At 42.4% G+C, this 72,089-nt stretch overlaps 1 protein-coding gene and 1 pseudogene across 1 annotated transcript in view; one reads left to right on the forward strand and one right to left on the reverse strand.

The window, feature by feature from the left end:
* Positions 1-3,670: 3,670 nt before the first annotated feature.
* On the forward strand, positions 3,671-29,519 carry LOC128575781 (laminin subunit alpha-1-like; annotated as a pseudogene).
* Positions 29,520-69,846: 40,327 nt separating this feature from the next.
* Positions 69,847-72,089, reverse strand: part of LOC128576096 (pentatricopeptide repeat domain-containing protein 3, mitochondrial-like) — a 3,060-nt gene continuing 817 nt past the window's right edge. Inside the window, exon 1 of the mRNA XM_053578108.1 lies at positions 69,847-72,089. This exon is cut by the window's right edge and continues 817 nt beyond it. Coding sequence (XP_053434083.1) covers positions 70,330-72,089 — 1,760 coding nt within the window. The 3' untranslated portion in view covers positions 69,847-70,329.

Here is a 72,089-nt window from a genome sequence, read left to right on the forward strand (position 1 = left end):
TACATTGGGTACTTTTTCTTCCATTCTTGGGATACTTTACTAAGAAGAATATGTTCCAGCTCCATCCATGTAAACATGAAAGAGGTAAAGTCTCCATCTTTCTTTAAGGCTGCATAGTATTCGATGGTATACATATACCACAATTTATTAATCCATTCGTGGATTGATGGGCACTTGGGCTTTTTCCATGACTTAGCTATTATGAATTGGGCTGCAATAAACATTCTGGTACAAATATCTTTGTTATGTTGTGATTTTTGGTCTTCTGGGTATATGCCCAGCAGAGGAATTACAGGATTGATGTGTCAAATGGTTTATGAAGCGAGTGTATGATGCCCCATGATCATATCAATGTATACAGTTATGATTTAATAAAAAAAAAAACATCCAAGAACCAGGTCTTTGGAAAAAAAACAAAATGTACAAAGGTCTCTTTAAAATTACAGAGATTACTAAAAAAAAAAATTAAAGAATAAAGTAGAAATAAGAAAAAAAAAAGAAAACTAGGGCTTGGTGAATTGCACTTTTCTGCAGACTGAACAAGTCAGCAGGCTATTCTTGTGTTTATTGGCCAACATTTCCAGTAATTGGTATTTGTAAAGAATACCAGTTTGGTAGGACATGAATAGATAGCCTATAATAGATATCCTGATCACGAATGTTTTGGAAGCACTAAGTTAAAAAATTAAACTTTTTTTGCTGCAAGGCTATCTGAGCCTGTATTTATCATTGGTGTGCTAATATGCATGGTAACCCAGTCCTGAGGATAAGGCGGAGTTGCAGAATTTTCCAAATGAATCGACCCTGAACCCTTTTTTAAAAGGAGCATGCAGAAAATACTTTAGCAGGTACTGATATAGACACAGATGGGGGGCTTTGAGTCTGTTTGTGAATGGATTGAGCTGTCTTCATTATAAACACCACTCCCTTCCCCTGACCTTAGGCAAAAACTTTAGAAGGAATAACAACCTAATTTTAATAATAATTCACTTTGGCTGACTGTGATTAGAATTCATTTTGCATTTTTCCTCTTTGTGTAATTTACCATTATGAAATCATGAGGGTGCTCCATTGATATCCTTTAGATTTTTTAAAAAATTTATGAGTGGGGCAGGGCCTGTGGCTCAATGGGCAAGGCGCTGGCCCCATATAACGAGGGTGGCCGGTTCAAACCCAGCCCGGTCAAACCGCAACAAACAAATAGCCGGGTGTTGTGGTGGGCAACTGTAGTTCCAGCTACTCGGGAGGCTGAGGCAAGAGAATCACCTAAGCACAGGAGTTGGAAGTTGTTGTGAGCTGAGATGCCACAGCACTCAACTGAGGTTGACAAAGTGAGACTCTGTCTGTAACAAAAAAAAAAAAAAAAGTTTATGAGTGTTAACCCATAAGTGTAACTCACATAGCAAGTCAACATGCTGATTTCTTTTTTATTCCTCCTTGACTACATTTTTACACTTCTTTATGTGGGATCACTGTTTATAATTGTGAACAATCCCTTAAATTCTAAAAGGATATTATAAAATTAATCACTAATTCTAACAGTTCTCATTAAAATGAATATAGAAAAAATTTTTATTTAGTTAATGGGCACAATTCTTGCATTACTTAAGAGTGGCTGTGGTGACAGTGTTGACCACCAGCTGACCTTGGACCAGGGCCTTTTCTTAGGCACTGGCTGAGTCTACATCAGCCACACAGTCTGTCTCCTGGGATAGCTCATGGTTAGGGAAATGGCCTGTATACAAAAAGCAGCTGTGAGGGGCTGTGCCAAGGTGTGTGAAGGGCAGCAGAGGCAGCAGCCTGAACACAAGGCCCAGGATTATCTCACACCCCACATCACCCCCACACACTTGCTCTAAGGTCAACACAGGATTATCTGAATCTCAGGAATGACAAGCTGGAGATTAGGGAGGGCTGGTGAGTCCTCCAGACTCACAGGACTGATAGCTGGGTTTGCTGACTATGTGGCTCCCACATGTGCCCTCAGAATAATGGGGACATTTCCAAATTCAAGAACAGAGCTATCCACAAAGTGCTGTCTTGTGTCCCTCAACTGGGCACAAGGCTGGAGCCATCTTCCTATGGCCCCCTTGGGTACAGGCCCCGGGGCTAACTGGAGACTCATATGAGCCTCTGGTCATAGAACAAAATCCTGCAGTAGCCCCTGAGAACCCGGGGACGTGGGGAGGCCCCAGAAACATGACACTGCCCCCAGGGGAACGAGCCTGCAGACAGTCTCATCAGTCATCATTTTATGTGAATTCATCCTGCACAGCTGCCTGGCTTGAACAGGCCCTGTTGAGGGAAGGGCTCAGGACTCATCTTCCTGAGAAAAGATTGCTTTCAGGGTCTGGGAGAGCAGGTGTCTGCACAGGGACAAGACAGATATCCAGAGTTTTCTTTGAAACTTCAGTTTCTTGGGGTGTGTCTGTGGCAAGGCATGTATTCTTTGAGGTGGCTCAGCTTTTAATAGGCCTGATGAAGGGAGTGTAGGGAGGAGCTCGGAACACAGCAGAGTCAGAAGAGCTCATGTAGTGTGAGCATCTGCTGGGGGCCAGGCACCGGTTCAAGAACTTTATGTATTCTAACTCATGCATAGCACTCCCAGAGAGGTTCTATTATTAGAAATTTTACAGATGAAGAGAATGGGACACTGGTTAAGTAACTTTTCTGAGTTCTCACAGCTAGTAAATTGGGAAACTGGGATTTGAACTCCAGGCATCTGGTTCTGGAGTCTGTGACTGCAGCCAAAAGTTTTAGCACAAAAACTTCAGAATCAAACCACACTGTTTTAAGAATTTATGCAGAGTGCATTTCCTGGGAATTACACCTCCTAAAAGAGATCACATGATGGAAGTTTTTGAAAAAGCAAGAATGCAGGTAGCTGTAAATGTGAAACCTCAGGCTTACAAAGCACTGCTGTTCTTTATTTTGTTTTGTTTCCTCAGCTTGGGGACTCTTTCTTCTCACTGGATGTCCTGTCTTGCTGGGACATGAGGCACTGGGTTTGGTTGTTACACCTTCACTTAGGGAGAAGGTGAATTCTTACCCCCAAACCATCCTAATCCAGATTTTACTCTCAAGCCCTATGTTACAGTCCAAAAAATTATTTTTAAAACATAACTATGTTGTGTCCCAGATGAATTACTCTAAATGAACAGTGAGTCCAGTCAGCCTTTTGAAGTATAGGAGGAAGACCAGGGAACACACTTAACTGAGCATTGCCCTGGCCCTCCGGTGCAGGTCTGGTGTGGAACATGCTTACCTGAGCAGTGCCCTGGCCCTCGGTGCAGGTCTGGTGTGGAACACGCTTACCTGAGCTGTGCCCTGGCCCTCCGGTGCAGCTGTGGTGTGGAACACACTTATCTGAGCAGTGCCCTGGCCCTCCGGTGCAGGTCTGTGTAAGCCATACATTCACCCCACAAAGTAAAGCAGGTCTTTAAACTCATCAGGCAGATTTTTGAGGATATCTATGATTTTTTCTTGTTTTCTTTTGAGACAGAGTCTCACTATCTTGTCCTTGGTAGAGTGCTGTGGCGTCACACTCAAACTCTTGCCTCAGCCTCCCGAGTATCTGGGACTTCAGGCGGCGCCACAACACCCGGCCATTTTGTTCTTGTTGCAGTTGTCATTGTTGTCCAGCTGGCCCAGGCCGAGTTCAAAACCGCCAATGTCGGTGTATGTGGCTGGTGACGTAACCACTGCACTACGGGTGCAAAGCCTCAATGATTTTTTTAATGATCCTTCTGGTACATGTTTGTTTTCCATATAATACTATTTTACCTGATGTATTAGTTAAAACCAGCAGAGGGTGGCTGGGCGTGGTGGCTCCCACCTACAATTCTAGCACTCTGGTAGGCTGAGGTGGGAGGATCCCTTGAGCTTAGAAGTTCAAGACCGGCCTGAATAAGAAGAAACCCTGCCTTTTCTAAAAATAGAAAAATTAGCCAGGCATGATGGCAGAAGCCAGTAGTCACAGCTACTGGAGAGGCTGAGGCAGGAGGATCACTTAAGTACAGGAGTTTGAGATTGTAGGCTAAAGTATTTCCAGGGCAATCTAGCTTGGGGAAAGAGTGAGTCTCTGTCTCTAAATAAATAAATGAAGTGAGTTAAAAAATAAAACGGCACAAGATGATAAATGCCAATATAAAAATTGTTCTGTTGAGGGCACTGGAATTAAGAAAAGATAGTTACGGGCGGCGCCTGTGGCTCAGCGAGTAGGGCGCCGGCCCCACATGCCGAGGGTGGCGGGTTCAAACCCAGCCCCGGTCAAACTGCAACAAAAAAAAAAAAAAAAAAAAATAGCCGGGCGTTGTGGCGGGCGCCTGTAGTCCCAGCTACTAGGGAGGCTGAGGCAAGAGAATCGCGGAAGCCCAGGAGTTAGAGGTTGCTGTTAGCCGTGTGACGCCACGGCACTCTACCCGAGGGCGGTACAGTGAGACTCTGTCTCTACAAAAAAAAAAAAAAAAAAAAGAAAAGATAGTTACATTGAAGAAAACTAGAACAAACAAACAAATCTAAATAAGTAGAAATATTTATAGCATTATCCTCCTGTGAAAAACTTTCTTCTTACTAGAGTGAACACTGCCTACATTAACTTGCTTTTCCTTATAAAGCAACTGGCTTAAACTCAGGCAAGCATGTGGTAGTAGACCTTCTGTAAGTTGACCACTCAAGAGGCTGCACCAAACACGTCAACATACGGAGGTGGTCAACATAAAGACTTAGGCCTGTTATACATTGAGTACCTGTGATGCATGTCTGGTGTATGAAAATTAGGGCAACTTAAGGGAGTGGTCAGTGTAGGGAGGTGGTGGACCACAGGACATGCACCACATGTACATATCAGTATAGTAGGCCTAGTTTCTTATGGTGACCACCTCTGTATGTTGACCAATTTGTTACACTCCCTTGAGTGGTCAACTTCAAGAGGTTCTAATGTATGCTGGTTTACCTAATTAATGTGATCAAAGTATTAATGTTATCAATTTATGACTAATAGCTCTACCGTAAATTTTGTGAGGGAGAAATCAATAAACCTATTGTTTGTTCTCTTAACTGTCTTGAAAATGGATTGTATCTTGTCTCTTCTGCTTTGCAGCTCCCAGAATGAAGACTCTTCCTTCCATTTTGATGGGAGTGGGTACTCTTTTGTGGAGAAGACGCTTCAGGCGACTGTGACTCAGATAATAATGCTCTTCAGTACCTTTTCACCCAATGGACTTCTTCTCTACCTGGCTTCCAACGGCACAGGAAGAGTCTGGGCACAAAGCCCTCCCATGTACACACGTTTGTATTGCTATGAATTTACTTTTGTTTAGTGAGGATTTTCTAATTAAATCATACATTTGTACGCCATGCAAGTTTATGAACATATACTAATATATAGGTATGTATGTCATACAATATCCCCATTTTGCATCATTTATTTATTATGTTAATATGAATTTACTGTAGAACAGAGCTTCTCAACCTTCCTAATGCTGCAAACCTTTAATACAGTCCCAAGGGGTCTCAACCCATAGGTTGAGAACCACTGCTATAGAACCTTTGGGACTGGGCAGCACCTGTGGCTCAAAGGAGTAGGACGCCAGCCCCATATACCAGAGGTGGCGGGTTCAAACCCAGCCCTGGCCAAAAAAAAAAAAAGAAAGAAAGAAAAAGAACCTTTGGGACGTATAAAAGAGCACCAAGTGGAAACCAGTCTTCCAGTCATTACACATATCAGTTAAACATTTGTTATTAAGTTTTGAGTTCAAATAATATATTTTGTTCTATGTTCACTGCAACCACAGGGACCTTATTTAAATTGCACTCATAGGAATGTCATGATCCCAGCTTCCTCTCATGTGCTGGTAATTTCCATCTCTCCGTCTTCTACTTTTATTTTTTAGGACTGGCCCATTTATCAGTCTGAATAAAAAAGATCCAAAGAGATTCCACTTCTCTTATGAAAATTGTAGATTTTCATAGCAATGAGGATGGTTTCATTCTTATTTGCATAGATTTTCATAGCAACAAGAGTGGTTTCATTCTTATTTGTGTAAATTTTCATAGCAACGAAGATGGTTTCATTCTTATTTGTGTAGATTTTCATAGCAACTAGGATGTTTTCATTCTTATTTGTGTAGTATTCCAGAAAACCTTCATGGACATTTTTAGTTTTATAGCATAGACGTCTGGTGATGGGGCCAGATCCAGTTTTCTGAGTTTGATTTTGGGTTTCTGCCATTCCTGACTTGAAGGGAAAGGGACACGTGGGATCCAGATATAGCCATGGGGAAATGTGTTCTTTTCTTTACAGAAAGACTATATCCATCGAGTTGGTCCACAGCAGAGTGAAAGTTACTGTTTACCTGGGTTCGGAACCCCTTGCTCTTATTACAGACAGATGTTACAGCAACATGACCTGGTACAAAATTGCCTTTCAGTGAAACCGGAAACAAGGTAGGTGCCCAAATGGATTTGACTTCTGCCCGTCAAATTCTTCTAAAAGCAGCAATCCTTATTCTACTTTAGTTTCCTAGGCATTCTTAAATAATATTCTAATTGAAAGCCATTGTCTTTGGTATATTAAGCAACAAAATTCACGGTTTGCAGGAGGAATAGTATAATAATTAGCTGTGGATTCCAATTACATTTTTTTGTTGTTGTTGCAGTTTTTGTCTGGGGCCGTGTTTGAACCAGCCACCTCCAGTATATGGGGCCAGGACCTACTCCTTGAGCCACAGGCGCAGCCCCCACGTACATTATTTAACATTAAATGCTGAATTGAGATCAAACATTGAATCCATTCTGTTTTCTTCCACACCCGTACTGCTGTCATTTATCAACGTGTATATTGGATTTATTGACTTTGGTCAAGAAGATTTTTCACTTGTCTTTTAATAGCCCAGAACATCAGCTGGTCAAATTTGCAGAATTTAAAAGTTGATGTCTTCGTAAATGAACTTTGTCAGCAGATGTGTGCATTTTATTTTAATATAGAAAGTGATTTTCATTTCATTGCCTCTTCCTTTCAACCTCCTTTTTGGTCTCTTAGCGGTCATCACGTACAACACTAGTTACAAAGAGACTAAGCAAGGCGAGACTCTGGGAGTATCTTCTGACCGCAATCATCTAGATAAGGATCCCATTTATGTGGGTGGATTGCCTCGGTCAAGAGTTGTAAGGTATGATGTTAAACTGCAGCACTTCTGTGTCCCTCATTTCTACAACAGAGTGAGACCCTGTCTCAAAAAACACCAAAGGAACAAACAGAAAAAAATTTAATCTCTCCCCGTTCCATTTTGACATCGAGGTGTTGTCAGGGCTTTGTCCCTTGGAGGACCGTGGGAGAGAACCCACTCCACCCTCCTGGCTTCTGGTGGCTTCAAGGGATCTTCAGCCTGTGGATGACGTTCTCTTTGTGGCTTCACCTCTGTGCCACGGTCCCTCTGTGTCTAGATTTCCCCTTTGATAAGGACCCCAGTCATCCCCAGTCATCCTGGATCAGGACCTACCCTAATTCCCTCATTTTTAACTTGAGTAACTCCTCAAAGACCCTTTTACCAAATAAGATCACAATCTCAGGTTGTGAGGGAATGAAGAGGCCAAAACTGCAACATCTTTTGAGAGGACACCATTCAATTCAATTCAATTCAGTTCAGACTCATAACCCATCATGCTTTTATTCAAAGTACTCTACACCATATTAATTGGCAAATAAAGCAAGCCTTTTGCAAAAACATTAATTATTTTATATTCATTGCCATTAGAATATCCTTTTTTTTGTTGTTGTTGTTGTTGAAATAGAGTCTTATTCTGTTGCCCCAGCTAGAGTGCTGTGGCATCAGCCTTGTTCACAGCAACCTCAAAGACCCAGGATCAAGTGAACCTGTCACCTCAGCCTCTTGAGTAGCTGGACTGCAGGTGCAGCTACAATGCTCAGCTAGGTTTTCTATTTTTAGTAGAGACAGAGGTCTCACTCTTGCTTAGTTGGTCTCCAACTCCTGACCTCAAACAATCCACCTGCCTCAGCCTCCAGAGTGTTAGGATTACAGGAGCCTGGCTGACCAGTAGAACATCTAAATATTGTTTACTGTGCAATATTTGGGGACCCCACTTGTCATACTCCACTCCCTATCTGGACATTTTATTTTATTTTTATTTTTGTAGAAACAGAGTCTCACTTTATTGCCCTCGGTAGAGTGCCGTGGTGTTACATGGCTCACAGCAGCCTCCAACTCCTGGACTTAGGTGATTCTCTTGCCTCAGTCTCCTGAGTAGCTGAAACTGCAGGCACCCGCCACAACTCCTGGCTATTTTTCTGTTGTTGTTGCAGTTTGGCCAGGGGCTGGTTTGAACCCGCCACCCTCAGTATATGGGGCCAGAACCCTACCTTCTGAGCCACAGGAACAGCCCCTGGACATTTTAAAGTAGTAGAATCTCTCTCTCTCTCTCTCTCTTTTTTTTTTTTTCCTTAGACAAGGTCTTACTCTGTTGCCTGGACTAGAGTACAGTGGCATCAGCCTAGCTCACTGAAAACTCAAACTCTTGGATTCAGATGAGCTTAGGAGCCTCAGCCTCCTAAGTAGCTGGAATAACAGACATGCATCACCGTGCCGCCTACTTTTTTTTCCTTTTTGTAGAGATGGGGGTCTAACTATTGCCCAGTCTGGGGTTGAAGTCCTGGGTACAAGGAATCCTCTTACCTTGACCTTCTAAAGTGCTGAGAGCCACCCATGAGCTGCCATGGCCAGTACAGAATAACAGAACAGTATAATTTCTTTCTTTCTTTCTTTCTTTTTTTTTTTTTTTTTGAGATAGAGTCTCACTATGTTGTCCTCACTACCGAGGCATCACAGCTCACAGCAACCTCAAACTCTTGGGCTTAAGCGATTCTGTTGCCTCAGCCTCCCAAGTAGCTGGGACTACCGGCGCCTGCCACAACGCCCAGCTATTTTTTTGTTGCGGTTGTTTAGTTGGCCCGGGCTGCCACTCTCGGTGTATGTGGCTGTGCCATAACCACTGTGCTATCGGCGCTGAGTCAGAAAGTAGAATTTCATTACAGGAAAAAAGTAATCCTGCTTTCCGCAAACTTCTCTGGATTCCCCTTTTGTGAGCTAGAATGAATAATGTACGTGGAAGTTTAAAGTCCAGCATCGAGAGCCCGGATGAAATGGGGCAGGGGAGAGACAAGGAATCCTTTGTAACAGTGATTCACGTTTAGCTTTGTGACTTTAATAATTTACCTAAACCCATTTGTCATTTGTGTAAGTCTAGCAATCAAGGCAAGATAGCTTCCGGGGAGTAGAGTCATCAAATGTCCAATCTGGATCACCCAGCCCAGTGGCTTCCAAATTATCCATGGCAGTGCCTTGTCTTTAGACCCAGTTCTTTTACAAAAGGCCGATGTGTGACACAGAGGAGCAGCCATACAGTGGCCGTGAGCAGCCCAGGGTCCACTTCCCACTGTGCCCCTCCCCTCTGCCAGGCATCTGGAAAAGGGCTCAGGAGAAACAGTTTGCAACCACAGTCACTTCCTGGTCTTAGACGCGAATACTGGAAACCTCTGGGGAGCTGGTCACTTGCCAAGTCAGAGCCAGGACTGTGGATGTCTCTGAATCCCACCCCAGGTGTCATTCCCTGTTCCTTCTGTGGTTAGTTTAGCCTCGTGAGAGGTGGCTACAAGGAATCAACATCCGAGTCTTCATCAGTGTCACGTGCGTCTGTACTTTGCCCACACGGCACAGGGTAGACATTGGAGAAAAGGAAAGGAGTTCAGACCCCAGACGTTCATGTTAGAAGACACCTGAGTATCTTCGTGGCCCACCTCCTTATTTACGTTGGAAGAAACAAAGATCCAGAAAGGTTGAAATTTGCCCCACATCATGCAGTTGCTTAAAGGTCCCCAGCTGATTATTTAACATAGACAGAAAAAAAAAAAAAGAGCTGTCATTGTAAGAGAAAACCACCTCACTTCAAAGCTTTCTTGTAACAAGCTGATGCGTGAAGTTTGGAGATGGTCAGCGGTCTCCGTGTTTGGAAATGAGAGCCTGACCCCAGCCTGGCATGGGGCAACTTCTGGAAAGAAAAATATGCTTTTGACTTGGAGGCTAAGAAATAGGGTCTTGGGCAATCTCAGACTTTCCCAAATGCAATTATTTCCTTTAGGACAGACTTCATGGGTGCATAGTATGGACAGAAACTCGTGACGTCTTTAGCCTCTGATCCTAGCACCCCTTACACCTATCCTCATGAGAGGCAAATGTTCTATTCTACATGATAAGTGGATTATAACCTGTGGGCTATAATTTACTTATGACAATGTATTGCCTTTATTATAATTGGACTGTGTTTTCATGAGTTTATTTAAATTGTCACAACTTAAAGTGAGTTCCTCTTAAAATATTAAATGTATTTGTTTGTAGGCAGCCATCAAAGTGGCCACATTCACTGGTCTAACTAAGCCCTTTCTCTAGTATTTAGGAGAGTATTCCTTTGACCTGAAGTTCTCACCATCAGTACCATTATTAAAGAGAGGCCTAGACGTTTCTGCTGCGTGGCCCATGGAAACAGATTTTTTTATAAATATAGGTCCTTTTTTATTCCTTCTTTCAAAAGTGGCATTATGAAATCCAAATTTACTTATGATTTTTCTCACATCCTGCCCTGCAGGGAAGGAATCACCAGCAAAAGCTATGTGGGCTGTATCAAGAACCTGGAAATATCTTTTTTTTATATTACTTTTTTTTTTATTGTTGGGGATTCATTGAGGGTACAATAAGCCAGGTTACACTGATTGCATTTGTTAGGTAAAGTCCCTCTTACAATCATGTCTTGCCCCCAGAAGGTGTGGCACACATCAATCCCCACCCCTCTCCCTCCTTCCCTCTCTCTGTTTTTCCTCCCCACAATGACCTTAATTGTCATTAATTGTCCTCATATCAAAATTAAGTACATAGGATTCATGCTTCTCCATTCTTGTGATGCTTTACTAAGAATAATGTCTTCCGAGGCGGAGCATGATGGCGGACAGGACGGACGTGTAGCCCACCTCTCCCAAGCCACCAGGTGAGGAAAGGCAGTCTGGACCTTCCCTGTGTGTGGATTATTGGAGTGGACAGACAGCTGGAGAAGCCCAGCGAACTGGCAGTTTGCTATATATGAGGGGTAATTTAAAATCACACACTCTGTTGTAGAGAATCTTCCCTGCTTGGCCGTGCCGGCCAGCAGGCCCCTCCCCAACGGAGGTCAGCAGCTTGTAAATGCTGACAAAATCCAATTGACAAGTAATTAATCCTGAACTGAGGGAGGCATCCGAAAGGAGAGCCACTCAAAACCACAGGGAGCTGGGCAAACTGCTGGACAATTGAAGGGAAGGGATCCTGCCCGGGAAACAGACATTTTGAACTACCCAAAAGGGCAGGCACCTTTCCCCCAGGTGTTGGAGGGGGCTGGCAGTTCAGACTGTGCAGCGAACTGGTGGCCGCCCATCCAAAACTCTGAACCATAAAACTCAGAATAAATCCCACAAGCGCTCCAACCACGGAACGGCTTGAAGCCCAGGACCGGCTTTGGCTTCTGGGGCCACGGAGCAACTGAAGCCGCGGGAACCAGCTACAGGAGACACCGTGGGAACTCAGCACCACTCCCCTTATGGCCAATTGCAGTCGCCAGTTTGCAGGGGAACCTGGGAGCAGAGTGGAGGAACTTAGGAAGCGTGGACACCTGCACTGAGTGGGAGAGTCGGTCGCAAGTGCTGTCCCGAGGAGAACAGCCGAGGTTGCACAATTCTTAGGCGACAAACTTTTACAGAAACTCCAAAATGGCGATTGGCCATGGAAGGTGGTTACCATGGTAACGGTATAAACTATAAACCAGGTATAAGTCTCAAAACCACTCTCAGAGCCACCTGGTGTCCAGAAAGTATATTGCAGTATGAATATATTCCTAGGAAAGTTGATCCCTACAGCAGACTATATATAGACATTTATAGGTATATTTCTACCACAAGAATATGTTTGCAGTTGGTGCCTTTTTTTTTTTTTTTTTTGGTTTTCATGGGTTTTTTTTTTTTTTTGCTGTTGTTTTCTTTTTGTCTGATTTTTCCTCACCATTTTCTTAGAGGAGATTTCGATAATTTTTTATTATTACATTTTATATAGATGCATTTTTTATTTCTATATCTTCTAATTTTAATTTCTTCTTTCTTCTCACTTAACATTCCTTCTAACACCACTTTTTCTCTTTTTTTTCCTTTCTTTCAATTATTTTACGATTATCACTGTTTTTATTGCAGTTGTTCTTATATTGCTGTTGTCGTGGCTATTGCTTGTATGTTTATGTGTTTCCGTCTATCTCTGTATCTATGGGCCCATGTGCCTGGTAACCTTTGTATCTGTTTATTTGTTCATTTGGACTCAATGAGCTTGGTGTTATGACCTGTAACCCTGAGCTCCTAACACCCCCCCACCTCTCTCACTCCGTGATCTGGAGACCTGCCCCCTCAGGAGTCCAGATTCTTGGCTGAACTCTCAAGAGGTATAGACAGGACCTGGACTGCAGCTGGCCAGTGCTGACACTGTAGCAAAGGAGCAAGAAGACAACGGTCGGCTGAGAGGGAATTAGACTGGAGCGGTGGTGCCCCGAGGTGCAGAGCAACAGCCATCTTCAGCAATAACAAGGCCCACCCCCAGATATCCCATAGCCTCTCCTCCTGTCTTCCTGGGCAACCAGATGAGGCCGAGTATCTTCTCAGATGGCAACCACCATGGAACGGGCCTGGGACTGAAACACAGGCCCCGTGAGTAAAGGGTTTTCCTGAGACGGTACTGACCTGGGTGGAACACCGGGACTAGAAAACACACCCGCAGAGCCGGGAAACTCCTAGGGTAGGGCTGATCCAGAGAACTGCTCTACTGAACCTAAGACGCACCTGGCCCTTAGGGGATCACCAGCCCATAGACAAAGGAGGTCAAGAGGCTACAGCCAACAACTGATCGTGCTGTGAATACAAACCCGCAGGACTAAAGACAGGGCCTGAGACACAGGTTCTGGGAACTCAAATCAGCCTCTCCTCTGCAGAGGAATCTGGCAAGGTCAGAAACAAACTCCCACAGGGTTGTTCCCTTCACCCAGTAACATAAACTAAGGGTGGGGCTGGAACTGAGTGAACACCTCCAGCCTCCATCAAGTGCCCGAGGTTGACAGGCCACACCACTCCCTACTGGATAAAGACAGAGAATAGTGGCCTAGTCGAGCAGACACAGACTACCCTGTGACTTAGGCAGGTGCAAACCCCTGGAGTATCTGCTTACTGCAGACAACTGACTGGGTCACAGCCCTGTGCGGCTAGCAGAGACTGGGTGTGACAGAGCTGCAAGGAGGGGAAGGAGGCATCATGCTTCCCAGACTGATCTATTTACTGGTGGCTCTTCCTGACTCCACACAGCACTGGAGCAAGCCTTTTAGAGCAGCCACCAGACCCCTGTGACCCAGTTCCCAGGGACTTCTTGAACTCTCCCACCCGAGGAGCTGCTGACTGAGAAAATTGACTTGGACTTTTTGAACTGAGTCACTCACCTGGGGACTATCCAGGTGGTGCCCTGGGTGTGTGGTTGTAGGAAGGTTTGATTTTCCTTTTCCATTTGTTGCCTGTGGTGGGTGGGGTGACTTAATTGCTGGTATTTCTCCACAGCTGAGACTTCAACCCAGAGTAACTGTTTCACTAGGGTCACATAGAAACCAGCTGAAAACAAGTCAGAACCACTTAGCCCCTCTACACCAAACAGGGCCCCAGTTTCTCAGGCCACAGCACTGTACGGGTCCTCGACAAAACACTAGAGGAAAATCAAAGGGAGTAAAACAATCATGGGGCGGAATCAGCAGAAAAACACTGGTAACATGAATAACCAGAATAGATCAACCCCCCCAAGGAAAGATACGGCAGATGTAATTGAAGATCCCATTCACAAACAACTGGCTGAGATGTCAGAAATCGAATTCAGAATTTGGATGGCAAACAAGATTAACAAAATGGAATTAGGAATTCGCGGAGAAATTCAAAAGCTGTCTCAAGAATTTAACGAATTTAAAGACAAAACCACAAAAGACTTAGACACACTGAAACAAGAATTTGCAGCCCTCAAAGATATGAAAAATACAGTGGAATCCCTTAGTAACAGAATGGACCAAGCAGAAGAAAGGATCTCCGACATGGAAGATAAAGCATTTGAACGCTCCCAAACTCTCAAAGAGGAAGAGAAATGGAGAGCAAAAATGGATCACTCACTCAGAGAGCTCTGGGATAACTCGAAGAAGGCAAATATCCGTCTCATAGGAATTCCTGAAACAGATGAAGTGGCCTCACTGGGCGCAGAGGCCCTTCTGTATGAAATTATGAAAGAGAATTTTCCAGACATGCCTAGAGAACCTGAAATTCAGATTGCAGACAGCTTCAGAACCCCAGCACGACTCAACCCCAATAAGACATCCCCCAGGCATATCATAATTAACTTCACTAAAGTTAATATGAAGGAGAAAATTCTCAAAGCTGCCAGGAGAAAGAAATCTATTACCTTCAAAGGGAAGAACATTAGAATGACTGCAGATCTCTCTGCTGAAACTTTTCAAGCCAGAAGAGGGTGGTCATCAACGTTTAATCTCCTCAAGCAAAATAACTTTCAACCCCAGATCTTGTACCCAGCTAAACTGAGTTTCATTTACGACGGAGAAATTAAATACTTTAATGACATACGTATGCTAAAGAAATTTGCCATAACCAAACCAGCTCTTCAGGATATTCTCAGACCTATCCTCCATAATAACCAACCCAATCCTCTACTACAAAAGTAAACTCACTCAGAAACTTCTGATCAAACTCTTAACTTCCACAATGGCAAAAGGATTAAAAATGCCCACTGGACTTTCAAAAAACTCAATACCCCAAATTTCACCAAACTTATCAATGCTCTCCATTAATGTGAATGGCTTAAACTGCCCTCTAAAGAGACATAGGTTAGCTGACTGGATACAAAAACTCAGGCCAGACATTTGTTGCATACAAGAGTCACATCTTAACTTAAAAGACAAATACAGACTCAGGGTGAAAGGATGGTCATCCATAATTCAGGCAAATGGTATCCAGAAAAAAGCAGGAGTTGCAATTTTATTTGCGGACACAATAGGCTTTAAACCAACAAAAGTAAGGAAGGACAAAAATGGTCACTTCATATTTGTTAAGGGTAAGACTCAATATGATGAGATTTCAATTGTGAATATCTATGCACCCAACCAGAATGCACCTCAATTTATAAGAGAAACTCTAACAGACATGAGCAACTTGATTTCCTCCAACTCTATAATAGTCGGAGATTTTAACACTCCTTTGGCAGTGATGGATCGATCCTCCAACAAAAAGCTGAGTAAAGAAATTCTAGATTTAAATCTAACCATCCAGCATTTAGATTTAGCTGACATCTACAGAACATTTCATCCCAACAAAACTGAATACACATACTTCTCATCAGCCCACGGAACTTACTCCAAAATCGATCACATCTTAGGTCACAAGTCTAACCTCAGTAAATTTAAAGGAATAGAAATTATTCCATGCATCTTCTCGGACCATCATGGAATAAAACTTGAGATGAGTAACAACAGGAATCTGCATACACATACAAAAACATGGAAGTTAAATAACCTTATGCTGAATGATAGCTGGGTCAGAGATGAGATCAAGAAGGAAATTGCCAAATTTCTGGAACAAAACGACAATGAAGACACGAACTATCAGAACCTCTGGGACACAGCAAAGGCAGTTCTATGAGGGAAATTTATAGCACTGCAAGCCTTCCTCAGGAGAATGGAAAAAGAGGAAGTAAGCAACTTAATGGGACATCTCAAGAGACTGGAAATGGAAGAACAATCCAACCCCAAATCCAGTAAAAGAAAAGAAATAACCAAAATCAGAGCAGAACTAAATGAAATTGAAAACAAAAGAATAATACAACAGATCAATAAATCAAAAAGCTGGTTTTTTGAAAAGGTCAACAAAATAGATAAACCTTTGGCCAACCTAATCAGGAAAAAAAGAGTAAAATCTCTAATCTCATCAATCAGAAATAACAAAGATGAAATAACAACAGACTCCTCAGAAATCCAAAAAATCCTTAATGAATATTACAAGAAACTATACTCTCAGAAATACGAAAATTTGAAGGAAATCGACCATTACTTGGAAACACGTCACCTTCCAAGATTTAATCAAAAACAAGTGGAAATGTTGAACAGGCCCATATCAAGTTCAGAAATATCATCAACCATACAAAATCTCCCCAAAAAGAAAAGCCTGGGACCAGATGGTTTCACGTCAGAATTCTACCAAACCTTTAAAGAGGAATTAGTACCTATACTACTCAACCTGTTCCAAAAGGTAGAAAAAGAAGGAAGACTACCCAACACATTCTATGAAGCAAATATCACCCTGATCCCCAAACCTGGAAAAGACCCAACAAGAAAAGAAAATTATAGACCAATATCACTAATGAATATAGATGCAAAAATATTCAACAAGATTCTAACAAACAGAATCCAGCAACATATCAAACAAATCATACATCATGACCAAGTCGGTTTTATCCCAGGGTCTCAAGGCTGGTTCAATATACATAAATCTATAAAGGTAATCCAGCACATAAACAAATTAAAAAACAAAGACCATATGATTCTCTCAATCGATGCAGAAAAAGCTTTTGATAACATCCAACATCCATTCATGATTAGAACACTTAAGAAAATTGGTATAGAAGGGACATTTCTTAAACTGATAGAGGCCATCTACAGCAAACCCACAGCCAATATCATATTGAATGGAGTTAAATTGGAATCATTTCCACTTAGATCTGGAACCAGACAAGGCTGCCCATTGTCTCCATTGCTCTTTAACATTGTAATGGAAGTTTTAGCCACCGCAATTAGGGAAGAAAAGGCGATCAAGGGTATCCACATAGGGTCAGAAGAGATCAAACTTTCACTCTTCGCAGATGATATGATTGTATATCTGGAAAATACTAGGAACTCTACTACAAAACTCTAGAAGTGATTAAGGAATACAGCAGTGTCTCAGGTTACAAAATCAACATTCATAAATCGGTAGCCTTTATATATACCAACAATAGTCAAGTTGAAAAAACAATTAAGGACTCTATCCCATTCACAGTTGTGCCAAAGAAGATGAAATACTTGGGAGTTTATCTAACAAAGGACGTGAAAGATCTATATAAGGAGAACTCTGAAACTCTAAGAAAAGAGATAGCTGAGAATGTTAACAAATGGAAAAATATACCATGCTCATGTTTGGGAAGAATCAACATTGTTAAAATGTCCATACTACCCAAAGCAATATATAATTTCAACGCAATCCCCATTAAAGCTCCACTGTCATACTTTAAAGATCTTGAAAAAATAATTCTTCGTTTTATATGGAATCAGAAAAAACCTCGAATAGCCAAGACATTACTCAGAAATAAAAACAAAGCAGGAGGAATCACGCTACCAGACCTCAGACTATACTACAAATCGATAGTGATCAAAACAGCATGCTACTGGCACAAAAACAGAGAAGTAGATGTCTGGAACAGAATAGAGAACCAAGAGATGAATCCAGCTACTTACCGGTATTTAATCCTTGACAAGCCAATTAAAAACATTCAGTGGGGAAAAGATTCCCTATTTAACAAATGGTGCTGGGTGAACTGGCTGGCAACCTGTAGAAGACTGAAACTGGACCCACACCTCTCACCATTAACCAGGATAGACTCTCACTGGATTAAAGATTTAAACCTAAGACATGAAATTATTAAAATACTAGAAGAGAGTGTAGGGAAAACCCTTGAAGAAATTGGGTTGGGCGAGTTTTTTATGAGAAAGACCCCCCGGGCAATTGAAGCTGCTTCAAAAATACACTATTGGGACTTGATCAAACTAAAAAACTTCTGCACAGCCAAGAACAAGTAAAGCAAGCAAACAGCCCTCAGAATGGGAGAAGATATTTGCAGGTTATGTCTCCGACAAAGGTTTAATAACCAGAATCCACAGAGAACTCAAACGCATTAGCAAGAAAAGAACAAGGGATCCCATCGCAGGCTGGGCAAGGGACTTGAAGAGAAACTTCTCTGAAGAAGAAAGGCGCATGGCCTTCAGACATATGAAAAAATGCTCATCATCTTTAATCATCAGAGAAATGCAAGTCAAAACTACTTTGAGATATCATCTAACTCCAGTGAGACTAGCCTATATCACAAAATCCCAAGACCAGAGATGTTGGCGTGGATGTGGAGAAAAGGGAACACTTTTGCACTGCTGGTGGGAATGCAAATTAATACATTCCTTTTGGAAAGAGATATGGAGAACACTTAAAGATCTGAAAATAGATCTGCCATTCAATCCTGTAACCCCCCTACTGGGCATATACCCAGAAGACCAAAAATCACACCATAACAAAGATATTTGTATCAGAATATTTATTGCAGCCCTATTCATAATTGCTAAGTCATGGAAAAAGCCCAAGTGCCCATCGATCCACGAATGGATCAATAAATTGTAATATATGTACACCATGGAATATTATGCAGCCTTAAAGAAAGATGGAGACTTTACCTCTTTCATGTTTACATGGATGGAGCTGGAACATATTCTTCTTAGTAAAGTGTCTCAAGAATGGAAGAAAAAGTACCCAATGTACTCACCTTTATTATGAAACTAATGTAGGACCTTCACATGAAAGCTATATCCCAGTTATAACCTAAGAATAGGGAGAAAGGGGAAAGGGAGGGGAGGGAGGGGGGAGGGAGGCGGAAGAAGGGGGACTAATGGGATTACACCTGCGGTGCATCTTACAAGGGTATATGTGAATCCTAGTAAATGTGGAATGTAAAGGTCTTGGCAAAATAACTAAGAAAATGCTACAAAAGCTATGTTAACTAATGTGATGAAAATGTGTCAAACGATATATGAACCAAGTGTATGGTGCCCCATGATCATACTAATGTACACAGCTATGGTTTAATTAAAAAAAATAAATAAATAAAATAAAAAAAAAGAATAATATCTTCCACTTCCATCCAGGTTAATATGAAGGATGTAAAGTCTCCATTTTTTTTTTGTTTTTTTTTTTTTTTGTAGAGACAGAGTTTCACTTTATGGCCCTCAGTAGAGTGCCGTGGCCTCACACAGCTCACAGCAACCTCCAACTCCTGGGCTTAAGTGATTCTCTTGCCTCAGCCTCCCGAGAAGCTGGGACTACAGGGGCCCGCCACAACGCCCAGCTATTTTTTTTTGTTGCAATTTGTCCGGGGCTGGGTTTGAACCTGCGACCCTCGGCATATGGGGCCGGCGCCCTACCGACTGAGCCACAGGCGCCGCCCAAGTCTCCATTTTTTTTAATAGCTAAATAGTACTCCATGGAATACATATACCACAGCTTGTTAATCCATTCCTGGGTTGGTGGGCATTTATAATAATAATAAAATAAAAGAGAGAAGTAGATATTGTAATATTTTATATTATTTTTATTATAAACTACTCAGTGAGCACCAAATATTTATTGCTTTACCTACAGAGAAAGTGAAAAGAATGAGGTGTTAATCATTCATGCAGAATGAATTCATAAAGTCATTCTCATTGTAATATATTTCCATTAAAATGAAAAGGTCTATTAATTTCGTTGAGCCTTCTTCTAGGTATTAGGTTTAGAAAGTAGAATGAACTACTTGGCATTGAAATTAATAGCATGTAGTACATCTAGGATTAACAATATGAAAATTTGTTGAAATTTTTATTTTTTCCTTTTCTTATCTCCTATTATCTCATTTTTACATTTAGATGCTATATTAGAATAAAAATTTCATGCTTTCCAATTTGCATTTTTCCTCCTAAGTTTGTGATAAATTCAATTTTCTCTATTAGAACAATCGGAGCACTAAGTATAGTTAATAAAATAATAAATATGTAGAATATAAATTACATTTAATTTTTTTAATTTAATTTTTTTTAATTTTAGATTTAAAGGGTACAATTAGGTTACATTATTTGCATTTGTTAGGTAAAGTCCAGGTTGTAGTTGTGCCCCTCCTCAAGGGCATAATATACGCTTACATTGTGCCTGTTACGCGAGAGCACACCAATCTCCATCCATACTCCCCCCACCATCCCTTTCCTCCCCCTCACTTGAGTTTAATTGTGTTTTTCTCTCATGTGCTCGTGTATTTGTTCATCTACGGATTTCATATTAGTATTAAGTACATTTGGATACTTGCTTTTCCATTCTTGTGATACTTTATTAGGGAGAATGTTCTCTGACTCTATCCAGAATAATTTCCATTTTAAATTAATATTATATATATAATATGCCTTTAATGCTAATAACATTATGCTAAATTCAACTTAATTTTTCTTAATCATAAAATACTTTGAGGTATATAATTATTAATATCAAGGTCATTATAATTAATATTTTATGCATTAAAATACCAATTACAGCTTGATTAACTGAAATAAAGATGAGGAAAAGTCCATTTAGAAGCTAAAATCCAAATTATAATCACATTGATTACAATATTGTACAGTGATTTAAATGTAAGTTTATCATACTATTACTCAATATTTAAGAATACATTAATTATGCAACAGAAAAAAAAAAAGAACCTGGAAATATCCAGGTCGACCTTTGATTTACTCAGAAATTCCTATGGAGTGAGAAAAGGTTGTATGTTGGAGGTAGGAAACATTTAATTGATGTTGGAATGAGTTTTTATAAATATCCACTGATGTAGCAAAATAATAACATAACAAAATCTAAACCAGTGGGGTGGATAGAATGGAGAAAATGGGGAAGCCCAGCGGCAATGGGGAGTCGGCCTGTGGCTGGAAACTCACGGCTCCTCTTATCCCCTCTGACCAGCCCATCTGAAGTGTTAGCCTCTTAAGAGGCAGCTATGTTGAGTTGCCATCCAAGTCTTTGACCCCAGAATCGGAATTGCTGGCCATATTTGCCACCAAGAACAGCAGTGGCATCATCCTGGCTGCCCTTGGCAGGGACGTGGAGCTTCAGGGTCCTGGGCAGGCCCACGTGGTGAGTAGTTCCCCTGCCGCCCGGCTGCATGCTCCTAAACTTTTGGTGTGTTCCTGGTTGTTTATGAGTATGTATTTTTAATAAGTAAAAGTTACATCGCTGAGTGCCGTTCCCTTATGAATCAGTGATGTCCTGTGCTGTGCAATCCATCCTTCTTGTCCAGTGACTTAGGAAAAGACACTTGCCATCCACCTATAATTTTTGTGAAAACACGTTCGGCGAGCACACACTGAGTTGTCCTCCATGCGTCATGGTCCTTAGTTTTCATTCTAAGGTGAAACAGCAGTCCTTTAGTGCTGTTCAGATCTTCAGTCTACTGCTCTAAGGCAGGGTTTTCTTCATCTGCTATAGTAGTGATTTTCAACCAGAGTACTGTGAAAAATTTTAAAGATAATGAATTAAATTATTTCCCAAAGAAGTTTAAAACACAGTGAGTATATTCTCTTTCTTTACTTTTCTTTTGATCAACATAATTTCAGTATGCCGTGGAAGTTTAACTATAGGTTCAAGTATGACATGAGATAAAAAAAGGTTGAAACACATTGCTTGAACAATTTGAAAGGATCGAAAGAGCAGCAAGGGGCGGCACCTGTGGCTCCATGGGTAGAGTGCCGGCCCCATATACGAGGGTGGCGGGTTTGAACCCAGCTCCGGCCAAACTGCAACAAAAAAATAACCGGGCTTTTGATGGGCGCCTGTACTTCCAGCTACCCAGGAGGCTGAGGCAAGAGAATCACCTATGCCCAGGAGTTGGAGGTTGCTGTGAGCTGTGACACCATGGTGCTCTAGTGAGGGCAATAAAGTGAGACTCTGTCTCTAAAAAAAAAAAAAGAAAGAGCAGAAGAGAGTCATAGCCTGTGATGAGCACATTGAGCAAGCGCCAGGAGAGGAGCGAGGACAGGGTTCCATGTTCATGTTGCCATATTTATATTCCATTTTAGGAGCGTAGGTGATACTTACCTTACCCTCTGCTCAAACTTGCACCTGTCACATGATTTGGAGAAACTTAGAGATTGCTAGTGTATTGTGTTAACGAAGTGGAGCCTGTCTTAACCGCAGTGTACTGGGGACCTTCTTTACTGTACAAGACACTTTACAGACATTGCTGCATAAGGATTATAGCCACCTGCAAGGCAGATGCTGATGCTTACATTTTGTTGAGGAAGAAATGGATTCAGAGAGCCCAGTTTATGTGCCCAAGGTCACACAGCTGTTGTGACATCTGTTTATAGACGCCAAGCATGTCACAAGCCACTTGGCGAAGAAGGGCTGATAAGGACTAACATTGGTTTGGGACTCCATTGATCATTTCATTTTAAAATATTTTTTCAGTTCTTCTTTAAAAAGTTGAACTGAAAAACTTTTTTTTTGTTTTGAGACAGTTTCAGCTGTCACCCTGGGTAGAGTGCCGTGGCATCACAGCTCACAACGACCTTCAACTTGGGCTCAAGTGATCCTCGTGCCTCAGTTTTTCTATTTTAGTAGAGACGGGGTCTCGCCTTTTGCTCAGGCTTGTCTCGAACTCATGAGCTCAAGCAATCCCCCCACCTCAGCCTCCTAGAGTGCTAGGATTACAGGCATGAGCCACCACAACCAGCCTGAAATTTATATAAAATTAATCATTGTAGAGTAAATAAGTCAGTAGCATTTAGCACACCCACGGTGCCACAAGGCCACCTTCTCTGTTTATTTCTAAACATTTTCATCACCCAAAATAGCAGTCTGGGACCATTAAGCAGTCACTCCCTGTGCCCCTCTCTCCCCACCCCTGCGTTTTGTCTCTAAGGATGAATTTGCCTATTCTGGATGTTCCATATGAATAGAGTCACACCACGTGTGATCGTGTCGTTCACCTAGCCCGTCTTTGAGTATGTCCACACTGTCATATGTAAGGTCTTAATTCTTCATTCTTTTTTTTTTTGGCCGGGGCTGGGTCTGAACCTGCCACCTCCAGCATATGGGGCCAGCACCCTACTCCTTTGAGCCACAGGCGCCACCCAGATCTTCGTTCCTTTTTCTGGCTGACTAGTATCCCACTGTGTGAACCTCTCACAGTTTATCATTTGCTTCCTTGATACATGGGATTATTTCTGCTTTTTGACTATTATGACTAATGCTGCCAGGAAGTGTTTGAGGCCCTGTTTTCAAGTCTTCTGAGTGCATACCTAGGAGAAGAGCTGTTGGTCATATGGTAATTGTATATTTGACTTTTGGAAGACCTGCCAGACTGTTTCTGAGCCAGCAAAAACAGAGTAGTATCGTCCAGTAGTAACAAGGGTATTGTGAAACACCCCCATTCCAGTTCTTCTGGTGGCATTATGAATTGTTATACCTATTTTCAATATGGCAAAATGATTTTAAGAGCTTTAAACATTGTCAAACTTTAGTTCCACTTTTAGAAATGTTAGAAACAATTTCATGGGCAAAATAATTTAAATATTCATGTGGATGATAATAAACAATTATTAAATTGAAACTACTTTAAATGTTATTGATTAAAGTGACAAATTTATAATCTGTCTACTTATTGTACATAATGTAGCAATAAAGAATCCCTGTGACGGCAATGCAGACATGGAAACATGTGGTGGTATGTGTAGTGGTAACAGCATAAGGCAGAATGTAAATTACATGAAGGGATTAGAAAGTAACACGATAAATTTAAAATAGTTGTGTTCAATGATGAGAGTCTTAAGGAATTGATTGCTTGATGTTAATATTCCCATGTTACCTTGGTAAGATGGAAATTTTTTAAATCCTATACTAACGAGCTTTTTTCTGGCTAATTCTCTGCACACTCCTGCCCCCAGCCCTTCTCCATTCTGCTGATTCAGGGCCATGTTGAGGTTCACATCAGTCTTGGGGACAGGTCCAGCCTGAGGAAAGCCCTCCTACACTCTCCCACAGGCACCTACAGCGATGGACAGCCGCATTTCATCTCCTTGTAGGAATCGGAGGTACTGTCCCCACAGCAAGGCGTGTGTCATGAGGGGGTGGGGACCTCACCAGGGCTTCCAGCAGAAACATTGTCCTGGCACCCTGTGCAGTTAAATGACTGGCATGATTAGCATTCCAAATAGTTGTAGAAGCCAAACCTTGCCAGACAGCTCCTTATGAGATGTTTGTGCTATTTCTATAATTGAACAACTTTATCCTTGCCCTTTTTTGAAATTCAATATAAATTATATTGGATTAATTCTGTGGCAAAGAGCATTGTGGTATCAATAAATAGTATTATATCAATAGTAAATAGTACAGTAGTAAGTAGGTTATGTCAACATTCCTGTATATTTCCCTCCAGAACTCTAGAGCAAACATTTTAAAAGTATACTGGACATTTTCATCATAGGTAAAGAGGTAAAATTATACTGTTCTCAAAAAAGCAGTCAAATTCAATGATTTTTGTTAACATTGCACTCATTACTGAAGAATTTTCAGTTGTAAGTTTTAATCTTTAAGATTCACCTTTTGTTCTGACATGTCATATTAAAATTTGTCTTCCAGGAACTTTTATTATTCAGTAAGAACTTTGCTGGGATTGTGTGTTAAAATGGGCCATTGATTTATTATAGTTAAAGATTTTCGTTTATTTTCTCCTTTGATCTTTTAGAATTATCACTGTTAAATTGGCTGAGACCAATCCTGTGGAAATGAACTTGGGTCCATTAGCAGAAAGCAGGACTATAAATGTGTCCAACCTGTACATAGGGGGCATTCCTGAGGGTGAGGGGACCTTGGTGCTCAGAATGAGAAGCTCGTTCATTCCATGGCTGCATCAGAAATCTGATCTTTAACCTGGAGTAAGTGAAACTGTGCTCTCTGCATGTTTTTGCATTTTCTGACCTTCAACAGTGAGTGCTAACGCTAACCTGCAGTCTAATTTTGTTGTTTGAAATTGCCTAAAATTTTAAAAGTTCCTGAAGAACATACGAACCCCGTTTGTCTATCATAGAAATCCCCACAAATGGACTTTATTGGATTCAAATGATTGACAGGTACAGTCACCTTACTTTCAAATAAAAGATGGAATCTTAGCTCCACACACAATTATCCATAAATAGCTGGGGTTAAATATATTTTTGATAAGCACTTAAAAGAAGATAGATTTTGTAATACAAATTTCTGAATTGTTTTTACAATTAGGCTACTAGCAGCTTCAGATTATTAATGGTTCCCCTGAAAGCAATTACTGTATAATTAAGAACTGGAAGCCTCCATCCCATGTGTGGTGGGCTTGTGATGATTCATTCCTCCTTGCTGACCCTCTGCCCACGGTCAGCGTGCTGAGCAGACCCAACACATGCTCTGCCCTGCAGGGCCATTGTCTGCTTGGGGGAAACTGGATGTGAGCTGATGAGATTGGGATCTCTCCCGCCGAACCACTGACTTGCCACTCGATCTTTAGCAAGGACTTGGATCTTTCAAGATCACAGCATCTTTCCCCATGAAATTACCTCTTACGGGTCCCTGAACCGGGCAAGAATACAAATGTATTCATGGATTTCAACATGATTACAATGTTGGAGCCTTGGTTTAGCTATTTCTATAGACTTATATTTAGTCACCTGTTGTCTATTTATTCTTTCCCTCACTGGAGAGTCATCTTCATGCTCCTTAAAGCTGTGAGGCTGTGGACTCCACATCTCTTGTGGTTCCCAGGCATGTCCAGGAAAGTGCCACAGGGTCACATGCAGGTGCAGGACTTGGTGCTGGAGCTGCGTAGTGAAGGGGCGTGTGACGAGGGAAGCCCACAACCTCCCTTGAGGGGACATCAGTGTTCAGCTGAGGTCACTATGCAGACAGGTAGAAACCAGAGCATGAACGTGGCCATAGGGCAGCCCAGTGAAGGCTGCAGGAAGTGTGTCAGCTCCGGAGCGGCTCTCGCAGGGCGCACAGGAAGGGCCTGGGGTAGTGTTTCAAGAAGCATCAAACAAGAAAGTACCGGGTGTCCCAATAGTCACCATGCATAGGAAAAATGGAAAATCATAGCTAAATATACCTTTGTTTAGAAAATGTTCACTACAAAATTTTACAAAAAGGTGGCCAACATGTAGAGAATATTTTGTAAATATTTTGTAAAATTGTGTAATGAACATTTTATGAATAAAGATGCATTCAGCTATAATTTCCTTTTTTTTTATGTTTGATGACTTTTGGGACATCCCAGTGTATAACATGATCTATCCAGACTCTCAGGCATGCTGAAGGATGGTCACTCTGATCACTCCAAGAGAAACAGATTCATTGTTTCTTATGGATTTTAATTGTACACTAATTACATGACACAGTTTCTGGTTTGTGGTATCCTAATTTTGAAACTCTCCCTTGTTTGTGCCTAGACTTTTGGATTTCACCAGTGCAGTTGGCTCTGAACAAGCGGACTTGGACACCTGCTTGCTTGCACAAAGGCCTAAGCTGGCTTTTCTTGGCGAGGACGGGGAGCACATACACCAGGCCTGGTGAGTTCGAATCCAGCCCGGGCCTGCCAAACAACAATGACAGCTACAACAACAAAATAGCCAGGTGTTGTGGTGGGCGCCTGTAGTTCCAGCTACTTGGGAGGCTGAGGCAAGTGAATCACTAAAGTCCAAGAGTTTGAGGTTGCTGTGAGATATGACGCCACAGCCCTCTACCCAGGGCGACAGCTTGAGACTCTACCTCAAAAAAAAAAAAAGAATGCAATGACAACTTGACCAGTTTGGCACAAATGCCTTAATTATCATCCTGTCACTAAGGCAGCAGCACTTTTAAGCACCACTGGTTTTACAATGAATAGTACAAGTGTCAATATGGTGACATGGGCAAACAGCATAGGGAGTACTACCCAGCATTAAAGTAGTTTTAACCTTGCAGGCCACTGAAAATCACGTCTAGGGCTTCCCTTACCTGTCCACAGATACCGCTGACTTATGTGCTTCCTATATATCAGACCTTGTGACTTCTGACTCCACTTAAAACTTAAATTTGGTACTCACATTAGCGTTTTACTTCTTTATAAAACTATGTTTTTCTCTCTGAAACTCTGAAGTCAGAAAAATTTCTTTCCCAATGATCTGGGTGTTGCTGAGTTTGATATGTTGTTCTTCTGGTCAAAATAATGCTTGAGTCCTAACACCTCATAGAATTGTTCTTTTATTAATTTATGCATCTTCCAACTCTCAGTTTTACAAACAGAATGTTAGCCTTATTCAAAGTGGGTTTTATCCCTCTTTTAATTCCCACAAAATGGGGAGAGTCTCATCTCCCAGGCACGCAGGGTGGCAGAGCTCTCCTGTATCTATGGTCCCTTGAAAGCAGATGTGGCTTAAAACAGTTTGGTGGAAACACTTCAGACATTTATTAATAAGTATAAATAAATGTTCTCTGAGCTTAAGAGAAACATTATTACCTCAGAATGAAAAATTTCTCTTAAATTTCTAAAGAGAACGATTTCTAAAGGGCCAAGGACACACTGCTTCTCAGGATCACACAGATGAATTCTCCAAGGAATTGAATAAAAAGATTTCAGCATTCCCATTTTTCAGTCTCAAGTGCATTAACAACAATTCCTTAATTGTAAAATGGAAGTCCCACAAAACCGTATTTTACTAAAAAGACAGACTTAATTTCAGAAAATACGTAAACAAAAACCATTTCTTACACACTCCATGAATGCTCTTGACAGTGCTAAAACCACCCCATGGTGCAAATGGACAGGTAACTCATTTGTGCAGTTAAGAATATATACAGGACCCATGATTGCATGTACACAGCTATGAAAAAATATATATATTTTAAACTCATAATAATAAAAAGTGACTATTGAAAAAAGAAGAAGAATATATAAAGGAAACACAGGATTCTTGAGACAAGTCAGGAGCTTACACAAGATTTACACAGAACAACAGGCGGGAGGCAGTAGCGTGCCTGTTGGTTTGGGAATTTTAAAATGATCTAGTTAGGGATCTGAGCTAAAGAAGGGGCCAGAAGGATCTCAGGCTTGAAGAGAACATCAACCCAGATGAAAGAGCCAGTTTTGTAATGAAATTTGTGACTTCATAGCCAAAAGAGCACAGATCTCATCATCGCTTTGGTATTCAGGTTTTAGATCAACTAATGATTAATTTTCCTACAGTATTAACAGTTCTAGAGTTTTTCAGGTGGCAGAATTTAGTTTAATAGGTTCAGAAAATAATTTGATCTTATATTTTATAGAGTTATTAAGTATAGGAAGGATTAACTGAACTATTGAGTTAAACTTTCTTGTAATTTAGAGGGAAGTTGTCTATGGTGATCATGATTTAAGGTATTGAAAAAATTCTTACAAATGGCAAGGTGGTCTTCTTTGGGATACAGAGAAGGAAGTAAGTTGAATGTTTAAAGGCATCTCTCTCTTTGCCTCTTCCACCATAGGATGTGGGGATCTCCTGAGGAGATTATCTTTCTTTTTTTTTAAAGTTTCTCCCAGACTAAACTGTAATCTGATGACCTAGAATTACAAATAAGACATGCCCATTCAAAAGAGTAACTCTTTTTTGGAACTTGTCACAATCTGGGCAAAGCATAAATAGTCTTACAAAGTTCTTAGAATGCAGATAACATGTCTAGCACCTTAAGAAAAAAATTAAACATCTAAGATAGTAAATCACCTGTAGTGTTTTATCTAATTTACCCAATCTTGGCACTGGCAGCAGGAATATATACCCATGTATGACGTGCCTGAGTAAGAGATAAGAAAACAAAGCCCCCCAAGGCTCTCTGTATAACCAGGGAAACAGCACACACATGTATCTGTAGAAACCCTGAGTTGCCAAAGCAGGACAGGCAAAGTTGCAGATTTATGCCAAAAATTCCAAAGTGGGGGAAAAAATTAACTCCTAGATATCTCTAGGCCTTCTAGCTCCCTGCTGCGTGGTTTTTTGCTCTTCAAAGTGAACACACTTCTGCAGAGATGCAGTGGCTTCTGCCTAGGGGTGAAGACGGCCCACAAGGTCATAGTCCTTGTCTTCCAGTCCTCCGTCCTTGTGTTTGGTCAACCAGCCTCTGAAGACATTCTGACTCAATGAATGGAAAGATGGCTTTGGGGCTCAATATGTACAATTTTCCTCGTTCTATTCTTTTGAGAAATGTCAACATAGAGAAGGCAACTAGAAAGGAGCTGCAAAGCAACAAGTCTGAGTAACTACCTACAGTACAGGTGTTCCTGGTGCTGGACAAGGAGACGCAGATGCCCCGATCTGTCCTGGACAGGCAGACGCAGACGCCCCATTCTGTCCTGGCACACAGGTATGATGGCAAAGCATGGCCTTCTCAGGGCCAGAGAACACAACTGGCCTTCACCCAGGCTTTCTCCCAGCTGCTGCTCTCCCTTACAACACTGAAAGAAATAGCTATCGCAGTTTTTGTCCTTAAAGGAACATATTAGTGGTCATCATGAAGACAGGCATACAAAGTCCCCAGGGTACCGACTGCTAAAAGTGAGATATGTACTCTGTTACCTAATCACATCCAACTAATAATAATGTGGAAACAGAGCTGTTCTTGTTTGAGACTTCAGTGGGCAGGATCTTCGAGAAGCTCTATCAAAAGAGTAAGAACTATGCCTGTCCCTGCAACATGGGGGACCCACACTAAAGCATTACATTGACACCTATTATTTTATTCTTTTGGCATCCTGATTATCAAGAGTAAAAACATAAAAAGCACTCTCCAATTTTCCATTGATGTACTCTAATTTGATATCTTGGTGAATAACGGCCTTCAAAGGAATTTCCATGCTGAATCAGCTAATGAGTTAATGGAGCTTTCTTTTATAACAAATGGTAGTTCAAAGTACCTGTAAGTGTGGCCATGACGCCTCAAGGGTAGGTTCACCTTCTTCTGGATCAAATTCGTTGCTGTCACTAGGAGGGAGAGTTCTGAATATATTGCAAGATACCTAAAAATAAACAAGCAGCAGAGTTAGCTGGAAGCATCTTCTGGACAGCTTTACATAAGGTCCTGAGGAGCCAGCTAATGGGAACCCAGGTAACAGCATGAGGGGCACCCTCAACTGGAATAAGGGCCCCTCGCTCCAGGCTTTGCCAACAGGATCACCTGGAGGCCAGGTGGGAAGGGAGCAAAGCAGCCCCTCCTGCTGTCTTGAATGCTGCATGTCTTTTCTCTATTTGGCCCTTTCCACCTTAAGTCCTCATGATTCTCTACCTTCCATCAAAGCCTGCTCTTGCTTGCTTACCTGTCAAGCCTGCTTATACTTAGCCAATTTCCACTAAGATAAAAGTAACTGCAAGGGACTTCATGTCCTTCCCTTCTCAGGCTTATTCACAATTTGCAAATTTATGGTTGAACTAATGGTGAAATTTTAGATATTCACAAAAATGAATCAGGAGAGATATTTTAGAACCTTTCTATTACCCTTAAAAATATTCCTGATCTGTCCTCAATAAGTTCATTTACAAAATGGCAGGCCACGATGCCCAGGGTAAGATTATGTTTGTGATATAAACCTCTATAGGCCAGGGCTCTAGGCATTCCGTTACCGTAGGCATCAAATTACATGCCACAACAGCCATGACTGGTAACTCTTCTATGTGATAGAGAGATGAGGATTCATTACATTATCTACTATTTCTGTCTACTTATGACAAGATTTCTATAATAAAATGATTATTTTTAAAATGTTGTTAGGCCAGGCGTGGTAGCTCATGCCTATAATCCTAGCACTTGGGAGGCCGAGGCAGGTGGATTGCCTGAGCTCACAGGTTCGAGACCAGCCTGAGCCAGAGTGAGACCTCATCTCTAAAAATAGCTGGGTGTTAGCCGGGTGTTGCGGCCGGCGCCTGTAGTCCCAGCTACTCGGAGGCTGAGGCAGGAGAATCGCCTAAGCCCAGGAGTTGGAGGTTGCTGTGAGCTGTGTGACGCCACAGCACTCTACCGAGGGTAATAAAGTGAAACTCTGTCTCTACAAAAAAAAAAAAAAATAGCTGGGTGTTGCAGGGGGTACCTGTAGTCCCAGTACTTGGAAGGCTGAGCCAAGAAGATGGCTTGAGCCCAAGAGTCTGAGGTTGCTGTGAGCTGTGACACCATGGCACTCTACCGAGGACAACAAAGTAAGACTGTCTAAATACATACATAAATGAATAAATAAATTGTCATTACGGTGCCTTTTCGATTTGTTTCCTGCCATACTTACTAATAACCCAACTTCTCCTAATGTCCTCAGGTCTAAAGAATAAAACAAGCAGGGCAGGAGGAGAGTGTGCAGAGAAGTAGAGAAAGGCAAAGGAGGGAGACACTGGCACGAGAAGCCTTTGATGGACTTTCATGTAATGTGGAAAATACCAGCTATAATATGTTTCTCTCAAAGAGGAAAGAAAAAAGGCTTTGGGGGCTCCAGACAATCTACATCTGTTTATTCATCCCACAAATACTTATTGTCTATTCTATGTACACATTATTCTAAACAATGAGAAAACGGTAGTGAACAAAGCAGGTAAAAATCCATGTCCTCGGCTTGGCGCCCGTAACTCAGTGAGTAGGGCACCAGCCACATGCATCGAAGGGGGTAGGTTTGAGCCCAGCCCCGGCCTGATAAACAAAAATGACAACTGCAACCAAAAAATAGCCAGACGCCTGTAGTCCCAGCTACTAGGGAGGCTAAGGCCAGAGAGTTGCATAAGCCCAGGAGTTAGAGGTTGCTGTGAGCTGTGACACCACAGCACTCTATCCAGGGCAACATACTGAGACTCTGTCTCAAAAAAAAAAAAAAATCCATGTCCTCAGGGATGTATTCTAGTTAAAGCTATAGTTATCCCCATTTCCCTGGCTATGGAAACCGAGCTCAGATGTGTAAGGAAAAAGACTCAATTTTAACTGCAATGGGAAGTCATTAGTGGATCTTACACAGGGAAGTCACGTGATTTGAGATCTATAGAGAATAGACAGGAAAGGGACAAATTAGAAGGCCGAGTGGCAAGGGATGGTTTGGACTACAATGGTGGTAGGGAAGACAGAAATAGATGGATTCAAAACACATGCGTTCTGGAGACGGCACTTGCCGCTCGCTGGCTTGGAAAAGACGGAAACATCATGGACGAGTCACAGATCCGAGGCCATTTACTGAACATGGAGATTACAGAGGACGAGAACCTCTGTTTGCTGTTTTGGTGGACAGATGTAGAGACCAACTTAGAGATGGATTAAAGGAGTAACAGCTAAGAAGTAATCAGACTGGACTCTGGACTTCTGAGTTGCACAGGTCATATCTGGAGATTCATCAGGATATAGATGATACTGAAAACCATGGGACTAATGGATCACCTTGGAAAGGAATAAACAGAAAGATTAGAGGTTCTTGGCACCCAACATTTAGTAATTAAGTAGAAGAGCCAAGAAGAGAAAATGAAAAGGAGCAGGGGGTAGAAGAAAAGAATTAGAGTTTGCAGTCTCAGGAGCTAAATGAGAAGAGTCTTTAAGATGAAAGAAGGGTCAAGAGTAACAAAAGCTGCTCAGAGGTTGACAAAGATGAGCACAGTACAGTATCTGTATTTAACACAGCACAGTAGTGGACTGGGCGGCCTTATCAAGTGTGTGCTGTTAATATCCCAATTTACCACCAAGGACACAGAGATCTCCACAGTGTTCTAGAAGAGCAGGTAAACCAACCCTTTTGCTCTTTAATTTAGATGACAGAAAAAAAAGATCCTAGAATATGTTTTTGCTATGGCTAATGACAGCATGCACAATTCTATTTTCTCTTCCAAAGATAATTAGAAATTATATTGATGAAGAAACTAGCTACTTTTCAGATAACCATCAACCCATGACTTTTCTTCAACCAGCCAGCCATACCGCAAACCATTAAGTCAAAGGTCCTTTAATTATGCAATTTTGAATCTTCATTAAATTATACATGTATGTCAAAAACTCGTTGAAATTTCATCCCAACTAAGTTACTTATATTTACCATACTCTTTAACAAGTGTTGTTTTTCCTCTCCAAAGACATAAAAGTAAACCATGAAAGGAAAAGAAAGGCCTCTCTATAGTAAAAAATCTGGGTAAACAGAAACTTTTGCTCCTTTCTATTTTCTGACATACAAACTCTCTTCCAGTGTCTGCCACATGCTGCACAACTATCTGTTTGTATATTTGTCTCTCCCCACTAATCAAGAAATAATCAAGAATAGGCAACACATTTGTTTTCCTAGAACATACTGTGTTCAAAAAATATTCAAAAATAGAAGTTTGGCTATATTAATAAAGCTGTGTACTATGGTTTTGCTTTAATCAAAATTCAGTTGCTGTTTTTGTTTGTTCATTTCTTTGTTTTTTGAGACAGAATCTCAAGCTGTTGCCCTGGGTAGAGTGTCGTGGCATCATAGTTTACAGCAACCTCCAACTCTTGGGCTCAAGCGATACTCTTCCCTCAGTTTTTCTATTTTTAGTAGAGACAGGGTCTCAATTTTTACTCAAGCTGGTCTCGAACCTGTAAGCTCAAGCTATCCACCGGCCTCGGCCTCTCAGAGCGTTAGGATTACAGACATGAGCCACTGCACCTGGCCCAGTCAATACTCAATTTAAAGTTTTCTGGGTGATTTAAATAAATCCAGGTTATTTATCAGGATGTTTAACTTTGTGTATGTTTCTACTCCTCTGATCTTATCAGTTTCATGACTCAGTTACCATATCAAAAGAAGGCCAAGTTGGGTCAATAAACCAAACAGCAGATCATTCTAAAAACACCCACATCTCATTTAGCTATATACTGACATTTCTTCAAATTTACCTTTCTGACATGCTTTTTGTTTACTTCTAAACATTCACCAAACACATGTCTATTGGGTTAGATAATTCAGAGCTGACTTGACTGGTTAAGTATTTCTCCCATACACAGGGAAAGAATGGCAAACCATATCAACTGTCACGGAAATAGCCAAGCCTTTGACCCAGCCTGATATATAGTAGCTACTTAATAAAAACGTTAACGAATAAACCATTACTTCCATCCTTGAGAATCTACCCTCAGAAAAAACTAATCCAAGACAAGACTGAAAAAGCAACTTAAAATTGTTACTTTCAACGTTCTCCAAAAAGTGTAAAATAGGACACAGCATCTATGGCCAGCGTTAGAGAGGAAGATCAACTCAGTGGAGTGTGGCGCAGCATTAGAGATAGCAGTCAGTTCCTTTTGCCCTCAGTAGACGTGGTGTGGTAAGCACTCTAGAGAGGCTGCTACTGGCGTGGGTTTTTCAGACCTGGGGGTGGTGCAGACTGTTGGATCTGGGCTCAAGGAGTCCAGGCCGATAGGCTGAGCCTGGTCATGCCCAGCTGGGGTATCCCAGAGGAACAGGAATTGAAATGCTTCATGGAAACACCACTCTGGCCTTCAAGTTCTGTCACAGTCATAGTTGTAGCCAACTCCAGGACTATACTGGGTACTTACATAGCCTCCTGGGTGGTGAAGAAGGTACCTGCTGGGCACCATGACTGGAATGCAGCAGCCTGAAGATTCCGGGAGTAGTTACTGGCTCAGCAGCATCAAATCTACAAGCTTTGAAATAAGGGAGGCATCTCGGTCTCAGCTGCCTCCAAGCTGTTGGCCAACAGGGCGCATCTTTACAAAGACATGGAGCTGTTGCCGGCCTCTACTATGTGGATAGTGAAGGGAACTGGACCTCAGGGAGACACCTTCTCTCTGAGTTCTGGCTTTGTATATGCTTATCAGGTCATGGATCAAGGTTACTCCTATGATCTGACCCATTGAGCCATCTACCAAACCAACAGAGATGCCTGCGCAGGAGGTTTGATTGACCTCTTATCACACGCAAAAGGATGGCTGGGTCCGAGTCTTCAGTGACAATGTAATGGCTCTACAGTCTGAAGGAGGGTGGATGTGGCTGCTTGCATTTCCTGGGGAGAATGTCACTGGCAATATGGATACAGCATCCCATTTTATCTATAGAGGAGGGTTCCTCAATTGTATTGATATTTATCTTTTAAAGCTCTAGAACACTGACCCCTATGTTTTACCAGTTGGTAATGAGCTGCTGGAGAGGTTTGGTTTACTTTCTTGTAAATTAACATTACACTAATATTTGACCCAAAAAAAGAAAAAAAAAAAGATAACAGTCATATGGAAGCACAAAAAGTCTATAAATAAAGATTTAGATGGGGAGGCGAGAGAATACTATGTGATTATAACTATAAATAACGTATGCGGGTACTAAAAGGAAGCAAGAAGGCCACGGACAACAAGCCAGGGAGGTCGCTGTTGCTACGTGTTTCGCTTAGGACACACCAAGTAAGTCTTACATCTTTAGAAAGCACGTGCTAGAGACACACAGTATGTGAGATAACGCTTCTCATTTCAAGATGAAAATGGTCTCTTGAATCTGTTTATATTAATACTATTATTGCTCTTGGAGAGAGTTAAAAATCAGAGCCTCCCACAATACCTAAGCTTAGTTCATGAATGAATGATTTAAGAACTGAATGAACAGACCAGTTTAACTATACAGTTGAGGTCCAAAATCATGAATTTAAAATCTGGTCATCCATCAGTGAGAGGAGGACGTCTCTAAAATCCCCTGAATCCATCAGTGAGAGGAGGACGTCTCTAAAATCCCCTGAATTATCTTCAACAGATAAGAGGGCTGGTTGCCTTCATCAGATTTTCAAAACACTTTCCAAATCTAAAAATGGTTAAAAAACACTACTTTAAATAGTAAATTTATTTCTATTAAATCTTCCATCATCACTGGCAGTCACTTTTGAGTTTATAGCCTAGGCTTAAATGGAGTATTAAACAGGTAATGGCCACAAGTAACCCCTGCCCTAATTCCCCACCACGTGGTAGTTTAGTGAAGCATACAAGGGACAGATCAAAACACATTTGAATATTTCCAATCTCACAAACTGCCTCTGTTAAAATACAAGGCTTTAGCTCTAAGCCTTCATTTTATTCAATCTGAACTGAATTATCAACAATGAACAAAAGGAAATTTTAAAATATATTAGAAGGTTTTATTTATCAACTGTTTATTTTAAACTACACTGGTGTCAGGGCAAAGAAAAAAAATTAAGAAACAAATATCTTCGAGGCAGTCTGAACCAATTTCATTGCAAAGATACTGAATGTTGGGGTCAAACAAAGGGCTTGAAGTCACCGTTGTAACCTCCAAAAAGTGGCTGGAAGGACAGAGCAAGACTGAGGGAATGGGAGGAAGGGTATCAAAACCTGGATAATGCCTCTTCAAAGACAGAAAGCCGGGGGTTAGGCCTCTGTTGTGTGGACGGCCTGATAATCAGATCACGTCCGAGACTGTCTCAGCCAGCCCCTCATCTAACCAGTGAGGAGCCTGAGGTGCAGAGTCTGCTAGTTTCTCAAGGTAAGGAATCGCCACGCCAGGCACCGAGGGTTCTCAGGGCTCCTTCTCTGAGACACCACAACCGAAGAAAAAGGATGGACTCGACTCTTTCTCTCATTTTCCTCTAATTTCTCCCATTCTCATTTCTTTTTATCATTTTTATTACTCTCTAGTTTCCTCCTCTCTCCCTTCCCATCATCCACTCAAAGGCACTTGCAGGCACGGTTTTCTGACTTGGATGGCGTGTGGGTCTAAACAAGCTGATGACCTTCCTCGGCATTGATAAGGCACTGTAACAATCTCCTCACCCCCACTGTGGCTCGGACCCCCAGCACCAAACACATAGATTCCCGTGATGTTTTCCCCTCTCTGGTGTTCTCTTCTCCACATCTCTTCCTTCTTGCCTCTCCTAGTTAGATTTTGAGACCCTCAAAAACTCCTTAATCATCCCTGAACCGCTTGGCATCTAATATAAAATAAATAAAAACTGCTATGTGGGGTGGCTCACACCTATCATTCTAGTACTCTAAAAGTCCAAGGCAGGAGGATTGCTTGAGGTCAGGAGTTTGAGACCAGCCTGAGCAAGAGTTATTAGCTAGGCGTGTTGGCATGTACCCAGAGCGCCAGCTACTTGGGAGGCTAAGACAGGAGGATCCCTGGTGCCCAAGAGTTTGAGGTTGTAGTGAGCTATGATAACACCACTGTGCTCTAGCCAGAGTGACAGAGCAAGACTCTGTCTCCAAAAAAAGTAAAAATATTAAAAATTGTTTTAAAAATAGAAATAACTATGGTGGTCAAATAAAAGACCAGACCAGACACAAGTTAAATGTGAATGGACTGGTGATGTAAAGAAATGACAAATAATTTCTTGGGTATAATCCTGTCCCACAAAGTATCTGGGACAATGTTAGACTAAAAAAGTATTCATTATCTAAAATTCAAATGTAACTAGAACTAGGTGCCTGTATTTTATTTGCTAACTCTGACAACCCCAAAACAATACTAATAATAATTAAGACCCTCCACTAAAGAGTCTCAAACAATGATTTTCAACCAGTGTGCCATGAAAGGATCTTAGGAGTAATATGAAAATTGTTTTTCAAAAGAAGTTCAAAGCACAATAAATACATTCTTTTTTCACTCTTTTCCTTTTCTTTCTTTTTTTTTTTTTTTGAGACAGAGTCTCACTCTGTCCCCCTCAGTAGAGTGCCGTGCTGTCATAGCAACCTCAAACTCCCAGCCTTAAGCGATTCTCTTGCCTCAGCCTCCAGCGTAGCTGGGACTACAGGCGCCCGCCACAACGCCCGGCTATTTTTTTGTTGTAGTTGTCATTGTTTAGCAGGCCTGGGCCAGATTCAAAACCACCAGCCCCGGTGTATGTGGCGGGCACCCTAATCACTGAGCTACAGGCGACGAGTCATTTTCACTCTTTTTCTTGTTCAACATAATTTAAGTGTGCCATGGTAATTTAACTATAGGTTCAAGTATGCTCTGAGATAAAAAAAAAAGTTGAAAAATACTGATCTAGAACTTCCTGGCTGTTTACTCTGAGGGGCTGGCTGCTGTGTTATTTTTCAGTACTTTAATTAACTACTAAGTTTAACTATGGCACAAAAAAATAAATTTCATATTCTTGGCCTAATGTGACAGAGCAGACTCCAAAGTTTCCAAGTTCATGGCCCAATAAGCAAAAAAGGAAGAAGTGTTTAGATTAAACAAGTTATTACTTTTTGACTTGCAATAGCAAAATACATCTGTTACATTTTTAAACATTTAAATTACTACAGAAAAAAATAATTCACCATTCCCTACCCCTTTATCTCCATAGAAACCATGAATTTACGCCACAGTTTCCACAGACATTTCTTTGTTGTTAAGGAAATGATGAGCACGTTAAGAAAGAACAGAGTGGCCAGAACCTAGTAGTTCCTCACTAAATACGTGGATTAAGATTAAGACAGAAAAAAAAAAGGACAACAATACAGTGAGAGTTATTTTTATAAAAAATTAATAAGTACTTTGAATTTCCTTTAGTTATGTATGTGTTGAGGCATGTAGTGTGAGCAGGGGACCAGGACCACTTGAACTACAGTTTAACACACTGACTTAATTCATCTTTCCTATGCTTTAGAATATACCTTCTAGATAGTAAAGTATCATCTCTCTTCGAGAAAAGTAGATCAACTAGTTCACCACAATCATATTTTCCCCTTTTTGCCTGTGATGCTATACACTTTCATATAATTAGGCGATACTACAAGCTTATCAATTCTAAGTACAAAAATAATGGCATTAGGATGGGTGTGGTGGCTCACACCTGTAATCCTAGTACTCTGGGAGTCTGAGGCAGGTGATCACCTGAGTTCAGGAGTTTGAGAACAGCCCTGACCAACAGCAAGACCCCATCTCTAAAAATAGCCAGGCATTATTTATAATTTAAATTACTACAGTTGGGTGCCTGCAGTCCCAGCTACTCAGGAGGTTGAGGCAAGAGAATCACTTCAGTCCAAAAGTTTAAGGATGCTGTAAGCTATGACACCATGGCACTCTACCAAGAGCGGCAAAGTGAGACTCTGTCTAAACCAGGTGTCCTCAAACTTTTTAAACAGGGGGCCAATTCACTGTCCCTCAGACCGTTGGAGGGCTGGACTATAGTTTAAAAAAACACAAAACTATGAACAAATTCCTATGCACACTGCACATATCTTATTTTGAAGTAAAAAACAAAATGGGAACAAATACAATTCACACCGCTTCATGTGGCCTGTGGGCCACAGTTTGAGGACGCCTGGCTAAACAAACAAAAAAACAAAATAATGGCATCAGAGTTTTAAAATGAATTTCTTGAGATTACATCTAAAAGATACATTTTCAGGTGGCACCTGTGGCTCAAAGGAGTGGGGCGCCGGCCCCATATGCTAGAGGTTGCGGGTTCAAACCCAGCCCCGGCCAAAAACTGCAAAAAAAAAAAAAAAATTAAAAGATACATTTTCTAACAAAAAAGGACCATAGGAGTTCTTTCATCATTTGTATGATGTTTTAAAAAGAACATTCAAATAAATCAAAAGGTACCATTATTTCTCAAGTACTATTTACATTAAGACCTAATACAAGTAACAATTTCAATGATATCCCTGAGTTTTCTCATCCAGTTCACTCATCATGTTTTAAAAAGAAACCAAAATAAGTTAATCAAGCATTTACAACCAGAGCGAGGACCCCACAAATGCAGAGTTGACACTAGGTCACCAGGTATCATTCCCATAACACGCTGTTACAAAAGAGGAATCCAAGTACATGTGGTAAAACTAGGTCTTCATCAATATCAACGATGACTGCCACTTTAAAAAAATAATTATACCTAAAATAAAAAATAGAACATAAGCAAGATCTACTTTAAATCTCTCAGACACTTGAACACATAATGGTATTCCCAGACACAGTAGAATGTATATGAAATATTCAACTCCAGGAATAAAAACCAATATTCTAACAAAATGTGCTAACATAAAAATAATTAATAAAAAAATGTGTATCTCATTACTTTTGTTAACACTAAATTAATTTTTTTTTTTTTTCAGGCAGAGCTTCAAGCTGTCGTCCGGGTAGAGTGCTGTGGCATCACAGCTCACAGCAACCTCCAACTCCTGGGCTCAAGCCATTCTCCTGCCTCCATATCCCAAGTAGCTGGGACTACAGGCACCTGCACAATGCCTGGCTATATTTGGGTTGTAGCCATCATTGTTGTTTGGTAGGCCTGGGCTGGATTTGAACTCCCCAGCTCAGGTGTATGTGGTTGGCGCCTTACGCACTTGAGCCACAGGTGCGGAGCCTAAATTTAAAAATTATTAATGGTCCCAATGATAACCTTTCAAAACTGACCCTCAGTCCCTTTGAATTAAATACAGATAAATAAGCAGTGATAAATAAGAACAGAAAGAATGATACCAAAGCATTTGTAATTATGCTCAAGGGCCTGAAAATCAGAACAGATAAATATCTTTTAAGCGGATGGATGCTTTGATCAGGAAACAAATGGCAAAAAGAAGAAAAATAATATATATATTTTTTGAGACAGAGTCTTACTATGTCACCCTCGGTAGAGTGTCGTGGCTCACAGCAACCTCAAAGTCTTGGGCTTAAGTGGTTCTCCTGCCTCAGCCTCCCAAGTAGCTGGGTCTACAGGTGCCCGCCACAACCCCCAGCTATTTTTTTGTTATAGTTGTCAATGTTGTTTATTAGGCCCTGGCCAGGTTCAAACCTGCCAGCCCTGTGTATGTGGCTGACACCCTACCCACTGATCTACGGGTACTGAGGCAAATGGCAAAATTTTTAAGCTTTCATTAACACTTAACTTAATTTCACTGTCAACTTGTTCATTCAATAATTTGTTTCTAAAGCCAAACTATGTCTTTTAATTACCACAATAAATCTACTATAGTTTCCACTTCAGACCAGGTATAAAGTGAATTTTTCTATGTGAGTGAACATAGCTATTTAAGTTATCTGAACTTGTGAAACCATTAAAATCCCTTATTCTGGGTGGTGTATGTGGCTCAGTGGGTAGGGCACCAGCCCCACATACCAAAGGTGGCAGGTTCAAACCCGGCCCTAGCCAAACTGCAACAAAAAAATAGCTGGGCATTGTGGTGGGCTCCTGTAGTCCCAGCTACTTACTTGGAGGCTGACGCAAGAGAATCGCTTAAACCCAGGAGCTGGAGGTTGCTGTGAGCTGTGTGATGCCATGGCACTCTACCAAGGGCGATAAAGTGAGACTCTGTCTCTACAAAAAAAAAAAAAAAATTCCTTATTCTAGCATAAACACATGCCCTCAGCACCTAATTCTAAGGAGCATGTACACCAGAACCTCCATAGCTCATCACCTCCCTACACTTACCACCTCCTTAAACTGACCTCACTATCATAGGCCAGACGTGCACCACACGTACATATCCACACAGTGGGCCTCATGTTGACCACCTCTGTGTGTGGACCAGTTTGTTGCAGTTCCTTACAGGGCTTCTACTGTATTTAAATTTAAATCAGTTTGATAATTTCCTAGATTATGGGCCATCCACAGTAGTTTTAACTTTATTCTCTAACATATTAAACATATAACTGTCATTGTTATATAATCTTATCAATACAATTATAATTTTCAGGCAAGAATTTTCAGAAGTTATTATTCCAAACATATGACTCCTTGAGCTCAAACAATCCCCACAACAGCCTTGTTTGGCATGACCGTGGGTCTCAGCAGCACAATGAAGATCGTCTGAGACTCCATAATGTGTAGGTGTGACCAAGCCGCTATGGCAAGGTTGTCCACATCTTGATCATCCAACCTCCTTTGTGTACAAAGCTTTCCTTTGAGGAAACATTCACTGAACCAAACACAGGGCACTGTTTACATGTGATGAAGAAGCATGTACTTATGACAGTTATGAGCTTGTTTTACAACACCTGGAAATCTAGAAGAGGAAAATTTGAAAGGAGATTTCAAGAGTGATTACAACCAAATTATTGTTACCCATTCACTGCCATACTTTAAATCTGTATTAGAAGCCTTTCTAGTAACTCTTCTAGTAAACCCAATTTCTGAAATGAGGCAGAAGGAACATCTTAAAATGGTAAAAAGCCTAATAGGCAACTTAAGAAAAGGAATAACAAAAATGTTTAAAAACTTAGACTGGGGCGGCGCCTGTGGCTCAAAGGAGTAGGGTGCCGACCCCATATGCCAGAGATGGCGGGTTCAAATCCTGCCCCGGCCAAAAGCTGCAAAAAAAGAAAAAAAAAACTTAAACTGCTCCAGTTAGAAGTTTTAAATATACAGCCAATATTGCAAAGATAAATATTAAAGCAATAGAAATCTTGGGCATGTACTGTTTTCCTAACACACAAGGAAGACACTTTATTACTTCTACTTCTTTCATTATGTATTTCTTTTTCCCTCTACTGAAAATACTCACCGTACAGATTTACAAAGTCAAAAAAAAAACAAATGTTCTCATTGTTACTACTGCAACGGCTGTTGGTAGTAATAAGAGCTTTTAGTTGGTAACTGTTCTGATGAATTTATATAAGGTATCTGCAGGGGTGGGAGACCCATGGCCTTCTGATTTCTAGATTGTTCTTTTTTAAGCACCAAAGGAAGAAAGAAGAGCTTCTTCTTTCTCTGCTGCACTCCCTTTTTAATATAAAAGGATTAGTTGTATAAAATCGGGATTCAGTCAAAAGGCCTCACTTCAGGACCTACAAGGCCACAGGTTTCCACCCCACTAGCTTTCTAAAAGATCAGAGCATTCTCAAGGAAGAAGGGAATTGTCCAAGAGACATCAAGAATAGAGAATCCGGAGACTTAAGAATTTTGTCACTAGGCAGCGCCCGTAGCTCAGTGGGTAGGGCGCTGGCCACATACACCCAGGCTGGCTATGCAACAATGACAACTCCAACGAAAAAATAGCTGGATGTCGTGGCAGGTCCTGTAGTTCCAGCTACTTGGGAGGATGAGGTAAGAGAATAGCTTAAGGCCAAGAGTTTGAGTATGCTGAGAGCTGTGATGTCACAGCACTCTACTGAGGATGACATAGTGAGACTCTGTCTCAAAAAAAAAAAAAGAATTTTGTCTCAAAAAAAAGGAAGGAAAGGAGGGAGGGGGAAAGAAAGGGAGGGAGGGGAGGACGGGAAGGGGAAAGGAGAAGAGAATCAACAGAATTAGAATAGAGATAAAATGAAAACAGATAGGGTTCTGAGGAGTATATAAGCATTTCATTATAAGGGGACAGAAAGGAGAAACTAAGTGAAAGAAAGACTTTTATCTTTTGTTCCACTCCCCTTGACCTGTGGGAAGTTCATCAGAAGACAAGAGACACCCCAAAGACAGAAAAAGAGAAAAAGAAAAGAGATCGGGGAAGGGGCTGGAGACAAGGATTTTATAAAAGGAAGATTACTGAGCGAGCTGTCCCTCTCCATGTGAGAAAATTAATAAAAGAATTGACAATAGCTACAAATTGGAAGCAACCTATTATGTATATAATGGGATATTATTAATAAATAGCCATGAAAACGATCAACTATAGCTCTTCACCCTAAGTTGCATGCCTCTCACACACATTACTGAGTGAAAGAAAATAGACCCTTTCTCCAAAAAATAAAAATAAAAAATACATACACTGTTTGTTCGATTTCCATTTATGTAAAGTTCAAAATCAGGTAAAACCAATTAATGGCATTATCAGGATAGTGTTAGCAGAGAGGGTGCATACCCAGAAAGTCTGTGCTCTTAACCAAAGGGCCATATTCAGTAGTATTTTATTTTATTTTGGAGACAGAGTCTGAGTTTATCGCTCTCAGTAGAGTGCCGTAGTGTCACAGCTCACAGCAACCTCCAGTTCTTGGACTTAGGCGATTCTCTTGCCTCAGTCTCCTGAGTAGCTGGGACTATAGGCACCTGCCACAACAGCCAGCTATTTGTTGTTGTTGTTGTTGTTGCCGTTTGGCCAGGGCGAGGTTCAAACCCGCCACCCTTGGTATATGGGGCCGGCGCCCTACCCACTGAGCCACAGGAGCCACCCTCAGTCGTATTTTAAATGAGGACCCTAACTAAGTGGGCTTCCCTGTTGTGGGACTGGCTGAGCAAATTCCTTACCACCATCACCCTTTCAGGCTCCCCACCCTCAAACTCCCCTTTGTCTTCTCCCCAGAGAGAATTCTCTGCCTCCTGGCTAGAGAGCATAAGGGCATATAGGAGCAGAATGGGTTGGGGCTCTCCTATTAATGTCGTCCACTACTTTCTGAAAGGTCCCCACTGTTCTCTGGCATGACTGATACCCCCAAGTGCAGATTCCCTCCAGCTTAGTTTCTCTGGAGAGTTAGCCTTCAGTCTTTTGCTGGGATTTGAGAGAAGCAGTTATGTGGCTACATGGTTTGGGAAAAGTGGAAATGGGATAGGGAATTCTAGCTACTTCTTACACAGACTTCAAAAGCACATCTGTCTTAGCCCCAGCACCCCCTGGAGCTGTGTGTGAGCCTGCTGGTTCCAACTCCCCTGCTGAGGCTTCCCGTACACCTGCTGGAATGACTAGGACAAAGCTCGCAGGAGAGACATCTGGTCGACCAACAGGCGCTAAGGTGACAAGATAACGGGTCTAAGGTCGGCCACGGACGTCTGGTCATCCGCGGGGCACTGTGGAGACCCAAGTTTCCTAACACCCACATGTGCTATACGAGGGTGTCATGCATGCCTGCCTGCCTGACAGGAGAACCCGGGGAGCTCATTCTTAGCTAGCTCCGGTGTTTCATATGCAGGTGCGGGGGCCAGGGGAGGGGGGATGTTACAAGGGAAGGAGAGAAATAAAGGGGAGAGGAAGGGGAGGACGGAGGGATGTGTGAGCAGCATCTCTTTTAGAAGTTCATAGGCGTCATAATCATGTGTTCGAGCACAAGTGTGAGATGTGCAATGAGAGAAACAAGGGATAAAAGAAGAGAAAAGAAACCCATGAAGTGGTGCCTTTGGACTCGCAGTCAGAACAAGTCAGCAACCTGCAGACACGGAGGACCGGCCCTCTCCGCAGCCAACTGGAGGCCAACAAGAGGTCAGGAGCTGGGGCCTCAGCGGGGGTTTTTCTCAGCTCAGAAACGCCTGTGCCTGTGAGTGGGCGCAGCCCCTGGCTCAAGGATTAGGGCGCCGGCCCCATATTATACCGTGGGTGTTGGTTCAAGCCCGGACTCCGCCAGAACTGGAAAGCAAAGAAACGAACCCATTTTCGGGAGCTCAACTCAGTGAGTTGAAGTGATCCGCACACCTAGACCCCCCAAAGTGCTTCGATTACAGGCCTGAGCCGCCTCACGTGGCCCAGCCTTATTCCATTTAGTTCAATATCCTTCTCCCACACCTGGTTTCACTGTATCTGGAGAGATGTATGTGTGGGGGGAAGCTCTTGTTAAGTATAGAAAATAACGGGGGCGGGGCCTGTGGCTCAGTGAGCAAGGCGCCGGCCCCATATACGGAGGGTGGTGTGTTCAACCCCAGGCCCGGCCGAACTGCAACAAAAAAGTAGCCGGGCGTTGTGGCGGCCGCCTGTAGTCCCAGCTACTCGGGAGACCGAGGCAGGATTATCGCCTAAGCCCAGGAGATGGAGGTTGCTGTGAGTTGTGTGACGCCACGGCACTCTACCGAGGGCAATAAAGTGAAAGTCTGTCTCTACAAAAAGGAAAAAGAATACAAGTTAACGGGTGGTGCCTGTGGGTGAAAGGAGTAGGGTGCCGGCCCCATATACAGAGGAGGTGGGTGGCGAGACAAACTGCCCCCTCCTCAAAATCATTTCGTTGAAAGAGTTCGCCTGCGGGCACCCCCGCCCTCCGCCCGCATATTTCGGAGGTGGCGGGTTCAAACCAAGCCCCGGGAAAAAACTGGAAAGAAAAAAAACAAGAGGGCGGCGCCTGTGGCTCAGTGAGCAGGGCGCCGGCCCCATATACCGAGGGTGGCGGGTTCAAACCCAGCCCCGGCCAAACTGCAACCAAAAAATAGCCGGGCGTTGTGGCGGGCGCCTGTAGTCCCAGCTGCTCTGGAGGCTAAGGCAGGAGAATTGCCTAAGCCCAGGAGTTGGAGGTTGCTGTGAGCTGTGTGAGGCCACGGCACTCTACCAAGGGCCATAAAGTGAGACCCTGTCTCTACAAAAAAAATAAAAAAAGAAAAGAAAAAAAACAAGAAAGAACGAAGGAAGGAAGGGAGGGATGGAGGGAAGGAGAAAAGATGGGACGGAAGGATGGAAGGAAGGAAGGAAGGAACGAAGGAAGGAAGGAAGGAAGGAAGGGAGGAAAATGAAAGAGTAAAAGTGGTTCAGTGCCTGTTCCTCAGAGGAGTAGGGCACCGGCCCCAAGTACCAGAGGCGGCGGGTTGAAACCGGGCCCCAGTCAAACACCGCAGAAGAAGGAAAATATTTAATAAATAAATAGATAAATAAATAGGCTGGCGTGGGGTGGGGGGGTGGTGCATAGCACAGTGGTCAAGGCACTAACCACATCCACCAAGGAGGCTGGCGGATTCCAGCCCTGTGGGACAAGCTACACAACAATGACAACTGCAACAAAGCAAAAATACCCCGGCGCTGTGGCGGGCTCATGCAGTCCCATGTACATGGGATGCTGAGGCCAGACAATCGTTAACGCCCAAGAGTTGGAGGTTCTTGAGAGATACCCCACACCTCGGCAATCTTCGGAGGGTGACTCAGTGAAGGTCTGCCTCACCAAAAAAAAAAAAAAAAAAAACATCAAAAGGACCAGAAAATAAATTAATAAATATTAAAATCAATCTAATAAAGAAGTAAATAGACACCTAGCACAGTTCCTGGAACAGAAACCATTCCACTTCCCCAACCCCCGCTTTACAATCCACAAAAAAACTTCAGTAATGAATTAAGTGTTTTTTTTTTTTTTTTTTTTGTAGAGACAGAGTGTTACTTTATGCCCTTCGGGTAGATTGCCATGGCATCACACAGCTCACAGCAACTTCCAACTCCTGGGCTTAAGCGATTCTCTTGCCTCAGCCTCCCGAGTAGCTGGAACGAAAGTAGCCCGCCACCATGCCCAGCTATTTTTTGGTTGCAGTTCAGCCGGGGCCGGGTTTGAACCCGCCACCCTCGGTCTGTGGGGCCGGCGCCCTACCGAATGAGCCACAGGCACCGCCCCTCAGTTAAGTTTTCGACCTTTATTTCTGATCTGTTCCGTTTTACAGAAGAGCTAAGCAGCCAAGCACAGAGGCGCTGACCTGACCTGACCTGACCTGACCGGAGACGAGGTTGAAGTGAAGAACTCCAAGGATCTGTCCCCGCCCATCTCCGCACCGCCTCCCCACTGGGCTTTGAGAGGACGGATCTGTCCCCGGGGAACAGCTCCATACACACCGAAAGAAGTTACGAGGTCGGGGGCGGTTGATCTCCACTCTAATGCTAGCATTGTGGGAGGCCGAGGCCGGTGGAGACATTAGACGACCGCCCCACACCCCACCATAGTCCCACCTGTTCGGGAGTCTGAGACAAAGGCATCCCTGGAGCTCAAGAATTCGAGCGTGCTGTGACTTGTGAATGGCACAACGCCGCTCTTCCCAGTGAAGGTGGAATGATGGTGTATGGCCAAAAAATATATAAATAAATAAATATATAATCCCACACACTTATACTGTCCTAGCTGGTTGTGTAGACCTGAATGAAGAAGAGTTTTCTTTTTGTTTTTTTTTTTTTTTTTTTTTGCTGATAGGAATGACACACCCCCTAGGCTCACAGGCTGCCCAGTTCGCTCCTGAGCTCCAGTAGTTACACAGGAGGCAAGCAGTGCGTATTGTCAGAAGAACCATTTCAGAATAAAGGGAGAGTGAGAATGAGGGGGGAGAGAGACGGAGAGGGGGGAGAAAGGGAGGGAGAGAGGGAGAGAGAGAGAGAGAGAGAGAAAACGAACACGAAAGAAGGAACACGGGGTTTGGAGGAGCGAGGCGAGTCTCAGAGCCTCAGGGGAACCACAACTTATACAAGTCCGCCACCTGCTGGACTGACTAGGCCAAAGCACGCAGAAGAGACATCTGGTCGACCAACAGGCGCTAAGGTGACAAGATCCCCGGTCTAAGGTCTGCCACGGACGTCTGGTCATCCGCGGGGCACTGTGCACAACCAAGTTTCCTAACACCCACATGTGCTCTACGTGGGTGTCATGCATGCCTGCCTGCCTGGCAGGAGAACCCGGCGTGCTCATTCTTAGCTAGCTCCCCGGTTTCACATGCAGGTGCGGGGGCCAGGGGAGGCGGGATGTTACGAGGGAAGGAGAGAAAGAAAGGGGAGATGGAGTGGAGGACGGAGGGATGTGTGTGGCAGCATCTCCTTTAGTAGTTCATAGGCGTCATGATCATGTGTTCCAGCAGAAGTGTGAGATGTGCAATGACAGAAACAGGGATAAAAGAAGAAAAAAGAAACCCCGAAAGTGGTGCCTTGGGACACGTAGTCAGAAGAAGTCAGCAACCTGTAGACACGGAGGACCGGCCCTCTCCGCAGCCAATTGGAGGCCGATAAGAGGTCAGTAGCTGGGGACTCAGCGGGGGTTTTGCTCAGTTCAGAAACTCGTGTGCCTGTGAGTGGGCGCAGCCCCTGGCTCAAGGATTAGGGCGCCGGCCCCATATTATACCGTGGGTGTTGGTTCAAGCCCGGACTCCGCCAGAACGGGAAAGCAAAGAAACGAACCCATTTTCGGGAGCTCAACTCAGTGAGTTGAAGCGATCCGCCCACTTAGACCCCCCAAAGTGCTACGATTACAGGCCTGAGCCACCTCACGTCGCCCAACCTAATTCGATTTAGTTAAATATCCTTCTCCCACACCTGGTTTCACTGTATCTGGAGAGATGTACGTGTTGGGGGAAGCTATTGTTAAGTATAGAAGATAACGGGGGTGGGGCCTGTGGCTCAGTGAGCAAGGCGCCGGCCCCATATACGGAGGGTGGTGTGTTCAACCCCAGGCCCGGCCGAACTGCAACAAAATAGCCGGGCGTTGTGTCGGCCGCCTGTAATCCAAGCTACTCGGCAGAACGAGGCAAGATTATAGCCTAAGCCCAGGAGATGGAGGTTGTTGTGAGCTGTGTGACGCCACCGCACTCTACCGAGGGCAATAAAGGGAAACTCTGTCTCTACAAAAAGGAAAAAGAATACAAGTTAACGGGTGGCGCCTGTGGGTGAAAGGGGTAGGGTGCCGGCCCCATATACAGAGGAGGTGGGTGGCGAGAAAAACTGACCCCTCCTCAAAACCATTTCGTTGAAAGAGTTCGCCTGCGGGCACCCCCGCCCTCCGCCCGCACATTTCGGAGGTGGCGGGTTCAAACCAAGCCCCAGCAAAAAACTGGAAAGAAAAAAAACAAGAAAGAACGAAGGAAGGAAGGGAGGGATGGAGGGAAGGAGAAATGAAGGGACGGAACGATGGGAGGAAGAAAGGAAGGAAGGAAGGAAGGAAGGAGGGAAGGAAGGAAGGAAGGAAGGAAGGAAGGAAGGAAGGAAGGAAGGAAGGAAGGAAGGAAGGAAGGAAGGAAGGAAGGAAGGAAAATGAAAGAGTAAAAGTGGTTCAGTGCCTGTTCCTCAGAGGAGTAGGGCACCGGCCCCAAGTTCCAGAGGCGGCGGGTTGAAACCGGGCCCCAGTCAAACACAGCAGAAGAAGGAAAATATTTAATAAATAAATAGGCTGGCGTGGCGTGGGGGGGTGGTGCATAGCACAGTGGTTAAGGCACCAACCACATCCACCGAGGAGGCTGGCGGATTCCAGCCCTGTCTGACAAGCTACACAACAATGACAACTGCAACAAAGCAAAAATACCCTGGCGCTGTGGTGGGCTCATGCAGTCCCAGGTACTTGGGAGGCTGAGGCCAGACAATCGTTCACGCCCAAGAGTTGGAGGTTCTTGAGAGCTGTGACACCACACCAAGGCAATCTACGGAGGGTGACTCAGTGAAGGTCTGCCTCACCAAAAAAAAAAAAAAAATTCAAATGAATTAAATTTTGAATTCAAAAATTCAAAAAATAAATTAATAAATGTTAAAATTGATCTAATAAAGAAGTAAATAGACACGTAGCACAGTTCCTGGAACAGAAAATCTTCCTCTCCCCGAACCCCCGCTTTCCAATCCAGAAAAAAACTTCAGTAATGAATTAAGTGTTTTTTTTGTTTTTTTTTTTTTTGTAGAGACCAAGTGTCACTTTAAACCCTTGGGGTAGAGTGCCATGGCGTCACACAGCTCACAGCAACTTCCAACTCCTGGGCTTAAGCGATTCTCTTGCCTCAGCCTCCCGAGTAGCTGGGACGAAAGTAGCCCGCCACCATGCCCAGCTATTTTTTGGTTGCATTTCAGCTGGGGCCGGGTTTGAACCCGCCACCCTCGGTCTGTGGGGCCGGAGCCTTACCGACTGAGCCACAGGCGCCGCCCCTCAGTTAAGTTTTCGACCTTTATTTCTGATCTGTTCCGTTTTACAGAAGAGCTAAGCAGCCAAGCACAGAGGCGCTGACCTGACCTGACCTGACCTGACCGGAGCCGAGTTGAAGGGAAGAACTCCTAGGATCTGTCCCCGCCCTTCTCAGCACCGCCTCCCCACTGGGCTTTGAGAGGACCCATCTGTCGCCGGGAACAGCTCCATACACACCCAAAGAATTTATGGGGTTGGGGGCGGTTGATCTCCACTCTGATGCTAGCATTCTGGGAGGCCGAGGCCGGTGGAGACATTAGACGACCGCCCCACACCCCACCATAGTCCCACCTGTTCGGGAGTCTGAAGCAAAAGCATCCCTGGAGCTCAAGAATTCGAGTGTGCTGTGACTTGTGAATGGCGCCACTCCGCTCTTCCCAGTGAAGGTGGACTGAGGGTGTATGGCCAAAAACTATATAAATAAATAAATATATAATCCCACACACGTATACTGTCCTAGCTGTTTGTGTAGACCTGAATGAAGAAGAGTTGTTTTTTTTTTTTTTTTTTGATAGGAATGACACACCCCCTAGGCCCACACACTGCCCAGTTCGCTCTTTAGCTCTAGTAGTTACAGCCCCAAACCTGCAGGTGGCCACTTTTTGCTCAGCCAAAGCCACAGGGGCCACATGCAGGGGACAGAGACCTTGCCTGTGCAGCCACCTACTCTCTAGGGAATTGCCCTGAGAATGCCAGTCGTCCCTGTCCCCTGACTTCTCCCATCTGTGTCCTCAGCTCAGTGACACAGTCATGATCAGCCGGGGTTCCACCTCATCTGGGCAGGACTGAGTTTAGAAATAAATCTGCAGCCTGATAGGCTCACCTGTGTGTGTTCACATAGGCATGTTGTGCTCATGTGTGTGTATGTGTGTGTCCGTGTGTGGTGGGTATGCACTGTTACACATGTGTGCCTGGGTGTCCATATGTGTATGTGCATGTACTTGTACAAATTCACTTTTCTTCCTTGAGGTCACAGAGGCTGGCTCTCCTCAGTATCCGGTGTCAGGAAACACCTGCTGTGTTCCATGTATCTGGACCAGTCCTGGGATTGTTCAAGGTGTAAGGACCTCACCAGTTACTGTCTACTATGTCTTGGATGGAATCAGGGGTCATGACAGGTGTGTGGTGTCATTGTCTTTGCCTTCTTATCTTGTTAGAATTGGGTAGGTTTCATCCCTCTGTGATACTTTGCTTATGCCTGGAGAAATCGGGCCTGACTGATTTCTACTGGGGGTTACAGAGCATCTCGGGTGTGTAGGTTTCATCAAATTAGGGAAGTTTGGGGTCATCATTGTTTGAATGTGTTTTCTGTCTTTTTTTTTTTTTGCTTTTAATTATTTTTTAGTTTTGCTTTATTTATTGTTTGGGATTCATTGAGGGTATAAGAAACCAATGCAAGGTTACACTAATTGCATTTGTTAGGTAAAGTCCCTCTTACAATCGTGTTTGCCCTCAAAAGGTGTGGCACACACCAAGGTCCCACCTCCCTCCTTCCATCCCTCTCTCTGCTCTTCCTTTTCTGTCCATTTATCCCAATGTTATCTTTCTGAGACTTCCACCTGTGTTGCACAAGTTTCTCAAGTTCTGTGCATTTTTTATTCTTATTTCCTTCTGTTTTTCAGGCACAGTAATAACAATTGATCCAACTCGAGTTATATTTTTCCTCATTTCTTTTTTAATTTTTTATACATGATATGACTTTCTTTTGAACATTTCATTATTTTGACTTTTTAAGATCACATTTAATGCATGTTAGCTGGTTCCAGATCTTTCTCTACTAGTTCTAGTGTCTGTGACTCTTTGGAGTTAGTATTTATCAGATTTCTTTGCTGTTTTAATTGTTCATTTAATTTTTTCTCATTGCTGTTATGCTTGGTGTCTTGTAGTGTATGGGGGAAAATCTTTCTTGTTTCTTTATCTGTCTCCTACTTTCATATTAAAACATGAGACCTTTAAATAATACGATGTGGGCTCAGTGTCCATAGCACAGTGGTTATGGTGCCCACCACATGCACCAAGGCTGGAGAGTTTGAAACTGGCCCGGGCCAGCTAAACATCAATGACGACTGTAGCAGAAAATAGTTGGGGGGTGTTGTGGGTGCCTGTGGTCCCAGCTACTTGGGAGGCTGAGGCAAGAGAATCACTTAACCTCAAGGGTTGGAGGTTGCTGTGAGCTATGATGCCACGGCACTCTACCAAGGGTGACATAGTGAGACTCTGTCTCGAAAAATAAATAAATAGGTAAATAAATGAATAAATTAATTAATTAATACTATAATGTGACCACTCTGGAAGTCCGATCCCTTCCTGGATGATTACTGTTTTTATTTTTTTGGTTTATGTTTTTTGTAGTTATTATTGTTGGTCATTTCTGGCTTCCTGGTTTTCTGGGCTAGGTCTGCATCCTCTGCACATGTGGTCGCTGACGTCCCAGTTCAGTTACATTAGTGGCTAATTACTGGGCAGAGATTTCCTTCACCACTCTCAGGAACACGGCTCTCAGCCCCTCCCAAAAGCCCCTGCATGTGTTGGGCCCAGCTCCACACTCTGTCACCTCACATTTCTGCCTTGGCCTCACTTCATCTTTGCACAGCTCTTCACTTTCAGCCGGTGGAGAAGCATCAGGACCTTTCTAGTTCTTTCTAGGCAGGACATAACACAGCTCAGAGCATAGAAGTGATTTTCTGTATCCACGGGAACGTGTCAGAGCTCGTCAGCACCACCTATGGACTCCCACACCTTGCAGTTTTTCCTTATAAGCTTTTTGTTCAGCTTGTTGTCTGTCCCATCAATGCCACCATCGCAGACACCCTCAATGTTAACAACTGCCTACACTTACACCACAAGAAACTGAGGATGGGGCAGCTTCAACAAACAAACTCTGAGTCAGTTCTAATTCAGAGAAGTGCTAAGAATGAGGCTTCACTTAGAACAACCAGAAAGCTCACTAATGCAGTTGTCTGTAGATAGGATTTTTTTGAAAAAAAATGTGAATCTTACCATTTTGTAACTTCCAGGAATATCATTCTTCTGTGTTTCACAGCTACAAAGGTTTTGAGGCTTGTTATTTTCAGGGATGCCATAGGTTTCAGGAAATACACAGAAGATATGATAAAAACAACACGACTTTCGTTTTTACAAAGCTCCCTCTTTTTCAAATGGTCCTAAGATTTGTGTAAGCCCTTAGTAAATGCCCATAATTGTGAAAAAATTTTAAAAAAGTGTGAAAAACTTGACTTAGACAATTGATACCATTGTGTACATTGCCTTATATGGTGGGACAGGTTTTCAGGGAGCCTCAGTCAGTCCACTATCTGGTAAGTATTTCTTGACCTGTTTTTGAAAAAAGAAATCCATTCTAGGTCAGAGTTATCAAAGTGACCTGAATGACTGTTTATTTTTTTTCTTTTAGATTATTGCATATCAGTTGCCATCTACTGGACCTTGAGATAAATTCCTCAACCTTATCCTGAAGGCACTGAACACCTCAGTGTTCAGTGGAAACAGCCAAAGTGCTTAAGATTTGTGGGGGGTGGTGGGCCTTGGTGTGTGCCACACCTTCTGGGTGCAAGACATGATTGCAAGAGGGACTTTACCTAACAAATACAACCAGTGTAACCTGCCTTATTGTACCCTCAATGAATCCCCAACAATAAAAAAAAAAAAAAGATTTGTTCCTCAAAGCTGGACATGGTGGCTCATGCCTGTAATCCCAGCATTTGGGGAGGTGAGGTGGGTGAATTGCCTGAGGTCAGGAATTTGAGGTGAGCCTGAGTAAAAGTGAGATCCCCATCTCCATAACTAGCCTGCATAGTGGCGGGCACCTGAAGTCCCAACTGCTTGGGAGGCTGAGGCAAGAGAACCTTTTCAGCTCAAGAGTTTGAGGTTGCTGTGAGCTATGACACTACAGCATTCTACCGAAGGCAACAAAATAAGAATCTGTCTCAAAAAAAAAAAAAAAAGATTTGTTCCTCACACTACCCACGAAGTTTTATTCTCTCATTATTTTTTTCAGATCGGCTTTCCACCATATGAAAGGATTTTCAGAGTTTATTAGAAATGAATACAATTATTTTTAAATGTGATTATTTAAATAAAGCTCCAAGAGGCATGAGTGAGGTGTGTCGTGGAGTCTCAGTGTTTAAATGTGGAAAGGAGACTGTCCTTGCACCGCCTCCCCCTATGTAGTGACCACGTAGAAACCAGCATGTGTGACAGATGAGATGTAACATTTCTGTCATTGCTGCTGATCTGTTCACTCTACTGCAGCCTGGCCTAACAGTCTGCTTCCCAGGGAACCCTTAAAAGGCATCAGAATGCATCTGGCTCTCTTAGTGTAAACTTTCAACAAATAGATCAACATTATTGAAGGGTCAGGTCACCAGACCCTGTTTCTGGGACCCAGGTGGCAGTGTTGGTAGCAGAGTAGAGAAACAGTTTTTGTCCCACTTCCCCCTTCATTTGGATCACTGTGCTTCATGCAAATGAACCACTAATGGTATAACTTGCACCACAGACATAGTCAGCCTCGTCCTCAGACTGGAGGTTGGAGATGGTTAAGTAGTGGTCAGCCCAAGAGCTGGAGCAGGAGAAACAATCAGGGATTCCATCCCCATTGCGGGAGCTTCCGTCACTGCTAACATACATCAGGTACTGAGGGGCCTTCCCTGGCTGCTGCTGATACCATTCAGTGGTGTAGTCACTGTGTGCGCTGCTCAGGGTGCGGGTGAGCTTGACCGAGGCTCCCAGGGAAGCAGATGCAGAGGATGGCTGAGTCAGCACAGGCTGGGAGAGGGACACTGGAAACACAGACAGCCTTTATGGCCTGGAGGAAGGACAGTCCTAGCATGGGTGTGGGAGAAAGTGTGAGTGGATTAGGGGGTGAGGATGCTGAGGACCATCCTGACCTGTGCAATGAAGGAGGAGGCTGAGAGGGAAGAGTGCTGTCCAGGCCATTCTGCAGACACCCCAGAGCTCTTCTGAGGCAAACATGCTGCAGGTCTCTCTTATCCTCCCTCTAGCTCCAGAGGAGAGAGAGAGACCCTGCATGCAATTGTGCTGCTCTTCCCCTACCCAGCCAAACCTTCCCTGGGCCTGTGTGCCACCACAGTGGCTAAGTATCATTTCTTGTAGAAGTGGGTATATGCTGGGTTTGGCCTGAGGCTCCCAGGGGGGCAGAGAGGACATAGCTTCTGGCTCCAGTGAGCCCTGAGCTGAGCCCAGGGCCAGGTGGAAGCTGAGCCCCAAGAGCCCTCAGTGACAGTCCCTCAGTGCCCCCTGCTGCCCAGGCCCAGGTCCCGCGTGTCTATGACCAGATGCCAGGGCGTCCTGAAAGAGTCTCCTGCCCCAACAGGGCCTTGACCACTGCCCACTCCCTGTCCAGGACACAGCGAGGCCCCACTTTAGCACATCCTCCTATCTGTCTCAGTCTTGAGTTCTCTATTTGAGACTCAGCGGAACAGGACACACCAGCCACTTGCTTTTAACATGTCTTCCAAGGGAGGGGTGTCTCATACATATAACTGGTGCATGAAATAAAATGTGCATTAGGTGAGAACAGGGACTGTTCTCAGACTACTCATAGATCCAGGGTTCTCTCTCCCTGCTTGACTGTTCAATAGATCAGCACCCAGATGAAGAGTACTGAGCACTGGAGAGAGGAAATTACCCTGCTTTGTGGTTCACAGGAGGTTCTGCTAAAAAGGAGAAACCAAGAAATTAAAAAAGGAAAACAACAATAAAATTCAATACAACAAAATTAAAATGTTATTAGTATATTTAGGGCTTCTTTTGAAGGGATTACAGATGTTCAAGGGATAATTTCCTGGCTCTGGTGACAGTCCATGTTTATTCTGACATGAACAACTGTGTGATTAACTGAGATGGTCATGCCGGAAGGGAGGGCTAAAAAAAAATGGAGTGAATGGGACTGCAAACTAATACAACCTTTTTGGAAGGAAGTATGGAGAAATCTCAAACAACTCAACCTAGACCTCCCGTTTGATCCTGTAATCTCATTACTTGGCATCTATCCAGGAAAAACAACATTTTATTATAAAGACACTTGTACTAGGCTTTTATCCAGGGGGAAAAAAAAACAAAACCTTTTATTATAAAGACACTTGTATTGCAGCCCAATTTACGATTGCTAAAATGTGGAAACAACCTTAATGTCCTTCAACCCAGGAATGGATTGGTAAGCTGTGGTATATGTCTACCATGGTATATTATTCAGCCATAAAATGGAGATTTTGCAGCATTTGTACTAACCTGGATAGAGGTAGAACACATTATTCTTAGTGAAGCATCACAGGAATGGAAAAGTATGAATCCTATGTACTCGATTTTGATATGAGAACAATTAATGACACAGTGGGGCATGGGGGAAGGGAAGACCAGAGAAGGAGGGAGTGGGTGAGGGAAAGGAAAAAAAGAAAAGAAAAAGACATGAAAAGAAAATAGTGACTAATTCTCACATAAATTGGATTTAATTTTGACTAAAATACATTACCTTAAACATTAATTTTCCATTCAACTTTTTAATATGTTGTTTGGGATATTGCATCCTCATTTATAAGTGAAATATGTTTTTAATTTCCCCTTTATAATAATATAGTCTCTCCAGTTTTAATATCAGGTGTACCCAGATCAAGTAGAATGATTTTGAAGTATTTCTTCATTTTCTTTTGTCTATAAGATTTGGCATGATCTGTTTTTTGAAATGACCTTTTACTTTTATTTATAAATATTCGTTGTCTATTTTTTGAGACTTAAAATAATAATAAAAAGTTAACTGATGACTCCACACTGAATCTCACAGTCAAAGCATTCTATAATAGATATACTCTTATTTGACAATGTGAATGTTACTTTCATTGCATTATTAGTAGTAGTATTGCTGAATATTTTGATGCAGCAATTATCTGATTTCTTTTCTGAATGTATTTATGTTTGCTCATTCTTTACGTGGCTTTTGTTTCTAGTCCTTATCTTAAACATTGTTATTATTATTAAATTTTAGGCCTCTAATTTTGTGATGGCAAAAAACGGAAACCTAATAAATACATGTATATGTAAAAATAAAAGAAAATCTGCTCCTCTTACCATATATCCTACTCCCTGGCTGAGTTATATTATAAAAATCCAGTGATTGTGTCACTTACTGATCAACGTCTCTCTCTTTTCCTCTCTCCTCTTTCTCCCTTTCTTTCGCTCTGTGTATTTAAAGTTCCAAAACTGCTGCACAGTCAGGAAATAGAATCTAACTACTTCCACATAAGTTTATCTGTGTTTCATTCATCAAACTATTTAGATGACGTAGGAGTTGTCATGACTGTCAAGTACAGAAAATGAAAGGGATTCTGTTTCATGGTTGTGATTTCATATCTGTTGGAATTAAGCCTGAATTAAGCCTGGCACATAACTTCTCAGAAAATCATTCACTGCCTTCCTCCACTCACTTTCCCAGTGTTTAATTATCTCATCTGTGGACACAAAGCCCACAAACCCATCATCCTCACTTCAAGAGTTTTCCCTAAAGTCCTTTGTGGGATTTTGCAGTGATGATGTGGATATTCTGATTTTACTGAGCATATGGCAGATTTTGAGTTTTTTATTCAGTGTCCTTTGGCAAATGATAATGTTACAGGCCCCTAGAGACACATTCTCCGTGGTGTCCATAGTGAGCATTAGATTGACTACAAGGGAAAGTGTGAAAATTTTCTTCAGAAATGAAAACATAAGCATGGTTGGGCTGTTGGGATCATTTACATTAGTAAAGACACATTGAACTGTGTACTTAATATCCCCAAATGTCATTCTATGTAAGTTAACTTTAAACAAGGAAAGAATAAAAAGAGAATGATGGATTTTTTTGTTAACAAAAGCCATCAAATTTGCCACCAGCCAGGCCTGCTTTAAAGGACATTTTAAAACTATTTATCAATGAGATGAAAAATAATCTCAACAGGTAGCTAAAAATTTAACAACAAATAATTATTAAATAAGTACTAAGAAAGTGGAGAAATATGAGTAAAATGAAATAAAAATTGAGTATGTAAAATGGTTATGATAACATCGGTTGGTATTTTAAATGCATATATGTGTAAATGTGATTGTGGATGTGTGTGTACATGTGACACATGTTCATCAACGTGTGTGTATATTGTAAACATAGGACATAACTATGTTTGTTGTCCTTGTGTAAGTAGATAGAGAGCACGTGGAATTGAAGGGCCTGGACTCAGACTTCCTGATGCTCCATTTGAGACAATGAGCTCTTTAAGTCCCTTTATGTTGTTCCAGGAATCAAGAGGTCAGATTTCCTACCTTTAGAAATAAATTAATATAGGTCTGTCCCCAGACCCAGACCCTTCCTGCCCTGTGTGCTCTTATGTCAGCAGGAGAAGGTGGAGAAGAATGAGCTGAGTCAGTTCCAATGGGGAAGAGAATCGTGGACTCTGATAGGCCTCTGCTCTTGGCAGGTCAAATCTTCCAGCCAATCAGGACTTGGTTCACATGTTATCTGCTCAGCTCCTTGAGAAGCTCTGAGTGTTTCTCTAACTTATGGGACAATCCCAGGAGAGCCTTAGTGCCCCACAGTAAGTGCTTTGCCTCAGTCTGCGTCTGGCCATCTACTGTGCTTCAGCTTTCCCCTGTGGGGGTCATAGATTTCCTAGATCAACTTTTCTGGTGTTTCTGCTCATCACCTCAATGGATTTATCAAAATTTAAATTATATATGGGGGTTGATAGCTCAGGGGACACCATCTCATGGGGATTAAGGTACATTAAACATCCCTTGTTTATGGCATGGCACCCATAGCTCAGTGGTTAGGGCACTGCCACATACGGGGGCTGGTGGGTTTTAACCCAGCCTGGGCCTGCTAAACAACAATGACAACCACAACAAAATAGTAGCCAGGGGTTGCAGTATTCCCCTGTACTCCCAACTTCTTGGAAGGCTGAGGCAAGAGAATTTCTTAACCCCAAGACTCTGAGGTTGCTGTGAGCTGTGATACCACAGTACTCTACCAACAATGACATAGTGAAACTCTGTCACAAATAAACAAACAAACAAACAATAAAAACATACCTGCATAGCATAGAAACTGCAGGCTTTTTAATTAGATAGAGTATAACAAACATAGAACTTTCCCCATCTGTCTACATTTCTTTCATGTTTTTTTTAAATATAATTACACATACAAATTAAGATGAAAAATATTAAATTGAGTTATGTAGTCATTTGCTATCTGTGGACAAGCTGGCGAGGGTGCAGCATGGATGGAAACCTCTCACACTTGCAGTGAAATAACCCAGGGGGCTCAGAGAGGTGAGCTGCTTCACATGCTCAGAAAGTAGCAAGGAAGAGCTGCCTCAAACAAAAACCTCAGAGGTCTTTTACTGAGCATGAAAAATGTGTATGGCTAACAAAGTACTCAACAAACAGTTAATAACAAACACAGAGAAACTCTAACCTCATTACTAAATGTAAGGGTAAGTGTCACTATTTTTTAAGAAACTCTAACCTCATTACTCAATGTAAGGTTAAGAGTCATTTTTTTTTTTTTTTTTTTTTGGTAAAGAATGAGGAAGTAATAGGAAAAAGTGGAAGGAAACATCTAAGAACAATGTCCTATAATCATAAAGTCAGAAAGTTACCAAAGAAACAGGGCCAGTGTTTAGGTTGTTTCCAACACTGCGCTGTGTGCAGTGCAGTGGGGGGTGTCTGAGGAATCTGGACTGTTTTCAGCCCATCCTCCAGAATGTCAGCCTAAGCTACTTCTGTCCCTGATCTTTAACCCAGATCTCCAATCCACAGAGTTCCTGTGTGCCCTTTGCCCAGTTTCCCCCACTGAGGGAGTCTCATAACACTATATGCAACATACACTATCAAAATGATGAAATTAACATTGAAATAATGCTTTATGCCATTTTATCATTTTACTTTTAACCTCTGTATAGAATTATATTTTAAGTGGGGTTTCAGGTAGAATTATGTGGTTGTCTCTTTGTTTTATTATTGATTTTTAAAAGTGACAATCTCTTCCTTTTAATGTATGTGGTTAGTTCATTTACATTTAATGAAATTACTGGTATAAATGTATTTAAGATTGCAATTTTAACATACATTCTCTGTTTATTTCCATGATTTCTGTTTGTCTGTACCTCATTGCTGCCTTCTTTTGGAATACGTGAAAATTATTTAGTGGGTTCTTTTGATATTTCTATTGGTTGTTTGAATTTATCTCTTTATTTAGTTTTATTCTAGTTGTTCTAAAGACAACAATATGCCTAACTTTTCATAGTCTATGTAGAGTTAATACTAAGCTCAATTTTTTCCCATTACATAATTTATATGCAGAAATTCTATCAAAATGCTATAACTTAGATAAAACTTAAGAGCTGAAAAATAAATATTTTGCTAATATACCTATTGATTTTCTTCCCACATCCCTTAGGCTTAATATTTTTCTCATTTAGCATTTATCTTCCACCCAAAGACCTTCGTTTTGTGTTTTTTTTTAATTTATTAATGTATTTATTTATCTATTTATTTATTTGACTTTGGGGTATTTATTGGAGATGAAACATTTCAGGTTGTCTTCAGCTGACAAGATCTTAATTTGTCCTTTTTTCTCAAAAAAAAAAAAAAATACACCTGGAAAGTTCATTACAGTTCTTTCTTTCTTAACAGTGTGAAAATCTAATGTCACTATATTTTCTCAATGTGTGCACATGAAATAGTCACAATTGTTTCATTTGTTGATCTTCTGTATATATTATAATATTTTCTGTCTAATTTTATTTATGCGACTTTGCCTTTATCTCTGGTTTCAGCACATTATTATTGTTTGCACATGGTTTTTATTAAGTGTATCTGGTTTTGAGTCACTAAGTTTCTTTGCTCTTTAAGTTTATATCCCTCATAGATAGTGGATTAGGGATTACCAGTGGCTGGGGGTGGGGGAAGAATGTGGACTGACTGATAATTGTGGGATTTGGTGGGGGAGTTGATAAAAGTATTGTAAAATTGGATTATGATGGTGGAAGAATAATTCTGTGTACATAGTAAAACGATTTAATTGTACCTTTTATAGTATGTCGAGTATATCTCTTATTTTTTTATTTATTTATTTTTTTTGTAGAGACAGAGTCTCGCTGTACCACCCTCGGGTAGAGTGCCGTGGCATCACACGGCTAACAGCAACCTCTAACTCTTGGGCTTACGTGATTCTCTTGCCTCAGCCTCCCGAGCAGCTGGGACTACAGGCGCCCGCCACAACGCCCGGCTATTTTTTTGTTGTTGTTGCAGTTTGGCTGGGGCTGAGTTTGAACCCACCACCCTCGGCATATTGGGCCGGCGCCCTACTCACTGAGCCACAGGCGCTGCCCTCTTATTTTTAATAAATGAATACTACGTGGGAAAAAAACCCCACTGACAATTAGAAGGTGCAATGTGCTGAACCTCACTTCCTCTAACACTGACAACACAGGGTTGGCCACAGTCATCGTCTGCATTTGTCACAGGCAGTCATGGGGTTATTTACCTCACGGGAGGCCAACGGCAGTTTTTGTCTCAGTTCTCCATGTGTCTGGAGCACTGTGTGAGCACTCAGGCTATCATCCCATGATGAGCAGTAATAAACAGCCTCATCCTCAGGCTAGAGGCCCGAGATGGTCAGGGAGTCAGTGTTGCCAGTATTGGAGCCAGAGAACTGATCAGGGATTCCTAAGGGCCATGAAATTCCAAGCATGACAGTTTGGGGGGCACCAGGAGAAATCAGCTGGTACCAGCCCACATTATACTTTCCAACATTGTTGCTGTTTCCAGTACAGGACAGGGTGATCGTCTCTCCCATAGACGCTGACACCCAGGCTTCCTGTGTCAGTCTGGACTGTGCCCAGGATCCTGGAACAGAAGAGGTGGAGACACACAGAGGTAGTCTGGGGTCATTTTCCACCACATGCTCTCAAAATGAAAGGGAGAAATCAACCAGGTGTACCCCACCCAGGCACTTCTGCTTCCCAGGGCCTGTCACCTGGGCAGAGAGTGAGGAGGGTGAGCAGGAGAGGGGCACAGGCCATGGTGGAGATTCCTGTCAGCTCTGATTCCTGGGGATCCACAGCTGCCTCAGAGCTGCCCCTGTCTCTTGTACCTACTTTCCCACTGTGGGGACTGAGAGGCCTTTCATTCAAATCAGTCCCCTCCCCTCACATGGCCTCCCAGTCCCTGGGCACGGAGATTTCTCTTCATGAGGCTGGCAGGGCCTGGCCTGAGCCTCCCTGGGACTAAGATTAAGCAGCCAGTCTGTCCCCTGGGACAGTGAGCCCCAGGCCCCCAGCAGAGAACAGGTGGCTGGTTTCCAGCCGGGCAGCCCCACAGTGCCCCTTGCTGCCCCTGGGGTGGATTCGCTCAGGTCTGGGATGCCCAACAGGGGACCCTGGGAAGAACACTGGGCTCTCCACCCCTTCTCTGCTGCTGTCCTCGACAGAAGGACCCCTTCACTCCCCGGTGGCTCCTCCACAGGACAGCTGTTCACCTTGGCTAAGTGCTGACTTCAGTGACAGGGACTCCTTGGCAGTTTAATCTGTGGCCATTTCTTCCACTGTGGATTTGTTGTGGGGTCAGCTCACTAGAACCACAAAGGACAGCGACAGCCCAGCCAACACCTGTTAGTTGGAAAGGCCTAGGATGCTGGCTTTGCTTTCCCTCTGCCCATGCTGCACCATGACAGGGTGGTTGCTTTTTATGTTCAGTTGTGAGACTTTCTATTATACATGAGATAGTAGAGCCTTCTCAGATATGTGATCAGCATGTGTTTCTTCTGTTAGTGTTTGACTTTCTCTCTCTTTGATTGTGTCCATTGACAAACACATTTAAAATTTTTCATCAAGTCAAATTTATGTATTTATTCATTCATTTATTTTTTTTCAAATCATAGCTATGTATAGTAATGCAATTATGGTGTACAATGTGCTGGTTTTATATGTAATTTGAAATACTTTCATCAAACTGGTTAACATAACCTTCACCACATTTTCTTAGTTATTATGTTAAAATATTTATATTCTACACTTAGTAGATATAACATGTACCCTTATAAAATGCACCATAGGTGTGGTCCCACCAATTACCCTCCCTCTAGCCATCCTCCTCCCTCCCCTGCCCATCCTCTTTCCCCTTCATCTGTAGTTGGGTTATAGCTTTCATATGGAAGTGTGGATGCTTATAGATTGGTTTCATAGTAGGGCTGAGTATATTGGATACTTTTTCTTCCATTCTTGAGATACTTTGCTAAGAAGAATATGTTCCAGCTCCATCCATGTAAACATGAAAGAGGTAAAGTCCCCCTCCCTTTTTTTTTAAGAGACAGTCTCACTCCATCACCCTCGGTAGAGTGCTATGGCATCACAGCTCACAGCAACCTCCAGCTCTTGGGCTTAGGTGATTCTCTTGCCTCAGCCTCCTGAGTAGCTGGGACTACAGGCACCCTCCACAACAATAGACCAGGCTACTTCTAGTTGCAATGTGGCCAGGGCCAGGTTTGAACCCACCATCCTCGGTATACAGGGCCTGCGCCCTACTCACTGATCCACAGGTGCTGTTTGTCTCCATCTTTTTTAAGGCTATATTTTATGGCATACATATACCACAATTTATGAATCCATTCATGGGTTGATGTGCACTTGGGCTTCTTCCACGACTTAGCAATTATGAATTGGGCTGCAATAAGCATTCTGGTGAAAAGATCTTTGTTAAAAAGTGATTTTTGGTCTTCTGGATATGTACCTAGTAGAGGAATTGAAGGATTGGCAGGTCTATTTTTAGATCCCTAAGTGGTCTCCAAACATTTTTTTAAAAGGAATATATTAGTTTGCATTCCCACCAGCAGTGCAGAAGTGTTCCCTTTTGTCCAAATCCACACCAACATCTATGGTTTTGGGATGTGGAATAATCTTACTAAAGTTAGATGATATCTAAAAGTGATTTGATTTGCATTTCTGTGATGATTAAGGATGATGAGCATTTTTTTCATGTGTTTGTAGGCCATGCACCTGTCTTCTGTAGAGAAGTTTCTCTTCAAGTCCCTTGCCCACCCTGAGATGGGATCACTTGTTCTTTCTTGCTAATATGTTTGCATTTCTGTGGATTATTATTATTATTTTTTTTTTTTGCAGTTTTTGGCCAGGGCTGGTTTGAACCTGCCACCTCTGGCATATGGGGCTGGCGTCCTACCCCTTTGAGCCCCAGGCACCGCTCCCTCTGTGGATTATTGTTATTAAACCTTTGTCAGAGACGTAACCTGAAAATATCTTCTCCCATTCTGAGGGCTGTCTGCTTGCTTTATGCACTGTGTTCTTGGCTGTGCAGAAGCTTTTTAATTTGATCATTTCTCAGTAATGTATTTTTGGTGTTGCTTCAATTGCCTGGGGGTCATTCTCAGAAAATATTCTCCCAGGCCAATTTCTTTAAGTGTTTTCCCTGCACTTTCTTCTAGTAATTTTATACTTTTCTATCAAAACACACACAGACACACAAAAGCACACACAGAGACACATAAAAACACACACAAGGACACAAAGACACACACAGACACAGAGACACACATAAAAACCCACATAAGGACACACACATATACACACAGAAGCACAGATGCAAACAAAGACACCCACAGACATACACGGAGACACAGACACAGAGAACACAAAGATACACACATACACACACAGACGCACAGAGATACAAACACACAGACCCACACACAGACATACACAGGGACACACTCAGACACACACATGACACAGAGAGACACACAGAGACACATACACAGATACACACAAACACACACAGGGACACAGACACACACAGAGACACACACACAGACAAAGACACACACAAAGACCCACACAAGGACACACACATATACACATAGACACACACAGACACACACTCAGACACACACAGAGACAGACACACAGAGAACACAAGACATGCACACATACACACAGACACACAGAGAGACAAACACACAGACACACACACAGACAAACACAGACATGCACAGACACACACAGACACACACACAGAGGCACAGACACAGAGGTAAACAAACACTAAGACAGACACTCATAGAGAAACACACTCAGACACACACAGAGAGACACACAGAGACATGGACACAGATACATACATAGACAGAGGTACAGAGACACACACACTGAGATACACAGACACACACAGAGACAGACACACATGGATACACACACAGACCCAGACACACACACAGACACAAACACAGAGACACACACAGAGACACACACAGAGCCACACACACATATACAGAGAGACACACAGAGCCACACACAGAGACACACAGACACACAAAGAAACACAGAGAGAAACAAATGGACAACCACACGTACACACACAGACACACTCACAGACATACACAGAGACACACAAACAGACACACACACAAAGGCATACACAGAGACACATATACAGAGACACACAGACATATACACAGACACACTCACAGAGACACCCACACAGACACAAACAGAGATACACACAGAGACACACACACAGACACACAAAGGCACAGACAAACATACAATTAGACACACAGAAACACATACACAGACACAAAGAGACACAGACACACACAAAGACACACAAGAAACACACAGACTCAAACACACAGAAACACAAACACAGACACACAGAGACACAGACAGGCACACACAGAGACACACAGACACACGCACACACACAGACAAACACACAGAGACACGCACAGACTCACACATAGGCACACATACGTAGACACACAGACATATAGACACACTCACAGACACACACACAGCAATACACACAGAGACACACACAGACACACATAGACAGACACAGGCAGACATACAGAGAAACACAAACATACAGACACTCAGAGACACACAGTCACAAACAGAGACACACACTCAGTGACGCACAGAGATACATACACAGACATATGCAGAGACACATACATAGACACACACACAGATACACCCAGAGACACACACATAGACACACATACAGACACACACAGACAATCTGAGACAAACACAGACACACACACGCAAACACATAGAGACACAGACAAGACCCACACTCAGACATGCACACAGAGACACACAGACACACACAGGGATGCAGACACAGACACATACAAAGACACATGTAGAGAAATACACGCAGACACACACAGAGACACACACATAGACACAAACAGAGACCCACACACAGAGACACACACCCAGAGGAACATAATACAGAGACTCACACACACACACACAGACACATACAGAGAGACACACAGAGGAAGATGCAGAGACACACACAGACACACAATCACACACACATAGACACACACAGAGACACACACACAGATACATAAACTGACAGACACACACACTCAGAGACAAACATACACAGGCACACAGAGACACACACACAGAGTCACACAGACACACACACAGATACATAAACAGACACACACCCAGACACACACGGACACTCGGAGACAGAGACACACACACAGAGATACACACACAGAGACACACACAGCCACACACGACTAGGGGCTGCTCTCAGAAACTTCATTTTGGGACACTGAGGCAGTTGTCAGTTGGCTCTCCAATAAAGGACTCCCCTGAAAATTTGGCTCGTGTGGCTGTGTGATCTCTGGGGGAACTTCTGGGCGTAACACTAGGATTAAGGGTGTCATGCACAACACCTGGCCTTTCTTTACTATTTATGTGTAGTTCTGAGTCTCTATTGAGAACTCTGTGTCCTCCATCTATGTGTCTATTGTTGTACTAATATCATGCTTTTTTGGTTACTATAGTCTTGCAGTATAATTTGAAGATTGGAAATGTAATGCCTCCAGATGTGGATTGCATTGGCTAGTCAGGCTCTTTTGTGATTCCGTGTGAAAATTAGGATTTTTTTCTCTAATTCTTTCCAAAATGCTGTTGGCATTTTAATGGGAATTGTATTGAATCTGTAAGTCATATTTGGGCAATATGACATTTTAGCAATGTTGATTCTTCCAGTGTTTTGTCATTCACGTAATCTACAATTTCTTTCATTAGTGTTTTCTAGTTCTTACTTTAGAGATTTTTACTTCCTTGGTTAAATGTATTGCTAGGCATTTTATGTTATTTTGTAGCTATTGTGAATGGTATTGAATTTTTGATGTGATGATCACCTTAGCATTTATTAGTGTATAAAAATGCTACTGATTTGTGTACATTAATTTTGTAACCTGAGATAATTAAATTTATTTATTAATTCTAGGAGTCTTTTGGAGGAGGCTTTACGGTTTTCTAGATTTAAGATCATCTCATTGGCAGCAGGGATAGTGTAACTTTTTTTTGTTTTCTGACTTGACTGTCCTTTATTTTTTTCTATTATCTGATTTCTCTGGCTGGGACTTCCAGCACTATGTTGAGTAGAAGTGGTGAGAGTGAGCATCGTCCGGTCTCAATTCTTACTGGGAATGCTTTTAACTTTATCTCATTCAGAATAGTGTTTGAATTAAAGGCCATTCACAATCAGAAAGGATTTGGAAGGGGTTTGTCTTGTGAACTAAAATAAAATCTTACGTCCCCCTCCACCAGCAACTAACTGAATGGACCCCCCACCCTTGGCCAAGGGGATCCCTTAAATTGAGTTGCTAGCCAGCAGAGAGGAAATCTGACATGTCTCATCATGCTCCCTCCTCTTATTAGAGATGCCCTCTGTGACTCACAACAGCCAAAGGCTGTGGAAGACTTACCTGCACGTCCTCAATATACACAACAAACCAGTTGATTCTGTCCAGTGCTTTGTCTCCGATTAACAAACCCTTTACCTTAAGCATGTCTTTTTGCTGACTCCTGGTCTTTTAGCCAAAGTCTAACTCTTCCAGACAATTATCAGGTAAAGAATCTTTAAACCCACGTATAAATCTGTGAGCCCCAACCCACCAGATGTCCCAGCTTTTTGTGCCAAACCAATGTATGTTTTCTGCTTATTGATTTATAACTTCACCTGTAATTCCTATCTCCTAAAACCAAACTGCAAACCCATAACTGGGAGTCCACTTGCTCAAGGCTTCCTGGGTGTGGCTCTGGGTCATAGTCTTCAAATTTGGCTTAGCATAAACCTCTTTAAATTATTTTTACAAGTATGGCTTCTTTTCCATTGACATCATATGTAGTTTTTATTATGTTGATGTATGTATTTATTCTGTCTATGCCTATTTTGCTGAGGGTTTTTTATGATTAACACTTGCTGGTGTAGGGTGAGGGGAAATGTGCCCTTTCCCCCCAAAAAGTGGCTGAAAGACCAACTCACAATTAAGGCAGGATAGTAAGAGAAATGTTTATTTCCAAATATCATGCACATGGGGAGAATTACAGGAGTCATCTCCCAATGTTTTAATGATGGCCAGATACCTTTTAAGATGCCTTTTAGAAGGGAGGGGGAGAATGTGGAGTACAGGAGCAGCAGGTGAATGCTAAGAAGGATGAATAGATGGGGGGAAATGAATTGACTTGTAAATTAACCTGAGAGACAGTTATTATGTTTTAAACAATTTGCAGTAGGTCTGATAGCCTTCAGGGTGAACAAAGAAAGTTAGTTTTGCCCCTTTGATATTTTGATCACATTGGTCAGGTTTTATGTAGATAGAGAAGAAGCCCCTTCCAAATGCTTTCTGATTGTGAATGGCCTTTAATTCAAAATATTCTTTATACAAGTAGTCAATTTTGGAGTGAAATTTCCTTAGCTCCTTCACTGGATTTTAGTGAATGTTCTTACTGTATCTATCGAAATAATCATATGATACTTGTTTTAAATTCTGCTTATGTAGTGAATCACATTTCTTGATTTGCATATGTTAATCCATCTTTGTATCCCTGGGAGGAAATTCACTTGTCATGGTAAACTATACTTTTCATGTGATCTTGGGTTTGTTTTGCTAGTGTTTTCTTGATTGTTTTTGGATAGATGTTAATCAGGCCTGTAGTTATCTTTTTGTTGTTGTTGTATTCATTCCTGGCTTTGGTATTAGGTTGGTATTGACTTCATTAAATGAATTAGAGAGGATTTCCTCTTTCTAATCTTATGTAACAGTCTCAGTAGGACAGGTACCAGTTCTTCTTTGTATGTCTGGTAAGAATCACTATGATCTGGTTTTTGTCTTTTTGAGGAGGAAGCATATGTTTTATTGCTAATTTATTCTCACTACTTGTTGGTATGTTTAGAATTTCTATTTTTCTCCAACTCAGCTTGGGAGGTTGTGTGATTGCAGGAATTTATTCATTTTCTCTAGAATTTTTATTTTTTATTTATTTTTTTTTACATTAATCACTTGTGCAGTCTCAACTGCCATTATCCTGTTTAATCAGTTATAAGATGTATAATTTTTCACATATAAATATTCCCAAAATTGGGATACTACTGACCCAACAGTACTTGTGATGTAATTAGACACTGTCTCTTAAGAAGAAAGGATCAACATCTTAGCAACACATCACGCCAACAAAAGCTTTAGTCCAGTAGCAGGGAGAGGGTACTGTGAGGTCAGCCTACCAGCACTTCAGATATACAGATCTTATCCTGACCACAAGAGCTGCAGCTTACATGGTAAGCCTGGAATGCTACAGTTAATAGGTGGTTTGGCTAGTAGCAAATTATAACGTAGCATCTGTCCAGTGTTTCACAGTACCAAAATTCACCAAATCTGCATCCTCTATTTCTTTGAAACATTGTTAAATATTAGTATCTGTTTTCAAGTGTGAGTCCAGCAGCTACGGTGATGTCATCATTACTACTGAATATCCCACTTTCATTTGCCTTCATTGATGTCACTGTCGCTGTCACTGCTGCTGTCACTATCACTGTCACTGGTCCATGCAGTTAGGTTTTCTAGGGCTTCCTTTTGTTCCTGGCTGATGGCAAAGTCAGTCATTACTCTCTGGAAAAGGCTCTCGCAAATAGGTAAGCTGAAAGCACTCGCCAGTTTTACCACTTCAATGGCCTGGGCAGGGCTATTGGACACTTTTGCACTGTCCATGAACTCATTCAGCAACTCATTTCTAGGGATCTTATTATGCTTCCTGAAAAGCCCCAACATTTTCCATGCTTCATGGGTTCTCCCAGCCCTTAAAAAGAGGACAGCTATACAGTTGAGAGGGATGGCTGGCCAATCTGGAGCAGTCTGTCTGCCATCTTGGCTTTCATAAGCAGATTTGATGTCAGCGGCACAGTCAGCAAACTCCTCCAGAAGCTCTGGTGGATGCTTATCCCTTGCCATAAGAATCAGAATCTCTTCCTTCAGGTCATTGTGGAAAGTATGACCACATTCTTTACTATCTTTCCAAATCCGAGGAATCACTTCTAGCCGATTGGCCACATCCAATGCTTGGAGAAGATCTACCAATGTTTGGGAGTGGGGAAAGAAAACTGAAGGTATCAGGTCCTTATACCACTTCAAGGTGACATCAATTTGTTCCATTAGACAAATTAAAGTGAAGAACTTGGAATAATAGAAATGACGGCGATAATCAGGTCCCATAAATTTCCGGTTATCTCCAGTGTTTAAAAGGCCATGTACTTGGTAAGCAAGTTCCAGATCTCTGAGAGATGAGCAAACTCTCATGGCTGACTGAAAAAACATACCATCAACCAGATCCTTTGGAGAAAATTTCTTTCCCATTAATTCATTCATTATATCATAGATGATCAGGGATGATCCTTTTGAAATGTTTTCATGTTGATAAAATAGCTGAATAATATGGTGATATGTTGCAAGCGAGGGTTCTATTCCAATGGCTTTCATTTCTCGTAAGGTCTGTATTGCTGGCAATCTTGCAAGTACATGAAATCTTCGGAGACATTTCAAAATGGTATTAAAAGTCTGTAGATTTGGTTTCACCTTCTGTGCAACCATTTGTTTCAGTAGCTCCAGTGTTTTATTCCATTTTTCCTCAAAACCCGCATTCAGCCCCAACATTGTTGCTTCAATCAATGCACTGAATGTGTATACATCAGCATGGAGTCTGTTGTTTAATAATTCAGTGTACAAGTTTAATGCCGGCTCATAAGCTCGATGTTTCACCATCCCTCGGATCACTGTGCAGTAGGAATGTGAATTTTTCTCTGGCATCAATGTAAAGATTCTCTCAGCATTGTTTTTTGCGCTCCATGTAGCTCCAATCTGATGACCAGCCTTCTTCCTGAATTTCTTGTTACTTTCCTCTTCCAATTCCTCTGACGGTTCAGTTTGCTGAAAAGGATAATCAGTGGAGGGCTCGTGGTCACCATAGTAACACAGTAAATCCAAGAGATTATTTGTTGTTTCAAGAGACACAGTGGTTCCTGCTTGCAAAAGCTGATCAAACAGGTCCACAGAGGATTTGACTTTTTTGAGCTTGATTCGTTCCTTTAGGGCAGCTTCACTTACTTCTTCGATCTGAGGTTCAAAGCACTCAGGCATTAAACACGGTATATGTGGTTCAGCTATGTCCTTTTGAAAATATTTGGGATGTGAATTAATAATAAACTTTGCTGCATTCTCCCCAGACTTCTTTGCCAGTAAAAATGAAC

Source organism: Nycticebus coucang, chromosome 23 (assembly GCF_027406575.1).
Source record: "Nycticebus coucang isolate mNycCou1 chromosome 23, mNycCou1.pri, whole genome shotgun sequence".
NCBI classification, from domain to species: domain Eukaryota; kingdom Metazoa; phylum Chordata; class Mammalia; order Primates; family Lorisidae; genus Nycticebus; species Nycticebus coucang.